The sequence below is a fragment of the Hibiscus syriacus genome, unplaced genomic scaffold, assembly GCF_006381635.1.
Source record: "Hibiscus syriacus cultivar Baekdansim isolate YM2019G1 unplaced genomic scaffold, ASM638163v2 tig00116970_pilon, whole genome shotgun sequence".
Lineage (NCBI taxonomy): Eukaryota > Viridiplantae > Streptophyta > Magnoliopsida > Malvales > Malvaceae > Hibiscus > Hibiscus syriacus.
Genome location: NW_024063494.1, coordinates 901,378 through 973,466, shown reverse-complemented (window position 1 = coordinate 973,466; position 72,089 = coordinate 901,378). Strand labels below are relative to the sequence as shown.

General features: G+C 35.6%; 5 protein-coding genes, 1 non-coding gene and 4 pseudogenes across 8 annotated transcripts; 7 read left to right on the top strand and 3 right to left on the bottom strand.

The window, feature by feature from the left end:
* The first annotated feature begins 2,170 nt into the window (after window positions 1-2,170).
* On the top strand, window positions 2,171-3,752 carry LOC120191525 (3-ketoacyl-CoA synthase 12-like). Its single transcript, XM_039194467.1, has one exon. It carries the CDS (start codon window positions 2,225-2,227, stop codon window positions 3,626-3,628), a length of 1,404 nt encoding a protein of 467 aa, XP_039050398.1. The 5' UTR covers window positions 2,171-2,224; the 3' UTR covers window positions 3,629-3,752.
* A 6,118-nt stretch (window positions 3,753-9,870) lies between these two features.
* LOC120191605 lies at window positions 9,871-10,931 on the bottom strand. Its single transcript, XM_039194528.1, has 4 exons — window positions 10,801-10,931; window positions 10,573-10,669; window positions 10,184-10,431; window positions 9,871-10,099 (listed from the first exon to the last, which is right to left on the bottom strand). The coding sequence occupies exons 1-4, from the start codon at window positions 10,929-10,931 to the stop codon at window positions 9,871-9,873; spliced, it is 705 nt and encodes a 234-aa protein (XP_039050459.1).
* A 1,943-nt stretch (window positions 10,932-12,874) lies between these two features.
* Window positions 12,875-15,722, top strand: LOC120191604 (annotated as a pseudogene).
* Window positions 15,723-29,532: 13,810 nt separating this feature from the next.
* Window positions 29,533-30,134, bottom strand: LOC120191499 (annotated as a pseudogene).
* Window positions 30,135-33,392: 3,258 nt separating this feature from the next.
* On the top strand, window positions 33,393-34,406 carry LOC120191479 (zinc finger protein CONSTANS-LIKE 7-like). The gene is made up of 3 exons (XM_039194423.1): window positions 33,393-33,909; window positions 34,097-34,249; window positions 34,325-34,406. The coding sequence occupies exons 1-3, from the start codon at window positions 33,418-33,420 to the stop codon at window positions 34,349-34,351; spliced, it is 672 nt and encodes a 223-aa protein (XP_039050354.1). The 5' UTR covers window positions 33,393-33,417; the 3' UTR covers window positions 34,352-34,406.
* Window positions 34,407-35,754: 1,348 nt separating this feature from the next.
* Window positions 35,755-36,502, top strand: LOC120191602 (annotated as a pseudogene).
* A 1,929-nt stretch (window positions 36,503-38,431) lies between these two features.
* LOC120191483 lies at window positions 38,432-39,096 on the top strand (annotated as a pseudogene).
* A 27,223-nt stretch (window positions 39,097-66,319) lies between these two features.
* Window positions 66,320-68,300, top strand: LOC120191639 (mitoferrin-like). The gene is made up of 2 exons (XM_039194547.1): window positions 66,320-67,365; window positions 67,896-68,300. The coding sequence occupies exons 1-2, from the start codon at window positions 66,586-66,588 to the stop codon at window positions 68,109-68,111; spliced, it is 996 nt and encodes a 331-aa protein (XP_039050478.1). The 5' UTR covers window positions 66,320-66,585; the 3' UTR covers window positions 68,112-68,300.
* Window positions 68,301-68,812: 512 nt separating this feature from the next.
* Window positions 68,813-71,316, bottom strand: LOC120191466 (probable protein phosphatase 2C 26). 3 transcript variants are annotated; one of them, XM_039194410.1, is made up of 11 exons: window positions 71,099-71,316; window positions 70,962-71,013; window positions 70,791-70,870; window positions 70,496-70,577; window positions 70,250-70,320; window positions 70,075-70,154; window positions 69,889-69,995; window positions 69,592-69,715; window positions 69,263-69,345; window positions 69,134-69,182; window positions 68,813-69,040 (listed from the first exon to the last, which is right to left on the bottom strand). In XM_039194410.1, exons 1-11 carry the CDS (start codon window positions 71,230-71,232, stop codon window positions 68,973-68,975), a joined length of 930 nt encoding a protein of 309 aa, XP_039050341.1. In that variant the 5' UTR covers window positions 71,233-71,316; the 3' UTR covers window positions 68,813-68,972. The 3 variants fall into 3 exon arrangements, with proteins under 3 accessions (XP_039050341.1, XP_039050342.1, XP_039050343.1); XM_039194411.1 differs by having other exon boundaries at window positions 69,889-69,986; XM_039194412.1 differs by lacking the exons at window positions 68,813-69,040; window positions 69,134-69,182 and having other exon boundaries at window positions 69,305-69,340.
* Window positions 71,317-71,392: 76 nt separating this feature from the next.
* TRNAG-GCC lies at window positions 71,393-71,463 on the top strand. Its single transcript has one exon. It is a non-coding gene; the product is annotated as a tRNA-Gly (tRNA).
* The last annotated feature ends 626 nt before the right edge of the window (window positions 71,464-72,089 follow it).

Below are 72,089 nucleotides of genomic sequence, written 5' to 3'. Positions count from 1 at the left end.
TGCCAAAAATAGATTCTGACCAACTACAGAAGAACTTGAAGCATCATTAGAGGAACCAACTGAAAATCCAGATGACGGATAATAACCAAAAGCTATTGGGGAACAAAAAGAAACAACATGAAATATGGAATTAGTTAGATATAGGTAATAAGGAGGAGCAGAAACAAAACCATAATGTGAAACCATATTCACCGAATGATTATACACCCTTGCAGAAAGTTTTTGTTGATCTACCCCCGAACCATTCAACCGTTTTGAATAATTTCCAGATGATGTACCAGAATCAGCAACACCCGTGTAATCACGATCAAAATGGTGATAACATTTCTGAACAACATGACCAAACTTACCACACAACTGACATTGTGGCATGTTGGAGTTATAACTCTGCCCATGACCTCGACCTCGATAACCACCTTCCTGCTGACCACACACCTGAGAGGAATGGTCATCGAAAGAGCCTTTTACATTCTACTCATCATTAGACATCAACTGAACAACATTGGTCGAAATTCCTTCACCCAAAAACATCTTCTATCGAGCCTCACAATCAAGTAACATCTCAGTGAGAGTATCCAACGATATTTCCTCTCTAGAAGCTATAGCAATTACAGACACAAATTCCATAGTTAAGCCAGCTAAAATAACACTAACATGTTCTTGTTCAGTTACAACACTTCCAGAAGCATTTAACAGATCACAAACAACTTTGACCTTTATTAAAAATTCATGAACATACAAACCAGATTTCTTTTGAGAATGCAAAATATGGCGAAACGATGAAATTTTTGCACTGGATCGTGCACCAAACAAACGGGTCACAACATTCCAAATATCAGCTACAGACATAAGATCAGTAAGATGAGGCAAAATCTCCATACTTACAGTGGTTAATAACCAGGAGGCAAGTAACTTATCTTACTGCCTAAATAACAAAAAATATGGATTTTCCTCGAGTTGCCCAGCATCATTAGTAACAAATTCATTTGGAACAACTATATTATAGGAAATAAACTTCAGCAAACCATAACCATCAATGATTAAAGACACTTGATGTTTCCACAACAAATACGTATTCTCAGTGAGTTTAACTATTTCATGTTTAGGTATATGTTGAATGGAGCTTATACGAGCAACTGTGCAACTCATAGGAGAATTAATCTGTGAAGCATTCTCATCACGAGTTGGATCAACCATAAGATTAACCATATTAAACAACACTAGAAAGAAACAAAGATTTGACCTCAAGAAACCAAAGAAATCTGAAAACCCGATTCAAGAAGCAAAATACGATAGTGCAAAGAGAACAAAGAACGAACACCTGAGCTTCATAACCGTCAGCAAGAAGATACACCTCAACAACACCAGAAATTAGCGACTGATACCATGTTAAGATATAAGTCCTACTACTAAGTATAACAGAAATAAGAGAGAAAGTAAAAGAATTCTTTGCATCTTATTATGAGAATTATTTGTGTACATGAGTGAAAGCCAACAACTTATTTATAACAGTTGATTAACAAATTCTACTCTGAACTAACTCATAACAACCTCTAACCAACTCATAACTATTCAGCTGAATCTAACTCCATTCTTCACACTAACATTCTCCATGTTGTTCATATACACCAATAGGAATGAGGGTCAAGGGATGATGGGAATGCTTTCGCACTTAAAAATTAAATTCCCTTATAATTTATTTTTTGTATTTTTTTATTCTAAAAAAATTTACATGTTTTTATTCTAAAAAAATGTACATGTTTTTATTTTACAATTTGACATCCTCTAAAATTTTTAATATAATCTTTCAAATTCATACCCATAACAAAAATTTCTACGTCAGAGTCTAGACTTCATTTCCAGCTTCAACACTGCAGCCCAAATGGAATAAAATCAACTAGAGAAATATCAAATTAGGATATTTTTTATATATACTTTCGCAATCCTTGTCTGCTGTTTTTGTTGCTTTTATCTCACATGCTGAGCTCGCCGATTGGGTGATAGCCTTTCGACTTTATAATAAAGATTGATACGAAACTACGCAAATATATAGTTGGTAGGTGTATATTGTTGAGTGATAGCAATTGGCCTTTAATCCTTTTCACATGTCGCCGGAGCGTTTTTTTCTTTTAATGGGGCTTGAATCATTTTGATCTCTCATATCCCACATCGATCTAAGCATAGCCTTTTTTTCTTCTTTGCCTTTGTTGATTAGTTTTCTGTCATGGAGCTATTCTTTCTGCTGTTGTGTATTCCAATTCTGTACCTTTTCTTCATATTGTGGAAGCGGGTCAATGATTCGAGAGACCAACAATGTTACATTTTGGATTACCAATGTTACAAGCCGAGTGATGATAGGATGGTCGGGACTGAATTCTGTGGGGAGGTTATAAAACGAAACAAGAACCTCGGACTCAACGAGTACAAGTTCTTGTTGAAAGCCGTTGTGAGTTCGGGCATCGGAGAACAAACATACGCCCCGAGAATCATGTTTTCCGGCAGAGAAGAGTGTCCGAAATTGGAAGATGGAATCTTGGAAATGGAAGAGTTTTTCTGCGACAGCATCGGGAAGTTGTTATCAAGGGCTGGCATTTCTCCTCAGGAAATTGATCTCTTGGTCGTCAATATCTCCATGTTTGCCGCAGTTCCTTCTCTGTCTTCCCGAATCATAAATCACTACAAAATGCGATCAGACATCAAGTCTTTTAACTTAACAGCAATGGGGTGCAGTGCAAGTGTGATTTCCCTCGATATTATTCGTAATGTCTTCAAATCTTACAAGAACAAGTTCGCTTTGCTTGTAACATCCGAGTCGTTGAGTCCTAACTGGTATGCCGGCAACAACAGATCGATGATTCTTGCGAATTGTTTGTTCCGTTCCGGTGGCTGTGCAATACTTTTGACGAACAACAAGGCCTTAAAACATAAAGCAATGTTCAAACTGAAATGCTTGGTGAGAACACATCATGGAGCCATAGACGAGTCATATGATTGCTGTGTCCAAAAAGAAGACGATGAAGGAAGGACGGGATTTCACCTTAGCAAAACCCTTCCAAAAGCAGCAACTCGTTCTTTAGTGGACAATCTAAGGACCATCACCCCAAAGATCCTGCCCTTCCGTGAACTGCTTCGGTTCATGGTGGTTTCACTCGTTAAAAAATGGAACATCCGCCATGGTTCCAGCCCTAAGGGAGCTCCTCAAGGACCGATCAAAGCAGGGGTGAACTTCAAGAGCGGAGTGGAGCATTTCTGTATCCACACGGGAGGCAAAGCAGTGATCGATGGGATAGCAGCAAGCCTTGATTTGAGTGATTATGATTTGGAACCGGCCAGGATGACGCTGCATCGATATGGGAACACTTCAGCAAGCAGTCTTTGGTACGTTTTAGCATACATGGAAGCCAAGAAGAGGTTGAAGAAAGGGGACAGGGTTTTCATGATAAGCTTTGGGGCTGGGTTTAAATGCAACAGTTGTTTGTGGGAGGTTACGAGGGATTTAGGCGATGGGAATGTGTGGAAAGATGAAGTCCACAGATTCCCACCAAAGACATTGGTTAATCCTTACATGGAAAAGTATGGTTGGATTCAAGATGAAGATCCTAGCACCTTCAAAATCCCAGAGGATTAACTACTCTCGAAAGGTAACCTCCAAAAATAAAACATATTTATAAATTTGACAATTGGATTTCTTTGTATACAGTAAATCCCCAGTTGGATTCATAAACAATGATGAGACTTTGTCGTTTTAATTATTATAATTTTGAAGTTAATTCGCATTCCTTATTTTATAGTTTATACAATTCCGCATTTATTGTTGGTCCCTCAATTATTATTTATCTCGTCTCATACAATTATAGTTGATGCGTGCTGGACTTTATGTTCTGGATTATTACGCGCTGTTTTCCTTTATTGATAAATTGAAAGAAAGAAAGAAGGAACCAAAAAAATCACATGGCGTTCTTACTTGATTTCATGAATTACTCAATGAAAAAGATTACAAAATCTGATCATTTGGATTAGTTAATGGAGAGGTTACAAAGCTTATGTACTTCGTTTTTGATATTTTAGTAGTTTAGGACGAATATGGAAATTAGATCTTATATAATAAGTATTAGAAAATAAATTATAAAAGCACGTAAATAAATAAATTTAGGACTGCTTGGAATATTGTCGGAGAAGATTTCTTAAGGGTTGTCCAGTTCTTTTTTCAGACCCCTTTCTGTTGCTAGCTTTTAATGTCACCTCCATAGCTTCGGTTCCTAAGATGCCTAATGCTTCGAGGCCTAAACATTTTCGTCCCATTTCTTGTTGTTCCGTGATTTATGAGAGCATCACCAAAGTTTTGGTCTAGAGATTCGTGGAGTTTTTCCCTTGTCACCCAATCAATCAACCTTTATTAAATGGAGAAACATTGCTAACAATGTTCTCTTTGCTCATAAGTTGGTTAAGGGTTACAGCAGGTGGTCCTTCTCCCCTCAATGTGCGCTTATCTTCAGAAAGCATTCGACTCCATTGATTGATAGGGGTAAGCATTCAATCGAGTCGAGTAAAAAAATTTCGAGTTATTTGAGTTGACGAATTGTACTTTACATCTCGAATTTAATTTGAAACTTTTTCGAGTCGAGTTTAAGAATTTCAAGTCGAATTATTCAAGTCGAGTTATTCAAGTTTCTCTACAAAATAATAATTTTTTTTCATTAAAAACAGACCTCATTAAAATCTCCTTACTATCCAAGCCTTGCCGAAGCAAAACCAAAGACAACGAAAGGAGGAAACATAATACTCAAAATATATTAATTACTAAATCAAACAATTACATGTTTAGAAAATCCATCAGAAGATTATACCAAAAAAAGCGCTTATAGTCTAAAATTCAATTACAGCAAACTACTTCTCGAGTTCTTGAATTATATTGTCGAAAACATTAAACTTTCTCTTCTTCTTCATGCACTGTCGATAATTTTGAAAAACTTTTTCTTTATCGACTATTCTTGATAAATCTAAAAAAAGGTTAAAAGAATATATTAGTTAAATTATAAATAAATTTATTATATATATATAAAGTAAATCAATTAACATTACGAATCAAAACTAAATATTATCTCATCTTCCATGTCTTGAAGTTCTACAACATATTCATCAAGATTGATTAGATCATTAGATTTTTGAAGTTAATCCTGAGTGCAAAACAAATATTTAACCATTGTCGGAGTTAATGAACTTCTAAAATCATCTAGAACACATCCACTCGTGCTTAATGTAGTTTCTAAGGCAACTGTCGAAATAGGAATCGAGAAAACATCTCGTATTATTTGTGCAAGAGCATGGTATCTTGGAATATTTGGTTTCCACCACAATAATAAATCAAATAAACACGATTTGTTTTCATCTTCCTCCTCAGCTAAATATTTATCTAACTCAGACTTTTTTTTGGATAATTAGACTTTATTACCCAAGAAAGCAGAGAACTGCTTACAAAACAATCCAATCGTAGGATACAAAAATAGGGAAACCTATATACAACAAAATTAATCTATACCCCATTGATTACATAGTACTAGATTTGTGTTGTCATTTCTGTTAACATTCCTATTGCTTAAAACAGTTCCAACAATCAACTTAATGATGCTAATAATTTCTTCTTTACTTCTGCATTTCACTGTGAAGATTCTTCGATTCCTTTCCTCCCAAATTGTGTAATTAAGAGCACACCAAGAAAGTTTCAATATTGAAGAAATCAGAGATTTACCTTTCCAAGTTGTAGTTGCCCATTCCAGCAAATTGCACCATGTCACGGGTGGTCTGTTCAAGCCTGAAATTTGAAGAAGAGACTTCCAGATAGAAGCTATCCATGAACAACTGGAAAAAAGATGATCTCAAGTTTCTTTTGCTTCGGAACAGAAAATGCAGTCAGTATTAGTAACCAAACCGAAGCGTTGCAGTCTTTCCTTAGTGGGGAGCCGATCCAATAAAACCATCCAAGAAATCACACTATGTTTTGGTATATGAAGGGGAAACCATATCAGTTTTTCCCAAGTGACTTTGATATCTTTTGGCCGAATAGCTTCCCAAATTTCTTCCATATTAATTGCAGAAGAAGAAGCAATCAGAGGTCTGGCTGTAACATCCTCAATACCGGGTTAGTGACTAAATTGGAAAGTTTCAGATTTTGGTGATTAAAATAGAATGAATGAATAGTATAAAGATATATATATAAATGATTGTTTAGGATTGAATTGAAAAGAAGAATGAATGGAAGGTCAAAAGAGTCATTTGCAAGGAAAATTAGTTAAAGAAAGGATATATATGAGTACATGTGGGTTGAAAAGGAGAGAACACCACAGGCTTCCAGAGTTCTCTTCTTCTTCTTTCTTCCTTGTACGTGTAAAGCAAAACAAAGGTGAGTTTTCTGATTATTGAGTTTCTTGTTAAATTTAAGATTGGGTTTTGATTATTAGATGATAACTAAGCTTAAGGAAAGCTTAGGTTATCTTAAAATCAAAGGATGATGGAGTTAGAAGAGATTAAAGATTAGAGGTTCTTGAATGAAATTTTGGAATATAGTTCATATATAGAATTGGAAGTTAAATTTGACTTGTCATCAATTTAGTTAAGACATATTAAGGGTTAGAAGTTGAATTAAATCATGTTGCAAAGTTGGTATAATTCTTGGAATTCACAAGGAGGATAAGATTCTGACGTTTAAGATGAAATAAATGAGTATAGATTGGTTTAAGTATGTGTACTGGAGTTAAGAATATAAAAGGGGATGAAACATGAAAGATTTAAGCTGAAATGGATGAGTTTTCGGGTACAATATATGAATTCTGGGCAGAGTGCATCGGTGCACATTCAAAGTGTACCGATGCATCAAGAGAAAATCCCAGAATTTGTTGAAGGTGCATCGATGCATAAGGAGTGCATCGATGCACTCATTTAAATTAATGAACATTGAATGCCATTAATGCATCGATGCATAAGGAGTGCATCGATGCACCTGCTTAAAATACAAACATCAAATAGGATTTATGCACCGATGCATGGGTAGTGCATCGATGCACCCGTCAAGGGATGCATCGATACATGGTGTAGTGCATCGATGCATACCTTCAATAAGAGATGGAAATAACTTTCTTTTAGCCTAAGAATTAATAGTTTGAAATATATCATTTCGTATGCTGATAAGTATCAATGTATTACTATATAGATTTAGAGCGTAATCTTATTCCAGAACAATAGAAGGATTAGAATCGAGTCAAAGCAAGGCTAAGGTGAGTACATATTAGAAGTATGGTACAATGGAATAACACTTGTGATAAGTCTAATTCCTATGTTGATTTTCATAGAACAATAGTCATGAACATGCATACATGATAATTATTATGATACATGCATAAAGTATATATGTTCATATGATTTGATAAATGATATATGTGAAAAGACCCAAATGCACATGTGATATGATAAGTGATGTGTACTGGAGTTAAGAATATAAAAGGGGATGAAACATGAAAGATTTAAGCTGAAATGGATGAGTTTTCGGGTATAAGATATGAATTTTGGGCAGAGTGCATCGGTGCACATTCAAAGTGTACCGATGCATCAAGAGAAAATCCTTGAATTTGTTGAAGGTGCATCGATGCATAAGGAGTGCATCGATGCACTCATTTAAATTAATGAACATTGAATGCCATTAATGCATCGATTCATAAGGAGTGTATTGATGCACCTGCTTAAAATACAAACATCGAATAGGATTTATGCACCGATGCATGGGTAGTGCATCGATGCACCCCTCAAGGGATGCATCGATACATGGTGTAGTGCATCGATGCATACCTTCAATAAGAGATGGAAATAACTTTCTTTTAGCCTAAGAATTAATAGTTTGAAATATATCATTTCGTATGCTGATAAGTATCAATGTATTACTATGTAGATTTAGAGCATAATCTTATTCCAGAACAATCGAAGGATTAAAATCGAATCAAAGCAAGGCTAAGGTGAATACATATTAGAAGTATGGTACAATGGAATAACACTTGTGATAAGTCTAATTCCTATGTTGATTTTCATAGCACAATAGTTATGAACATGCATACATGATAATTATTATGATACATACATAAAGTATATATGTTCATATGATTTGATAAATAATATATGTGAAAAGACCCAAATGCACATGTGATATGATAAGTGATGTGTACTGGAGTTAAGAATATAAAAAGGGATGAAACATGAAAGATTTAAGCTGAAATGGATGAGTTTTTGGGTACAAGATATGAATTCTGGGCAGAGTGTATCGGTGCACATTCAAAGTGTACCGATGCATCAAGAGAAAATCCCAGAATTTGTTGAAGGTGCATCGATGCATAAGGAGTGCATCGATGCACTCATTTAAATTAATGAACATTGAATGCCATTAATGCATCGATGCATAAGGAGTGCATCGATGCACCTGCTTAAAATACAAACATCGAATAGGATTTATGTACCGATGCATGGGTAATGCATCGATGCACCCGTCAAGGGATGCATCGATACATGGTGTAGTGCATCGATGCATACCTTCAATAAGAGATGGAAATAACTTTCTTTTAGCCTAAGAATTAATAGTTTGAAATATATTATTTCGTATGCTGATAAGTATCAATGTATTACTATGTAGATTTAGAGCGTAACCTTATTCCAGAACAATCGAAGGATTAGAATCGAGTCAAACCAAGGCTAAGGTGAGTACATATTAGAAGTATGGTACAATGGAATAACACTTGTGATAAGTCTAATTCCTATGTTGATTTTCATAGCACAATAGTTATGAACATGCATACATGATAATTATTATGATACATGCATAAAGTATATATGTTCATATGATTTGATAAATGATATATGTGAAAAGAACCAAATGCACATGTGATATGATAAGTGATATGAGCTATGTGATCACAAGAGAAATGACATGAACACATGAAACATAAGAATAATGCCCATGATATACGATATGAGAACTATAGGTATAGTTGGCATGCCAAGAGTCGAGGGTTCTACGTGGTCCTTCGGGACATATATGTATTATTTGGAACATTTACAGGGTATTGTGAGACACATATGTGATCCATTGAAATATGTATATGGTTCTTAAGGAGTGGTCATTCGGGACAAATTTCATAGCCCCTAGTGGGACCCATACGAGCTGTGGTGACAGCATAGTGCACAACCTCAATGTATCGAATACCTTGAGTTCTCAAAAATGTACATGGGCCTATAAAAGGTTATCAAAGGTAATTACATTGTTATAGTTATATGTTATCATATTATTATTGTTTACATTGAATTGTATACGACAGGATTGAATGCATAGATTGCATGTTCATATTCATACTGAATGCATTATTGTTATATTTATATGTCTCACTATGTCTATGACTTAACGTGTAAGTGATTTACACGTAGGTACTGAGAATCAGGAAGAGTGGAAATAGGGTTGTAAGAACAGCAACACTGCTAGAAGATCATATCAGAAGTAACAGATAAAGCATGTCTTTTGTCGTGTATATGGTTGGCATGTAAGAAAAGTGTCTGTTACAAATGCTCTGATCAGTTTTATCTTGTTTTGGTTAACTTGTGTAAAGTAACAATGTTATTTTAATAAAAGTTTTAAATTTCCTTGATTTTTCATCAATAGTCAAAGTTTGAAAAGTCAATGTGACACCTCGGACTCGTATCCGGGTCGGGTACGGGTTGAGGGTGTTACATTGGCCGTGCTTCTCATTTTCAACATGCGTCTGAAGCACCAGGAGGAATTCAATGGTTCAACCATAGTCCAAAAATCGTTATGTTTGGTGATAAATTTGTGCATCCAAGCTATCCACATTGAACCTTCCCTGCAAGCAGTTTTCGGATATGTTGAATTAAACATGCAGAATTCCAGGACTTAATATCCTTGAGGCCAAGGCCTCCTTCTGATTTAGGCTTACAAATTTTTACCCAGTTCACTCTTGCTCCAGCAGCATGAGAATCAGAACCCTTCCAAAAAATCCTCGAACATAATTGCTCGATTTTCTTGATAATGGATTGGGGTAAGACAAGTTGCCTACACCAATAGTTAGCAACGCTGAATAAAACCGTCTTAATAAGCTCAATCCGACTTGCATAACTCATATTTTTCCTAGATCACTGATGAAGTCTATTTTTGATGTTGTCGAGAAGGGCTTGGCAATCTTTATCAGAAAGCTTCTTGCTGACAAGAGGAACTCCCAAGTAACGAATAGGCAGTCTACCATGTTTAAAGCCAGAGGAGATAATGATAGTATCAAGAGATTGAAAAGATAAACCAGTAATGAAGATTTCACATTTTCCTGCATTTAACTTTAGCCCAGATAACTCATAGAAGTTGTCCAGAACTGTAATGACTCCCATTACCGACTGTAAATTACCTTTGCAAAAAATTAGTAAGTCATCAGCAAAAGATAAGTGAGTTAGCCTTATTTTCTTGCATTTCAAATGGAAGGCAAAAATCCCCTTATTAGTAGCAGTGCTGAGCAGATTCGACAGAAAATTCATTACCAGAACAAATAATATGGGAGAAAGAGGATCTCCTTGTCTAATCCCCTTGGCACCTTTGAAATAACCAATCAAACTTCCATTGAAATCAATGGAATATCTAGCATCCGAGTAGCAAGTAGTAATCCAGTCAATGAATTTAGGGGGAAATTCCATGGCCTTTAAAATTGAAAAATGAAGCCCCAATTGATGGAGTTGAAAGCCTTTTGAAGATCAATTTTCATAGCACACCTTGGAGAGATGATTTTCCTCCCATAGCCTTTTACGATTTCCTGGGCTAGAAGGGTGTTGTCGACAACACTTCTACCCTTGACAAAAGCAGATTGATTTAGAGCTATAAGCCTCGGAAGCATAGAAGTCATCCTATTGACAAGAATTTTAGTGATGGTCTTGTATATCACAAAACAACAAGAAATAGGACGAAAGTCTGAAACTTTGTTGGGATTTGGCATTTTAGGAATTAAAGCAATAATGTTGTTTCAAACTAACTCGTTGCTTTTAACAAATGTTATTGCACAATCAAACTCACCTTTGATTGACATTCATGGCTCACGATTGTCTCGACAATGAAAGAGTATTCATCAAACAAACAATGTAATTCTTTATCAATCATCTTCATAACCTCATTAGCAACATTTGAAAAAAGCAAGTATAACCCAAAATTCACAAAACTCATTATTTGTCATGGATCTAAGATAATAGCTAAATAAACTATAAAATTATGATAATTTAGGCATTTTTTTAATGATAAACAACGCATCTTCTTTCTTTTTGGTATCAAAACCCTGCTTTTCTTTCGCAGACAATTTTAATAAGCTACCATGTTTATCCGCATTCATGGGTGTTTTATACTTTGCTTTAACAGCCTCAAGAAGTTGGCATAGAAACCCACAGATACAGGTCAGCAAGAACTCAAAAGATCATGAACTTGTTCATAAAAAATTTCCCAATAGATGTTTGAAAGCACTATTCCTGAGGTTGAGGAAATCGGAGTACCAACTACTTCTCTGGTAAGTGCGGTCACCTTCTTGTTGGTGCTGGTTCTTTTTGTTCATGTTTTTGAATTGTCAAAGTATCTGGAATGCAGAGCTCTGCCAGTCATATGTACCTTGAGATAGTTGAAAGACCACTTTATTATTTTCATACAATGCGAAGATAATTAAATAATGAATTATGTAATTTATTTTAAATATTTTAAATATTTATCCGGAGTTATCTTTTACTGAAGTAACACTTCAATTTTAAAAAAATATAATAAAAATAAAATCAGCATTATTTTAAAAATAATTAATACTCTTAAAAAATTGACACTCATAATTTGTCTTTATTTAATTCTTTTTAAAAGAATTTTATGTTTTGAAATTATGAGATTTAAATTTTGAGTCTACTCTGCGATCAACATCGTCGTACTTAAATGTGGATATTCTAACTGGTTACTGATGAACTGTGAACTATAATGGCCTTTCAATTTGCGTACACTTAAACTCATTTCAAGTTTATTTCGAATTGACAAGTCATATTTTACAACTCGAAGTTGACTTAAAAAATTTTCGAGTCACGTCGAGTTTATAAAATTCAAGTTGAGTTGAGTCGATTTTTTGAATTTCTGTTTAAATTTAATTGTAAACATTTAGAATATTATAATATTCTTTGATTTCAATTTAAATTAATTTCTATAACCATAAATACAATAAAAATATTTTTTCCTATTTTTTTATATGAGATATACATATATCATACAAAATCAAAGGACTGTATTCAAACTTGAAAAATAAATCCACTAATTAATAACAATTTTGATTTATTAGAATGGTATTTTACAACTCGATTTGAACTTAAAAAAATTTTCGAGTCGAGTTTATGAAATTGTTACTCGAAGTCAATTCAAGCCGAGTTTTCTCGAACCAAATCAAGCCGATAAAATCAGTTTTTCAAGTCGTGTCGAGTTTTACTCACACCTATTCTAACCCAAATGGAATAAAATCAATTACTAGAAAACAATCGTATTAGAGGTTTTTTTTATGTATGTGAAAGTTATTTAAGTCCTCAAGAAACTTTGGCGAGCATTGCCTGGTGTTTTCTTTGCTTTCTATGTCACATGCTGAGCTCGCTGATTGAGTGACTCTTTCGACTTTAAAATAAAGATTGGTACGAAACACAAATATAGCTGGTTGTTGTAGATTGTTGAGTAATAGCAGTTGGTGTATAAGCCTTTTCACATGTCCAACTCATTAGGGCCTGGCATTTTTCTCCTTTATAAGGGGCTTGGATTATTTGATCTCACACACCACGTCGATCTAACAAAGTATAGATTTTTTTTTTCTTTGCCTTCGCTAACTAGTTTTCTCTCATGGAGCTATTCTCTTTGTTGTTGATTATGCCCATTCTGTACCTTTTCTTCATATTGCGGAAGTGGACTAATGAATCGAGACACCAACAATGTTACATTTTGGATTACCAATGTTACAAGCCGAGTGATGATAGGATGGTCGGGACGGAATTCTGCGGGGAGGTGATAAAACGGAACAAAACCCTCGGACTTTACGAGTACAAGTTCTTGTTGAAAGCCATTGTTAGTTCGGGCATCGGAGAACAAACATACTCCCCGAGAATCATGTTCTCCGGCAGAGAAGAGAGTCCAAAATTGGAAGATGGAATATCGGAAATGGAAGAGTTTTTTCTGGGACAGCATCGGGAATGTGTTATCAAGGGCAGGCATTTCTCCTCAGGAAATCGATCTCTTAGTCGTCAATGTCTCCATGTTAGCCGCAGTTCCTTCTCTGACTTCTCGAATCATAAATCACTACAAAATGCGATCAGACATCAAGTCTTTTAACTTAGCTTCAATGGGGTGTAGTGCAAGTTTGATTTCGCTCGATATTATTCGTAATGTCTTCAAATCATACAAGAACAAGTTTGCTTTGCTTCTAACATCCGAGTCGTTGAGTCTGAACTGGTACGCCGGCAGTGACAGATCAATGATTCTCTCGAATTGTTTGTTCCGTTCGGGTGGCTGCGCAATCCTTTTGACGAACAACAAGTCCTTAAAACATAAAGCAATGTTCAAACTGAAATGCTTGGTGAGAACGAATCATGGAGCCATAGACGAGTCATATGATTGCTGTATCCAAAAAGAAGACGCTAAAGGAAGGATGGGATTTCACCTAGGCAAAACCCTTCCGAAAGCCGCAACTCATTCGTTAACCGACAATTTAAGGACCATCACCCCGAAGATCCTGCCCGTCCGGGAACTGGTTTGGTTCATGGCTGTTTCACTCGTTAAAAAATGGAACCTCCGCCATGGTTCCACCCCTAAGGGAGCTCCTCAAGGACCGATTAAAGCAGGGGTGAACTTCAAGAGCGGAGTGGATCATTTCTGCATCCACACGGGAGGCAAAGCAGTGATCGATGGGATAGCAGCAAGCCTTGATTTTGTTGGTAATGCTCAATCCCACATAGTATTGGAAACACTATTGGGAATGAGTATTTATAGTATGGAATTCCCACTTCCTTGTTGAGTGAAAGAGAACAAGGGAGACTCTCGCACACCACTGCCGCGTCGCAGCTCGTCTCGGCTCGGCTCGTGGTCGTGGTCGTGGTAATACGTGTTTTCGACACGTCTGCACGGATACTATCTTTTTAGATAGTAGAGAAAATTCTTGAGGAATTTCTCTTTGAAAGAAACAAATGGAAAAATGTGAAAGAGGACTGTTTAATTTCAAATGATAACAGCTGGTTTATGAGAGTTATCAGAAATTAAACAGCTTTTCCTAAATTAAGATGTATCTGGACTGATTTCCAGCTTTGTACAGAGGAGACAAGCTGTTAATATCAGGGTGGATACCCAACTTAGTTATCTAAGTTCCATGTGGTCAAACGAAACCATGGAAAGACTCATAGTGCACATTCCTATTGCCTATCCCTATGACGAATAATGTGCATGCCCAGGATGAGCTTAAGTGCTCTTAATAAATTCATAGCCCAGGATTTAGGTGGTCTTAGTGAGAAAGACTTGATGAATTTACCGATTTTGGCTGAATATCTATTCTTAATAAGTTCATAACCCAGATTGAGTGGGTAGGAAATGATGAACTTACCGACAGAAAGGTTGAGTTTGTTAAACTCTTAATAAATTCAAATCCAAGTATTTGGATGGTTCTAGTGAGAAGGACTTATTGAATTTACCGATAAATGAGATTGAATATTTATTCTTAATGACTTCTTAGCCCAGAGTTTGGGTGGTTCATTTATAATGAACTTGAAGAAAGTCACCATACCCTTTGTGAGGTTGAGCTATTATAAAAGCTCTTAATTATTTCATATCCCTTTTAAGGGTGATTTATGTTGAGATAAACTTGATGAAATAACCTATGTAAGTGAGAAGGGTTAGCTGCCTTCTATGAAAAATGTTGGGCCATTTTTCTAGCACATTTACTAAAATCCTGAGGTAAGATGGCCAAATATATACTTTTGTATATATATATCTTACACATCGAGGACTCAGGTAGATGAAGGAGTTAGTTGTGTGTTATGAGTTTACCCCCATCTTAGAAAGTTCCAGACTAGTTTCACTTATCTAAGAGAATGATTGATTATCATCACTATGTACTAGTTCCAGATACGTTCACTAGTGCTTAAGCAACTAATCTCGCTTTTGCTCTTCTGGAAAGTTTGTTTTCGAGTTTCAGCAGAATTCTTTCGCGTTAGTGGGGGAATCTTGGTAATGCTCAATCCCACATAGTATTATAAACACTATTGGGAATGGATATTTATAGTATGAAATTCCCACTTCCTTGTTGAGTAAAAGAGAACAAGGGGGACTCTCGCGCACCGCCGCCGCCGTCCGTCTCGGGTCGGGTCGGGTCGTGGTCGTGGTCGTGGTAATATGTGTCTTCGACACGTCCGCGCGGATACTATCTTTTTAGAGAAAGGAATTTCTCTTTGAAAGAAACAAATGAAAAAATGTGAAAGATTTCAACTGATATTTATAGGCTGCTGGGGATTGATTTCCAGCTTTGTACAGAGGAACCTCCCAATCTTGTTCAAAAAGAGCCCTAATATGGTCGACAAGGACAGTTCCTGAAGCAGCTATATTCAACGATAATAACATGTGGAATGTATCGGCGTTATTAGTTTCTACAATCACCTTGTGAAAACCCAACCTCCATGCATGTTTTAGAGCCTCATGTATTGCCCAAAGCTCAGCCGATAAAACCAAGCAATTTTCAAGACTCTTAGCAAATCCAAATATCCACCTTCCTTGCTCACATCGTATAGGCACCCTGAAGCAGCCGCCAAGTCGTTACAACAGACCACACCATCCGCATTTGCCTTGATCCATCCTTTCAGTGGTTGCTTTCATTTAGAGAGTTCTGATGATAGGTTCATAGCCGGTTGTATAACGAGCAACTATGATTTCTTATAGTAATCTTAAGCTTCGACTAACTATATTATCAAGTTCAAATAATTTTCGTTAAAAACAAGAAGATTACGTTGCTTCCACAAATTCCAGCATATAATGGGAAATAAAATCATCCAGTTCTTGGCCTCCACCGCATGGCTACCTTCTTTCCGCAGGTTGTTCCACAACCAATCCATCAATGGCATTGACATAAAATCTGAGAGCTTGTCCCTTTTAATGAGTTGGGATCAAGTTGATCAGACCTTCGGGCATTGACGTAGAACATGATCAATGTCTTCTTCCCTCAAATTACAAATACGACACCTACTATCGGTGGTCAAATGACGTAGAACATACTCCTTATTAGTTAATAAGCTTACGTGCAAGACTTGCCAAAAGAAAACTCTAATTCGCTGAGGGATTTCGAGTTTCCAGATCAGTTTCCAACAGGTTTCTTGTTCCCCAACTTGGGATGGTTAATTTCCTATAGGCTGATTTCGAAGTGAACACACGCCTATCATCCCAACGCCATCCCAGGTGTCTGTGGGGGGTTGCATGCTGCAATTTTTCTTGCAATATGATCAGGGAGAGCGTTATTGATTTTATTCCAATCCTATTGGTCGGACGGAGAAGTCATTGAAACTACTGAAGTCGGAGTAGGGATGGCAACGGGCCGGGTTCGGGCCGGGTATTGGTCCCCCCGTCCCCGTCCCCGTTTAAAAAACCCATACCCGTCCCCGTTTAAAAAACCGCGGGGATTTAAACGGGGATCCCCATCGGGTAATCGGGTAAAACCGCGGGGAAACGGGTATCCCCGTTTAGCATAAACGGTTATTTAAACGGGTAATTTAATACTTCCAAATTGTATCAAATTAAAATAATTTAACATTTCAGTAAATTTAAAATAAGTTAAACGGAATCGAAACACAAACCAAAATTGGATGAGTAGTATATTACATGGAGCTAATTAATAGAATTTTCTTATGTGATTTCAGGAATCTTATAGTAAACTAATGAAAGAATTATTGGGAAATTAAAGGCAGATAATAACAAACTCAAATCAAAATATAAAAACAAAGGGAAATGTAGTCTTAATATGAAGAAAACCAAACTGAAATAACAAAGAGCACTTCGCTATTGTGACCCCAAATGATTAAAATAAAATTAACATAAAGCATGATAAATGTGAATCACTCCTCCGACTCAGACTCGACATTCTAGAGCCACTCAATGAAGGGCTTGACGCCACCACCGTCATCAAACAATTGTGACCCCCAATTGCTACAATTAGACAAAAAATTATAAGTCACCAAAATTTATATAAAAAATTTAATGATATCACGTATAACTTGTATATCAATTTAGTACCTCGTCACCATCATCATGATCATATTCGATGCTTTTACAATATGCTTCGGACTCTTGTGAACAAGTTGCTGTATTTATTAATTTATATAACATATCATATCAACAATACAATTGAAAAAAAAATAAACTTATAAGTAAAAGAAATGATTGATTACCTCTTATTTCGTTTATTAACCAACTTTGGGCACACATTAGCGCTTCCAACGTCTTTGGATGAAGACGACTCCGATGAGGACTAGGGATGGCAACGGGCCGGGTTCGGGCCGGGTATTGGTCCCCCCGTCCCCGTCCCCGTTTAAAAAACCCATACCCGTCCCCGTTTAAAAAACCGCGGGGATTTAAACGGGGATCCCCATCGGGTAATCGGGTAAAACCGCGGGGAAACGGGTATCCCCGTTTAGCATAAACGGTTATTTAAACGGGTAATTTAATACTTCCAAATTGTATCAAATTAAAATAATTTAACATTTCAGTAAATTTAAAATAAGTTAAACGGAATCGAAACACAAACCAAAATTGGATGAGTAGTATATTACATGGAGCTAATTAATAGAATTTTCTTATGTGATTTCAGGAATCTTATAGTAAACTAATGAAAGAATTATTGGGAAATTAAAGGCAGATAATAACAAACTCAAATCAAAATATAAAAACAAAGGGAAATGTAGTCTTAATATGAAGAAAACCAAACTGAAATAACAAAGAGCACTTCGCTATTGTGACCCCAAATGATTGAAATAAAATTAACATAAAGCATGATAAACGTGAATCACTCCTCCGACTCAGACTCGACATTCTAGAGCCACTCAATGAAGGGCTTGACGCCACCACCGTCATCAAACAATTGTGACCCCCAATTGCTACAATTAGACAAAAAATTATAAGTCACCAAAATTTATATAAAAAATTTAATGATATCACGTATAACTTGTATATCAATTTAGTACCTCGTCACCATCATCATGATCATATTCGATGCTTTTACAATATGCTTCGGACTCTTGTGAACAAGTTGCTGTATTTATTAATTTATATAACATATCATATCAACAATACAATTGAAAAAAAAATAAACTTATAAGTAAAAGAAATGATTGATTACCTCTTATTTCGTTTATTAACCAACTTTGGGCACACATTAGCGCTTCCAACGTCTTTGGATGAAGACGACTCCGATGAGGACTCACCAATCTACCACTTGTACTAAAGGCAGACTCAGACGCAACAGTGGATATTGGAATTGCTAATATGTCTCGGGCAATTTTTTGTAATGTTGGATACTTGAAACCATTTGTTTTCCACCAAGACAAAATATCAAGCTCTGAATTTTGTGTCCTTACTTTCTCTTGAAGATAATGATCAAGCTCCGACATGATACCTACAATAATAATTTTATACATTTAAAACATAAATAAAACAATCAAAAGATAAATAAAACAAACTCATATAGTGATACATGTATGATTATCATCTTCAATGAATGTAAAATAGTCGTTGAAAAACCCCCCCTCCACCTGAACCTCCATGTCACTAGTGTTGCGACTTGAATCAACATCCCGATTCTGTGAACTTTCATAATTACAAGTTTCATAATCTTGAAACAAACGAGACACAAGCACCTTTAGTTTTACAATTTCAACATCAGACTTTTCAAAACCATAAATCTTCGGGAAAGCATACTCCATCATTTTGAACTTGTATCTTGGATCTAATACAACTGCAACTCCCATAACTCCATGTATAACTGACCAGTATTTATCAAACTTAACAAGCATCCTCTCCCCCATTGCTTTTATCACTTCATCTCGATCTTCACTCCACTTACTTAATGCAATTCTTATCTCACATATGGATGGGAAAAATACATTAGCTATAGGATACTTGGTACCCGAAAACATCAAAGTCACCTTATAAAACAGTTGCAATTTTCCACAAATACTTGAAGCTAACTCCCAATCTCTATCTGTAGGTAAACTTCTATATTGTGCTTCTCGTTGCTTTAAACGTTTGAAAACATCCTTGTACACTATAGCAACACTCAACATCAAATATGTCGAGTTCCAACGTGTTTTACAATCAAGAGACAATTTTTTTGAGCAATCAATTGTCAAGTGACGAGCCGCTTCTTCAAACTTTTCTATTCTTTTTTGTGTTGCGCTCCAAAAATAAACACTATCCCTAATTCTCTCAATTCCATCCCCAATAACAGATAAACCATCTTGAACTATCAAGTTCAAGATGTGTGCACAACATCTCATATGAAATAATTCTCCTCCTAAAATCAACGAGTTCAAAGATAACTTGTCTAATAATAAATGAATCATCAGATCATTTGTGCTACAATTATCAACTGTAACTGTTGATATTTTTCTATCAATGTTCCAATCACATAGAGATTCATACAACACATCAGCAAGAACTTCAGCAGTATGAGGACAAGGCACGTATATAAACCTAGTAAATAAGTAATTAGAATCAATTTAGTTCTTATATTTAGTACCTAGCTAGCAAAGGTAAGTTTAAAGTACCTCATTATTCGGCTTTGCATCTCCCAATTATCATCGATCAAATGCGATGTGATTGACATGAAACCTTTTTTTTGATTACTTGATGTCCACATATCTATCGTAATGGCAATCTTGCTTCGATTCTTCTCCAATAGACTGAAATAAATACAACATACAAATTAGAAACCAAATAAATACAAGATACAAATTAGAAACTGATTAAACAAATAAACATACTGCATTGTTTTTTCTTTCTCGAAGTCATAAATCTTGAGAATATCATTTTTTAAGGTATTCCTAGATGGAACCTTAAATAAAGGTTGAAGACCAACCACAAACTTTCGAAATCCATGATGTTCCACCATTACAAGTGGATATTCATGCACTATTACCATCTCTGCAAGATCTTTTCTTGATTTTTCGGGGTCAAAATTTAAGCATGATATTTTTGTTTGTCCATCCGTTGTTTTTTGCCCCATCCCAATCACTTGTTGACGTATATCTCTACAAGTTCGCCTTGGACAACTCTTGAAATGATCATGCAAGTGTCGTGTCCCATTCTTACTATTTGCTCCTAATTTTTTCTTGCAATAACGACACTCTGCCTTATCCTCACCGTTAACATTCACATTCTCAAAGTGATTCCATACAACTGAAGTAAGTTTTCGCTTTTTACTATTTGTACCAACATTGCTATCATCGATTTGTGTTTGTTCTTCTTCTATCGGTGAAATGGATGGGCCTTGGTTATTTCGCATCGGAGATGATTGAGTCATGTTATTGCTTTCAACTTGTGATTGTGCTTGTGCTTGTGCCCATTCTTTAGAATTATCATCTATGGAACGCTGACCTTCCATTACTGCTATGAAACAACCTTCATTAAGAAAAGTGCAAGTGCATATACCTCACTGTAAAAGATAATTCATTGCAAATAAATGGAGTAAAATAAGTATTTTCTTCCAATAAGATAAGGTAAGCTGATGTTGATGCACTATTAATTATATCAAAGCATACATGACCAATGCATTTAAATGTCAAAATCCTCCCATATAGGTGTGAGCATGGCATAACTGTATGATAAATCAATCTGAAAACAGCATCATATCTGCCACATGCAACGTTCGACAAAACAAAATACCAGTATTACAAGATATATGCAACATCACGGTACCAAAAGTGATGATAGAAGGGTGAGTTCACTTGCCATAAGGTTAGCCAAGGCTAATAATCAAACCTTGAGACGTATGATAAGAACGGAAAGAGAGTTCCCTTAGCAGCCACCCAGTTAGTAAGCTAGTTGTGGAAGATAAAAAAATATTGCAATGTTACATAGACCGGTTCTATGCGACAAAATTGATTCAATGGTCAAAAGGAAAACAACTCAACTAGTTCGATACTTGCATGAATTAATTCACAATTCAATTCGTACAGAGTTATTATATGACTACAAATGATGCAGTTTCTGCACTACTATATCTATTGATAATTAGTTAATATCACTAACAATGGTCACAAATATGAAAACAGTTTGAAAGTCAGTATGTTATTGCAACCAAGGCATCAATCAAGGCCTGATATCTCGGATTCTCGGTCCCTGATATGGATACAACTCTAGTTTAAACTGAATCAACTTAGCCTGAAGACGTCAGAGTCTAACAACTGAAGTCTTAAAAACAAAATTTGAACTCAACAAAAACAAAGAAGAAGAAGAAGAAGCTTTACAGGCTTTGTTACATGATTATTCCTAGCAATAATTATGTTTTTGCTTTGCAGACTTTCCTTTCATTAATTAGAAACTTGAAAATTCAAATGATTAAATACTCACGGATCCTTAGCTACATAATCAGCAGAGCATGCAAAACATAATTTTTAGAATATTCAAAAAACACTTGCACTTTTTTAGTGAGATTTATCATTAAACCCAGATGCATTCTGGCTAGCCGCATAAGAGCTGTTTCTTAATGGAAATTATCATAAGAAGGGAAAATTGATAATAACTTGCTGTAAAAAAGAAGGGAAGAAAGGCAGATCACAATCTCAAATCCGTCTGAAAAATGGGACAAGAAAACAAAACAAAAAAGAATTGAATTATCCTATAAAAAAAGAAAAGATATCTTGAATTGGGCTATCAAAACAGTAATGAATAAGAAAATTTGAGAGGAGAAAACGCACCATAAACAAACGGCAGAGTGAAACCCTAAAGAAAAAAGATCTTGAGAAAATATGAAATACAAAGAAAAGGGTTATGATGCTGAGAGCCTTACTGCCTTAGCGGGTCCGTAGACTTCAGCTTATTGGGCTATTTGAGTTTGAAACAAATTAAGTATGAATACCCGGGTATCGGGTCGGGTATCGGGCCGGGTAATCGGGCCGAGTAATCGGGTAATCGGGGCGGGGATTACTAAACCCGTCCCCGTCCCCGTTTAAAAAACTCGGTTTTTCCCCGTCCCCGTCCCCGTCCCCGTTTATCATCCCCGAACCCGCCCCATTTAATTCGGTTTTCGGGTTTTCCCGTCGGGTTCGGTTTTTTTTGCCATCCCTAATGAGGACTCACCAATCTACCACTTGTACTAAAGGCAGACTCAGACGCAACAGTGGATATTGGAATTGCTAATATGTCTCGGGCAATTTTTTGTAATGTTGGATACTTGAAACCATTTGTTTTCCACCAAGACAAAATATCAAGCTCTGAATTTTGTGTCCTTACTTTCTCTTGAAGATAATGATCAAGCTCCGACATGATACCTACAATAATAATTTTATACATTTAAAACATAAATAAAACAATCAAAAGATAAATAAAACAAACTCATATAGTGATACCTGTATGATTATCATCTTCAATGAATGTAAAATAGTCGTTGAAAAACCCCCCCTCCACCTGAACCTCCATGTCACTAGTGTTGCGACTTGAATCAACATCCCGATTCTGTGAACTTTCATAATTACAAGTTTCATAATCTTGAAACAAACGAGACACAAGCACCTTTAGTTTTACAATTTCAACATCAGACTTTTCAAAACCATAAATCTTCGGGAAAGCATACTCCATCATTTTGAACTTGTATCTTGGATCTAATACAACTGCAACTCCCATAACTCCATGTATAACTGACCAGTATTTATCAAACTTAACAAGCATCCTCTCCCCCATTGCTTTTATCACTTCATCTCGATCTTCACTCCACTTACTTAATGCAATTCTTATCTCACATATGGATGGGAAAAATACATTAGCTGTAGGATACTTGGTACCCGAAAACATCAAAGTCACCTTATAAAACAGTTGCAATTTTCCACAAATACTTGAAGCTAACTCCCAATCTCTATCTGTAGGTAAACTTCTATATTGTGCTTCTCGTTGCTTTAAACGTTTGAAAACATCCTTGTACACTATAGCAACATTCAACATCAAATATGTCGAGTTCCAACGTGTTTTACAATCAAGAGACAATTTTTTTGAGCAATCAATTGTCAAGTGACGAGCCGCTTCTTCAAACTTTTCTATTCTTTTTTGTGTTGCGCTCCAAAAATAAACACTATCCCTAATTCTCTCAATTCCATCCCCAATAACAGATAAACCATCTTGAACTATCAAGTTCAAGATGTGTGCACAACATCTCATATGAAATAATTCTCCTCCTAAAATCAACGAGTTCAAAGACAACTTGTCTAATAATAAATGAATCATCAGATCATTTGTGCTACAATTATCAACTGTAACTGTTGATATTTTTCTATCAATGTTCCAATCACATAGAGATTCATACAACACATCAGCAAGAACTTCAGCAGTATGAGGACAAGGCACGTATATAAACCTAGTAAATAAGTAATTAGAATCAATTTAGTTCTTATATTTAGTACCTAGCTAGCAAAGGTAAGTTTAAAGTACCTCATTATTCGGCTTTGCATCTCCCAATTATCATCGATCAAATGCGATGTGATTGACATGAAACCTTTTTTTTGATTACTTGATGTCCACATATATGTCGTAATGGCAATCTTGCTTCGATTCTTCTCCAATAGACTGAAATAAATACAACATACAAATTAGAAACCAAATAAATACAAGATACAAATTAGAAACTGATTAAACAAATAAACATACCGCATTGTTTTTTCTTTCTCGAAGTCATAAATCTTGAGAATATCATTTTTTAAGGTATTCCTAGATGGAACCTTAAATAAAGGTTGAAGACCAACCACAAACTTTCGAAATCCATGATGTTCCACCATTACAAGTGGATATTCATGCACTATTACCATCTCTGCAAGATCTTTTCTTGATTTTTCGGGGTTAAAATTTAAGCATGATATTTTTGTTTGTCCATCCGTTGTTTTTTGCCCCATCCCAACCACTTGTTGACGTATATCTCTACAAGTTCGCCTTGGACAACTCTTGAAATGATCATGCAAGTGTCGTGTCCCATTCTTACTATTTGCTCCTAATTTTTTCTTGCAATAACGACACTCTGCCTTATCCTCACCGTTAACATTCACCTTCTCAAAGTGATTCCATACAACTGAAGTAAGTTTTCGCTTTTTACTATTTGTACCAACATTGCTATCATCGATTTGTGTTTGTTCTTCTTCTATCGGTGAAATGGATGGGCCTTGGTTATTTCGCATCGGAGATGATTGAGTCATGTTATTGCTTTCAATTTGTGATTGTGCTTGTGCTTGTGCCCATTCTTTAGAATTATCATCTATGGAACGCTGACCTTCCATTACTGCTATGAAACAACCTTCATTAAGAAAAGTGCAAGTGCATATACCTCACTGTAAAAGATAATTCATTGCAAATAAATGGAGTAAAATAAGTATTTGCTTCCAATAAGATAAGGTAAGCTGCTGTTGATGCACTATTAATTATATCAAAGCATACATGACCAATGCATTTAAATGTCAAAATCCTCCCATATAGGTGTGAGCATGGCATAACTGTATGATAAATCAATCTGAAAACAGCATCATATCTGCCACATGCAACGTTCGACAAAACAAAATACCAGTATTACAAGATATATGCAACATCACGGTACCAAAAGTGATGATAGAAGGGTGAGTTCACTTGCCATAAGGTTAGCCAAGGCTAATAATCAAACCTTGAGACGTATGATAAGAACGGAAAGAGAGTTCCCTTAGCAGCCACCCAGTTAGTAAGCTAGTTGTGGAAGATAAAAAAATATTGCAATGTTACATAGACCGGTTCTATGCGACAAAATTGATTCAATGGTCAAAAGGAAAACAACTCAACTAGTTCGATACTTTCATGAATTAATTCACAATTCAATTCGTACAGAGTTATTATATGACTACAAATGATGCAGTTTCTGCACTACTATATCTATTGATAATTAGTTAATATCACTAACAATGGTCACAAATATGAAAACAGTTTGAAAGTCAGTATGTTATTGCAACCAAGGCATCAATCAAGGCCTGATATCTCGGATTCTCGGTCCCTGATATGGATACAACTCTAGTTTAAACTGAATCAACTTAGCCTGAAGACGTCAGAGTCTAACAACTGAAGTCTTAAAAACAAAATTTGAACTCAACAAAAACAAAGAAGAAGAAGAAGAAGCTTTACAGGCTTTGTTACATGATTATTCCTAGCAATAATTATGTTTTTGCTTTGCAGACTTTCCTTTCATTAATTAGAAACTTGAAAATTCAAATGATTAAATACTCACGGATCCTTAGCTACATAATCAGCAGAGCATGCAAAACATAATTTTTAGAATATTCAAAAAACACTTGCACTTTTTCAGTGAGATTTATCATTAAACCCAGATGCATTCTGGCTAGCCGCATAAGAGCTGTTTCTTAATGGAAATTATCATAAGAAGGGAAAATTGATAATAAATTGCTGTAAAAAAGAAGGGAAGAAAGGCAGATCACAATCTCAAATCCGTCTGAAAAACGGGACAAGAAAACAAAACAAAAAAGAATTGAATTATCCTATAAAAAAAGAAAAGATATCTTGAATTGGGCTATCAAAACAGTAATGAATAAGAAAATTTGAGAGGAGAAAACGCACCATAAACAAACGGCAGAGTGAAACCCTAAAGAAAAAAGATCTTGAGAAAATATGAAATACAAAGAAAAGGGTTATGATGCTGAGAGCCTTACTGCCTTAGCGGGTCCGTAGACTTCAGCTTATTGGGCTATTTGAGTTTGAAACAAATTAAGTATGAATACCCGGGTATCGGGTCGGGTATCGGGCCGGGTAATCGGGTAATCGGGGCGGGGATTACTAAACCTGTCCCCGTTTAAAAAACTCGGTTTTTCCCCGTCCCCGTTTATCATCCCCGAACCCGCCCCATTTAATTCGGTTTTCGGGTTTTCCCGTCGGGTTCGGTTTTTTTTGCCATCCCTAAGTCGGAGATGGATTTTCAGCAAGGATACTTGTAACCAAAGGACCTTCCCACTCCAGCCAATTGTCAAACCAAAAATCGATGGAGCAACTATCTCGGATATTCCAATAAAGACTATCCACGACATCTCCCCAAACCTTTCTAAGACCCTTCCAAAATTGAGAACAATTAAGCACGAATTTGACCATCTATATTTGACTCTCAACGCTTGCACCCATAATTTATTAGGATTAGTGACGAGTTGATACCCCAATTTCATGATAAGAGCCTTGTTGAAAAAAATCTAAATTTCTCATCCCCAAACCTCCATACTCCACCGACTTTTGCAAAATAGTCCAGCTTACAAAATGCACCCCTCTTTTAACATGTGTGTTTGACTAAATAAAGTTTTGGATAATTTTTTTCAACTCCAAGCAAACTCCTTTCGGTAACTGAGAGGATTTCAGTAACCCCAAATTTAGAAGCAAACATGTATTGCTTGTTCCACTATGAAGTCAAAGTTTTTAGCTCTTGACTTAGCTGGGAAAGAAGTCAAATGGATCATTATTAGTTGAAATTCCATTATAGGGAAGACTGACTCCTCCAGTCTAATTACTGTGTGATTCACAAGCTGCGATATGTGTGGCCAAGAACCAATGGTAAGAAAATACACATTCGCATAAGACATGAATAAGTTAGAAGCTTAATAAGGAATAAAATACTCTCTTTAGAGTATGTGAAGTCGGAAAAGAACCTATCAGATCCGCTTACCAAAGGATTAAGCATAAAATTGGTTCTAGATTCGTCGAGGGGATGAGTTTAAAGCCTATTGGTTGAAGAATTCATGGTGGATACCCAACTTAGTTATCTAAGTTCAATGTGGTCAAGAAAACCCATAGAAAGACTCATAGTGTACATTTCTATCTTCCTATCCCTATGACGAAAAATGTACATGCACATGATGAATTTGAAAACTCTTAATAAATTCATAGCCCAGATTTTGAGTGGTCTTAGTGAGAAAGACTTGATGAATTTACCGAATTTGATTGAATAACTATTCTTAATAAGTTCATAACCTAGAGTTGAGTGGGTAGTCCTAATTGGGAAGGACAAGATGAACTTATCGCTAGAAAGGTTGAGTTTTATGAAAACTCTTAATGAATTCAAATCCAAGAGTTTGGATGGTTATACTAAGAATTACATATTGAATTCACCGATTAATGAGGTTGAATATTTATTCTTAATGACTTCTTATCTCAGAGTATGGGTTGTTCATTTATAATGAACTTGAAGAAAATCTCCATAACCTTTGAGAGGTTGAGTTATTGTAAAAGGTTCTTAATTATTTCATAACCCGATTTTGGGGTGGTTTATGTTGAGATAAACCTGATGAAATAACCTACATAAGTAAGAAGGATTAGCTACCTTCTATGAAAAGCGTTGGGTCACTTTTCTAATACACTTACTAGAATCCTAAGGTAAGATGGTCAAATATACATTTGTGTATATATATCTTAAACATCGAGGACTTCGATGGATGAAGGGGTTAGTTATGTGTTATGAGTTTACCTTTATCTTAGAAAGTTCATGACTAATTTCACTTATCTAAGAGAAGAATTGCTCATCATCACTATGTACTAGTTCAAGATACGTTCACTACTGCTTAAGCAACTAATTCTGCTATTGCTCTTCTGAGGAGATAATTTTTTTGAGTTTTAGAAGAATTCTTTTACATTAGTGGGGGAATGTTGGTAATGCGTAAAAACATTATCTGACATTGAGTGGGAAATACCACTAGGCTTAGGTATTTATAGTGTTCATTCTTCCTTCATTGAACTAAGTAATTCATTCATTTATAACAACAATTTCAAACATAATTTAAATTTGGAAATTAATCAGATTTATATTTGATTTCGTTATGGACAATTTTTCCCTTGAACTAAACTTATAAATAGAGAGGCTTTCCAAGCTTCTCAACACACACTCTCAACTCTTACATATCCTCTCAACCTAAAGCATTTCAAAGCTTCTTTTATTTGTTGCTATCAAAAGAACAGTACCATCGGCAGTCCACTCCGATTTTGAATACAAATTCTTAGAGCGACCGTGTTAACCTCGAGAGACAATCCGCCTGTTGCAGCGATTACACACATCGGGGCGAATTTGTTTCTAAGGCAGTGGTTTACCACGACACGATTTTGGTTGTTCATTTGTTCTTTAATTTTATTTTTTTCCTATCAGTGTTAATGTCTCATTTTGCAGTCTATATTTCCTACCTATTAATCTTGTTGTGGTGGTTTATGGAATGGTATACTATGGTCAAGGTTGTGAGATGCAAATCTCTCTTTCTTGTTGGTGTTTGATGTAGTAGTTAGTGGAAAGATTAAAATGTTATATGACAGAGATTCCATGTGAATGTGATGCCCTTGTTTCATGTTTTCAGGATTTGACTTCTCAAGTTCTTGTGGTGGTTTCCCTTGTTTGATGCCCTACTTTACATACTGATGTTTTCAGGCGGATCCTCGTCACAGCGGCGTTGTTTTTGGGGAGACGAGGGTCAGAGGAGGCTTCGGAGCGAATTTCAGAATTCATCGTGTAGAAAGTTTCAGAAATAATACTTTTTATGAGTTGGTGACTTTGATTGAATTTCTTTCCATTTTATCTTTTCTCTAATGTGTCCCTATGTCGATCGGTTATGCCAAATGCAAGAGTTAGGTGATCGTAACATCATCCCCATACAAATTTCAATTCTTAAAACAGATCTAATTGATGGAATGATTATTTACCCAAAACGTTGATGCAATAATTACAAATATTTCTCGGGATTGATTCAATAAATTAGCAGAGATGATTAACAAATTCATTAGTCTCGACCAGTCTCCTAATAATACGCCGCCATAATTGCTGCCAATTGGCCGTTAGAATCGTTATTTTCATCCTAAGATTCATGGGACATAAAACGTAGATTCATCGTTGATCGACCGTCGATTGGTTATGATTTCAAAGGGATTTTGGTCACCGAGGATAAGGTCGGATAAAACTTCGTCGACGACAAAAGGCGGTGGTCAGTGCGGGTATAAGGGTTAAAATGAAGGTTTTTAATATTTCGGGTTATTTTGAAATTTTTGTATGCGTTTTCTTAAACAATATAATTTTTTGGGTTAATGTGGGTTTAATGAAAAAAATTAACGCCGTTGACGGTCTAGACACCTAAAGTGGTAACGTTTATAACATTAAATATCAAGATCTTAAAAAAATAATTTAAACCCTTATTCGTGAAAAATATTGTAGTTTCGACACTTACTTTATAATTAAGCCTAAAAAATTGGTCAAATGGCAATGAATAAAGCTGAAATTTCCGTTCACAGTTTAAAAAAGGAAAAAATATTTTGTTCAAATAGAAGAAACTCTGCTGAGAATTACCTTCCTTTATGGATTTCTTTCCGTGCAGTTTCCATATCCTCCATAAGTACGGGAACTTGATTCGCCTCCATTCTTGCCTTGGCTATCTCATCGTTGACAGCCTCTAACTCTGCCTTTAGCTCCTGGTTATCCTCCAAAAATTTCTTTACATCAGCCCGTACACAAAACAGCTCAGAGTTCATCGCATCAAAGGCACGCGCTTCGGCATCCATCTTCAGTGACCAGTCGTAAACCTCCCTCACCTCCGCATCCCTCTCAGATTTTACGTTAGCAGCGGCGATAGATGGCGGAGCTCCTGCTGGGCGAGTGCAAGATTCTGCTTGAGAGCCACATGGGCGGCGGCGTGGCGTTGGTTGTCGAGGAGGGATTGGATATCGCGGTGTTGGATGGCTATTCGGTCTTCGAGGCGGTGGTGTTGATGAAAGGTGTGCGTTCGATTATGGAGCGGGATAAAGATGACGGCGGCGTAAGGTGGTTACGGCCGGACATACTAAATCGCCGTCGCTACGATCTCCGTTACTGTTTTTTTACCCCTTTTTGTTAGTTGTTTCTTGTGGGCTCTCGGTCACAGTTACTAAATATTTGGTTTAAATTACAATATGTTGATTTAGACATTCACTTGATCAGAAGAAAAAGTCACTAACAAATATCTTTACGTTAATTACGTTATGGTCTAATAATATCTGTTGGTTGATGGTCTGACAAAACTACTGCTATGCGTTTGCAATATGATATTTCGAGAAAAGATGTGTGTTCAATTGATTGAAGAAATAAAGAAAGGTTGAAGAAGAAGCGAGAATGTTGAATATTACAAGGAGTTGAGTTTAAGGATTGTAAAATTGAGCATTGGGCAGTTAGTTTGGTAATTAGGTTAGTCCAGAGTTAGTTAAACAATTACCAAATACTTGGGGGTTAACCTTTAAATGTGTGGGGTGTGTAATGTTAGAAAAATTGATTGCGGCAAAACGAGATATTAACCCTGACTGGAAAAATTTAAAATGAATTATATAATTACAAAACCGATTAATTGTATCGTGATATTAACCAATACCTTAGAAGCGAATTCACCCCAATGTATGTAATCATTACAATGAACGAATGACTCCCCTGAGGTTAGCACGACTCTCAAAGAATTCATACACTCAAAAATTGGAGTGGACTTAGGTGGTACTGCTCTTCTCTCAACTCGAATCACTCATAAAAGGTTTAATAAAATCAAGGAAAGTGTTTCAAGCAAATGTCTACCACTCTACCTTCTTACATCAAACACATCTTAAACAATTGTGAGACGCATCACTATAAATTACATAATCTTTACCTGATTTTGGCTGCACTAAAACTGGTGTTTATGTCAAAATCTTTTTAAGTGGATCAAAGTTTCCTTGTTATTTTTTAGTCTAACAATTAATACATCTTTCGTTAGTAGCTTATTAAATGGAGAAGCAATCATTGCGAAATTCTTCACAAATCTCCGATAATAGTCCATTAATCCCAAGAAACTTCAAACTTCTAAAACATTCTTCGAAGTTTTCCACTTCACTATATATTGTATTTTCTTAAGATTCACTTTAATTACCTCTATTGTAATCATGTTGTCTAGAAAAGCAACTTCTGATAGTCATAATTCACATTTCGATAATTTAGCATAAAACTTTTTATCTCGTAAAATCTACAATATGATATGAAGATGTGCATGTTGTACTTCTTTAGTCTTGGAATAAACCAGAATATCATTAATGAACACTACTACGAACTGATTCAAGTATAGCTAAAATACTCAATTCATCCAATCCTTAAATACTACTGGAGCATTATTTAGTCCAAATGACATCACTACAAACTCATAATGACCATATTGGGTTTTGAAAACCATCTTCAAAATATATTCCTTTCTAATCTTTAACTGGTGATACCATGATCGAAGATCAATCTAGTTAAACAGATCATCGATCCTTATAAGAGGGTACTTATTCACTGATGTGAAAGAATTATTTCGTAAAAAATAAGATCAATGAAAATAAAACACGAAAAGAGCAATAGCGAAATTAGCTACTTAAGCACTAGTGAACGTATCTAGAACAAGTACATAGTGATGATGAGTAATTATTCTCTAAGATAAGTGAACGAATCTTGAACTTTCTAAGATTATGGTGAACTCATAACATACATCTAACTCCTTCATCTACTGAAGTCCTCGATGTGTCTACAAAGAGTATATACAATAATGTATATATGTTTAACCCTATTTTCTCAGGATTCTAATAAGTATATTAGAAAAATGACCCAACGTTTTTCATAGAAGGTGTCTAATCTTTCTCACTTACGTAAGTTATTTCATCATGTTTATCTCAGTATAAACCATCCAAAATGTACTATAAAATAATTAATAGTTTTATCAATAGCTCATCCTCACAATAGGTATGTGAATTTCTTCAAGTTCATTAACCACCCAAACTATGAGATAATAAATCATTAAGAATAAATATTCAATCTAATTAATCGGTAAATTTAATATATTCTTCTCACTAGGAACTGTCAAACTCTTAGATTGAATTCATTAAGAGTTTTAATAAAACTTATCCTCTATAATGATAAATTTATCTAGTCCTCCGTGAGTAGGATTACCCACTCTACTCTAGGTTATGAATTTATTAAAAATATATGTTCAACTAAAAATCGGTAAATTCATTAAGTGTTTTTTACCAAGACCATCCAAAGTCTGAACTATGAATTTATTAAGAACAACTAAGTAATCTTGTTGTGCATACACATTACTCGTCATCTAAATAGATAGATAAAAATCTACACCCTGAGTTTTTCTGTGTAACGAGATAAAATTATGAATTTTGTTATTTAAATTATAGATAAAACATTTGTTTTACTCTCCTCTATCAAACCCTACTCACTCCCGTCTAAGGTCTTTATTATCTAAGCTGTCCTTTCAAAGTCCCTTTCTTTTGTAATTGCTTTCGTCGTTTTCCGCTATTTCTCTTTGATCGTCGGTGGTTATGTCGCATCTCATCATTAAGCTGGACAATTATTGATGTTTCCAAAATTATGAGTATGGGCGCATTGTTTTAGGACCGTTTGATCAGTTGGGTTTGAGAATCAAAGAATATGCACAAGTTTCAAGGAAATCAACCTATGGCGTTGGCACCCCATCGCATTAAGAAGCCAACCGCCCTTGTGTTCAGTTCTCCTCTTGTACGACGAGTTATACATTCGAAAATAGTTTTCTTAATTTGATAAACAAATAGTTAACATAGCTAACATACAGCTTAATTATACTTGTATGTGTGTATATGATAAAATTGAATACACAGTTATTTATTTGGACATTAATGTCCAACAGAGAATGTGTAATCAGAAAACCAGAGCTGCAAACCCAACCCTTTACTCTTGGCTCAGGCTTCCTCTCGGCTTCCGTTTCATGTTTTTTTCTCCTTAATTACTCGGTGCCGGGTCTTGTACTACAATGAACCAATTTGTCATCTCATGCATATGAAAGCACCATAATGGAAATTAGGCGGTCCAATTCACAACCACATGCAGCAAAAAGGTTCAAAGAGCCCTAGTATCTATTTCCAAACTGGAACTGGATAGCCAATCAGAACAAGGTATAGAGTGAATTGACCAATAGCGGGAGGATAAGGTGCCATGTAGGATCAAAATGGCATTTTCCAAAAGAAAAAACCCCGAAAGAAATATCTCAGCCTGTAAAGTTAAAATTGCCGTGCATATATGAAGAGGGAGTAAAACTAAGAGTAGAGGGAGAAAGAGGAAACTAATGGGGTACAACAATTCATTGTTAGTAATGAATCCAAAGAAGGAAGAACAAGAAGTTCCGGATGGTACTACCTCTGAATTCGACGACACCAAAGGAAGCTACGCAGTTGGAGAGATTGATATCATCGATGAATTTGATGGTATTTTGGGGGATGAGCATGGAGGTTTGTCGGGAGATACGATAGATGGTCATCTCAGTTGGGACTTCATGGACTGGGAAAGCGGATTCCAGCATGCGGATGAAGAAGAAGAAGGTGAAGAGGAGGAGGGAGACCACAATGTTTACAGTGCCCAATGCTTTGAAGAAGAAATCGAATATAACCAAGCTGTGAAGACAGAACAACTTGGTTTCTGGGAATGGGATGATGAAAAAAGGGTCTCCCTCAACTTGAATTTGAATTACCAAGATGTGTTGGATGCATGGTCGGATCGTGGGCCTCTATGGGCTGATGATTGTTCCATTTCGACGGTCATCAATGGAAATGGCTACTATGTTAGTATTTCACTTAACTCCTCTGCTAATTCTTGTTTCTGTTAATTATCAGCATCATAGACACCGTTTAAACTTTTAAAGTCTAGTCTGTGTAATTAGGAAGTGGAAAAACAGAGGATTTTGGCTATATAGTAGTTGTGTGTAGTGATAGCATTCTGCAAGAAGTTTAACAAATAAAATTGTATAGACGGGAGAAGTGCCAATGATGGAAGTAGAAGAAAGGAGAAGAAGGGAAGCGAGTGTTCTCAGATACAAAGAGAAGCGGCAGACTAGATTGTTCTGCAAGAAGATAAGGTATCACGTTCGCAAGCTCAATGCGGATAAACGACCCAGGCTCAAGGTTTGTCCTCTTCTCTTTCTCCTTCACTATAAATCATGCAAGTAAATGTAATGCATCCAAATTTGGTTGCTACAGGGCCGGTTTGTGAAGAGAGTTTCCTAAGTGAAGAAAACCCATACGTTGTTTCAAATATCTTTTTGCATGATATTTGTCTCAATGAAAAAGAAAATATCTTTTCTCAAGTCTGTCTCGCCCATTAGATAAATTGCGAAATATCTTCTCATCCCCAGCTTTCTATCGTGGATAAAATTGATCTTAAATCATAACCATACCCCCAAAGAAAAAGAATGTTGTATTTCTGGTATTTTGTCATCGACTGCATCAGCAACAAGGCCTAGAAATAGGTTTTTATTGTATTATAAATAGAAAGGTGAAATGCGAGGGAATTATTGTGTATCAAATCCTTGTGGGGACTACACCAATGGTCCTTGTGCATGTTCATGATTTGATTTGTACCACGCTATTGGTGGGAGCTTCTTTCTTGAGTCTTTCCCCTTTATGGATCCCTTTTATTTCTGATGGGATGTCCATCCACCGGAAATGTTCCGCAAGGACACTGCCAATGCCTTTGATAAATGATACGGAAGTGAATCGACTCCACAAATACTTTTACCGGAACCAATCAGAGAAGATGTTTGAAACTTATAAAATGAAAGAGAAAGATGGCTGGGACTTGGCTCTGCAACCACCACATTATTCCTGCATTACCTGATTTAGACATTTTAACAAAAACATCTTTATGCATAGCTGTACCATTTTCTTATCGCTTGAAACTTAGTTATCCTTACTTGAATTGAATTGGATCATTAAAGATTGCAAGTCCATCATCTCAATGACAACTCGGGCGGTGAAGATTACCCATGATTCTTGTTGACAAAACCCAAGACTTTTGGTAACTTAATGTTGATTTTGTGAAGGACTGGTGTTACTGTGAACATTGTAATACCCCATTTCCTTCTCTTTTTGCTCTACCATTATTGGCCACATCGCAATTCACAACTTCCTATCCTCTGATTTCCCATTATTCTTCTTTCATTTAACAAAGGAAAAACAGTACTAATAACACCGTATGATTCAAGGCCATAAGGATTTAAATTATGAATTCATATTTATACAATAAATCATATAATATTACCTTATTAAAATAATTTATGTGGATCAGCTTGTAAGAATTTTGGTAAAAGATGACATTTAATTTTGGGTAAACAACTTCAAATATCACTCACTTTTAAGCTCAGGCTAGAAATTGCCATTTACATTTCAATTTTGTCAATTTTATCATTGACGTTTATGTTTCATTGCAATTATGGCTTAACGACAAGATGACGTGGCATCTCTGTGCCATGCCGTTGCTGACGTGGCTTCCTCACCAAAACGACGTTGTTTTCTTAGAATCATTTGATGAAAATTACTTTCCAAGGGATTTGAACCAAAGTATTTGTATATATTCTTAATTAACAAAACTAATATATATATTTAAATTGTAGTTGTATACTTGTTCTTCACTCTCGTCTCTTTCTTCTCCAACGTTTTCAACAATGGCATCTGTCGATCTCTACGAATCCAATAAAACGATTAATGCCACTACCGATGGCAACCACATTGACCATGGCTGGCAAAAGGTATCATATCCCAAACGCCAACCCAAGACCAAGCCGAATGTCGATCCTCAAAGGCTTAGCCTTTCCCTCCTCAACGGGACCCTAACTAACGACGGCGCTAACGTTTTCCATTCCCTTGAGAAGCAGTCTGAGCATTGCCACCGTCGGATTCTAGAAGCTCAAAGAGCTTACATTGATGTTGATGCTAATATGAAGGCCAAGCATAACAGATTGAACCTCGATGACGACGATGGTGATGATAACAATGATATGGAAGGTGTTAGACCTGACGGATAGCCGACAGAGGAGAAGAAGGTGAAGCAAAAGAAACCGAAGAAGCCTAAGGTTACGGTTGCAGAGGTCGCTTTGAAGATCAATCCCATTGATCTCTCGACTTATCTCGCTGAAAGAGTCGAGAATGATAAATTTTATGTATTTTTTATGGTTTTGTACATTGTAGATTGATTGACTATATTTTATTGGTTTGAAAAATTAGGAGTTGAATGAAGAACAACCGGAAACTCAAATGCAGAAGTGTGCGAATTTTTATGGGAAGACGTTTCAAGAAGTGGTAGCTGGACGGTTTCCATGGATGAAGATGTTTAGAAAAACATCATGGATTTGGATTGACGAAGAAGATGAAACTATATAACTACAATTTAAAACATATATTAGTTTTGTTAAGAACATTTGAGGTTATTAAGTTAGCTTGTTGGTTGGGTGTTCAGTATTTGTTTATGAAGAACTTTGGTTTGAATCCCTTGGAAAGCAAGTTTTCAACAAATGATTATAACAAAACAACGTTTTTTTGAGCACCGAAACGACGTCATTTTGGTGAGAGAGTCATGTTAGTGACATTTTCGAGCTCGAGTTTAAAGGTGAGTGATATTACAAGTAGTTTACCATATAATTTATTGATACCGTATAATAATAAATCAACCATAAGGGCTTATACTACCCAAGTTGAAAGAGAAATCTATAGCACACCCGTACAATTCAATTTGGGCTGAGATGTGAAGAAGATGCTGTTAAAATAAATATCTAAGATTATATTTTTAGTCAAAATATGTACTTAAAATATTTTTCGTCAAAATATATACTTAAACTATTTAAACTTTTTCATTTAAGTTTTAAAAAAATTGGCATGCGACATTAATTAAATATTACTTTAGATATTTAGATGAAAATATTGAATATTTTAAGTACTTATTTTGATCAAAAAATTCTTTAGATACCTATTTTGACTAAAACGATAACTTTAGATACTTATTTTGATAAAAAAAATACTCCAAGTATTTAAAAGGAAAAAATTATATTCTTTAGATACTATTTATTATATGCACCTTTTATTTTTTAATTAACTTTTTATTTTATTGAACAAAAACGGAAATTTTCTAATAGTCATGACACATTAAGTGTAAATTTCAATTTTAAAATTTAATTAAATTTTAAATTATATATATATTTTTCTCACTTAAATCAAATGAATGAACAAAATACTAATATCATTTCGAATGAACTAAAAATTTAATGGAACTTAAACCATAACTACCTGAGTCGTCAGCCGTGAATAAATCAAAGGTGGTGACTCAACTGTCTTCAGCCGTGTCTGAGTCGAGTCGAGTTAAGTTAAAAAATTTTGAGTAATTCGAGTTGATGAGTCGTATTTTACAATTCAAACTTAACTTGAATTTTTTTTAGTAGAGTCAAATTTAAGAAATTTGAGTTGAGTTATTTGAGTAGAGTTATTCGAGTTTCTATGCTAATTTTATTATAATTATTTATAGTATTATGGTAGGATTGGTTCTGGTTTTTCGACTTTCTCTAATCATATAAGATATATATTTCACATTATAATGTTATTCAATATATCAAATACAATCTAAAATTATAAAATATATTCACAATGTTATATTTTTTTTTATTTTGAGGGTAAAATATTTACGAGAGTATAAAAGAGTCAAGGAATTGATGAGAATAAAAAATTTGCAAACAATTGCGGTCAAAAGACCAAATTGAGTAAATTGCAATGTTAAGGTCTAAATAAAAAAGAGATTATATTTTTAGTAAAAAAATAAGAATTGAAGTTACATAGGTATTCTATAGTGATATATGAGCATGTGGTTTAAATTTGGTAAAAAATGAAATTAAATTAAAGTATGAATTGGAGAAATAAAGAAATTATGAAAATTGAGGGTTTGGAGCATGTGGTTGAAATTTAGCTAAAAATAGACTTAAAATGAATGAGGAATTGAAGGAATAACGAAATCAGAGACTAAATCGTAAAAATATTAAAATCATAGTCAAATTTTTGGTTTTTTTGAGTTGCTCGAAATTTTTAAATTTCAACTCGACTCAAACACGAAAACTGAATTGATAATTCGAGTTGACTTGAATAACTCGACTCGAATAACTTAAAATAAAAAAAATAATTTTTAGAGTCGAGTTTTGCTCATCTCAAATTTTAAACGTAGTTGAATAATTAATGTTTGGATGACCCAATGCAAGTATAAGTTACCGCACTGTGAAAAACAGGACTCTCCAAAATAACACAGTTTCAGATATCATACGAGTTAAATTCTACTCCAGGATCCATGTATTCTTGAAGTCACATAAGATGAATCACGTCATAAAGAAACCAATCGCCGTTAGCCATGTTTTGGTTGTGCCATATCCAGCCCGTAGCCACATCAATCCCATGATGATCCTCTACAAGTTTATGCTCTTCAAAAACAAAGATATCCTCGTAAACATTTGTTATCACTGAGGAGTGGTGTGGCATCATAGAATCAAAGCCCAAACAAGACAATATTCGCTTCGGCACCATCCCAACGACTACACCTCCGTGCTAGACCGCATCGGAGATTACGCTCCTGGCTATATGGAACAAGATTTGAGGAAGATGGAGCCTCCACTGGAGCAGCTCATAGATCGGCTTCAAACTCCGGAGACCACCATCATTTACGATACTTATCTCACGTTTGTTGTCAGCGTGGGGAACCCAAGGAATATTCCATTGGCATCGTTTTGGACTATGCGGATCTTGGTTTATTCCGTCTTCCATCATTTTGATCACCTGGTTTAGAATGTTTCTCAATTAACCTGTCAGGTAGTTAGATAATAAAGACTTGAACTTTTTTTCCTTCCTTCAGGATCGTTTACAGTCATCTATCATTTCATTTTATTATTGGCTTGATATGCAGAAGAAGGAGAGGAGCTTGTTTATTGCATCCCATAAGTTTCTTCAATTCAGAAAGTAACCTTCCCAAACACATGTTGTCACACCTTATTTTTTTTCGGTTTTAAAATTTTAAATTTCTGGGACTAACTTCGAGGACCAATTAATGCTTTATTAGAAATTTATGAACCAAACGATAGTTCAAAAAATTTTGAGGACTTGAACCAGGATTGTCCTATCAATCTTTGGCTTTAATAATAATAATAATAAATAAAAATTCAAATGTGTAGTTAAGGGTAATGAACCCATGTCCTTTGGCAACTATGCCTAAGCCTTAGCCATTCAAGATAAACTACTAATGTGATTTAATAAAACAATATCCTTAAACAGATTTAAGTTAAATCTAAAAACCCATAGTTTTCCTTTTGCACTCAGATCGCCCTCATCCCTGTGTAATAACAAGATTCCAGATGTAACATCCAAATCCGATATGACATACGATCGACCGATTAGAACGTCTCACGAGATCACTGGAGCGGCTAACCTAAAATTTTCTTTTTAAAACAATCATAAAATACTATTTAATAATCATTCAAGTTCCAAAATAGGAAAACATAATAATTGCCCCTTTATAGTAGAGGGGAGCTCCCAAAATAGTATATCAAAATATTACAACCGAATATAAAAATAAGTTATGACTTAAATGTACAAAGGTCTATGAATAATACATGCCCTCTAAAATATGACTCGAGACGTACTCGAATTCATCGATTGTCTAGAACGCCTCGATACGACAGACTCCTCGAATGCTCCACCTTAGGACCTGTGAATAAAAAGGCAATTCTGAACACTGTGATCACTAGCCCAGTGCCACACTAACAACAAAATCATACTAAATGTATTCGACAATGCTCATGCTATTGGGCACAAAAAAAGTGAGTATGCTCATACACTCACGCTACTCTAGGGTAGACATCATGGTTCGACTAAGGGGTATTACATCTCGGATCTCACACACCCCTCTAATCTACAAAGGATGAGCATCCAGAAACAGTACATCATATACGCCACCCAACTAACCCACCCCTTGCGGGTATTGAGGCTTTGTGCCATAGTTAGTCTCAAGTGTCTGCGCACTACCTAAGGATATCTAGACTATCTATACTTCGTAACTATCATCATTAACTACAGTATTTCGGGTATCCTTGTCGTTTACCTGAGTGTTAAACAAAACCAGATTTATGTCATCCTAATTGATAGTATTTCTAGTTGTAATTCATCATTATTGAATGTTCTCGCTTGAAATCTTATTCTTTCTTATTCTTAGTCACTAAAGCGTTCTTGGGTCCCTCAATTATCATTTTAAAATCTTTTAGGTTGCTTACCCAAAAATGTTCGTGGGTACCGGTACTCACCCTTGAGTATATGTAAAGTTGGGTTGAAAACAGACTTAAACCAAAAGGTAGTATCGATACTACTGAACTAGTATCGATACTCCCAGGTTAAGGTATCGATACTCACAAGGGTATCAATACCAAATTTGGTTTCAATGTTTTAGAAAAATATGTGATATTAATACTCATATGGAGTGTATCGGTAGTATCAATACTTCTTTAGTATCAGTACTAAAATTTGTTTTGATGTTTGATAAAATTTCTTCGGTATCGATACTACCCTGAGGGTATCGATACCATGCCATCAATATCGATACCCTTTGAAGGGGTATCGATACTTCCCAAAACCCCTTTATTTTAATGGGTTGAAGAACAATATCGATATTGTTCAACCAGTACCGATACTCGGGCCCAGAAATGCCTTATTTAGGCACGAATATGGCTCTCTAAACTACTCTAAAAGCCCTAATGAGGTTCCCAAGTGTTCTTAAAGTCTTATGTAAATGATTAGAGGTCATAAAAAGTCTTTAAACATGCTAATAACATCAAATACGAGAATTTACCATGAAAGTTTATTCATGCTCAACAACTTCTATATCCTAGCTAGATGCATCCTATTGACTCACATTTGATATGAGGAAATCATAAATGTGTTACCTTGACTTCTTAGCTGTTGGAAACTGTCCAAGGTCATCCAAGGTGTAACTTCTCCTTCCCTTTAGCCTTGGAGCCTTCTCTCACTTCTTTCACTAATCAAAACAAGATAAATGAGTTACTAACTCATTCTAGGAGCTTGGATTGAAGTCATGAATACTTCCTAACACTTAAATCTGCTAAAATATGGGCTGAAACGTTGGATTTCATAAACCCCCACTAAAACCTACTTTTGGTTTTCTATGGCCAAACTTTGATTTTAATAGCTTAAAAGAAAGCTTTGAAGATGGAGACTTCAAACTTTACCTTAGAATTTCATAAATGAGCTTGAAAGATTATAAAGCTTCAACATTTGCCTAACTTAGAAAGAAAGAATACGAGAGCTTTTGGTAGAAGAAAGAAAACAAATGTGATGAAGAAAAAAAGAAGGCAAAACATGAGATCATCTCCCATTAAGGGATTCAGCTTTTGTTTCAAACGGTGGTCTAATTGCACTTTTGATCATTCCACATTCATTAAAAACACCACTTTTAACTCATGTTGGGCCAAGGCCAAGTCCAACCCAAACAAATATTAGACTAAGGCTTATAACTAATAGGTTTATTTAAATTTATTCTCGGTTGACCTGAAACTCCTAACCCATGATTTGGGTCATTAACCAAAAATCTCCATTTCTCCCTAAAATCGAGCCATCGTTGTAAAATCTGCTCTGACTGTTCATGGTGTTCACTACCTCCTCCTTCGGTACTGTCATCAACCCATGATTCCAACCCTAATCACTAAGCACTTGAATCGTCTGTCGATAATGGCAAAATAAAAAGAGATCATTCCAGAAACTCACATTCGATCTCCGTTGTCATTCGTTACTAATCATCACCGCCACCCCTGTCCTATCCAAGCCTAGTATCCATCTGGTAGTGAATTGTCGTCATCTATTGTAGTGATGTAATCCAAAAACCTTTTTTTCAATTATTTTTCAATGTTTGGGTCAATTTCAAGGTTTATTAGTCACACTGCCTTCACCATCGGGTTTATTAAGCCATTCGATCAGAACTGTAACACCCCCAACCTGTACCCGACCTGAATACGAGGCTGAGGTGTCACATTGACTTTTCAAACTTTGACTCTTGAGAAAAATTCAAAGAAAATTTAAAACTTTCATTAAAATAAAAGCGGTTTATTTACATAAAGCGACCAAAATAACCAAAATCAATCAGAGCATTTTCAACTCAATCAATTAGTACATGCCAACTATATTCAAAATAACCAAACACATTTAAATTATCTACTTTCTGATCTAAAATTTTGTTAGGGAGATGCTAACCTGTCTTGCTCTTCTTCGCTTCTTTTATCGATTCGATACCTATGTGTGAAACAATCACACGCTAAGTCTATGACTTAGTGAGGCAAATAAACATGTAATGTAACTATAACTTGTAATAATGCCGTAATAATCACTGCTATCATATCCTATCACTCATATCCTTTAACCACATCCTCTTATACATATCATTTTAATCAACATGTGACTCATTCTGTAACATCCTCCATGCCGGGTTAGTGATTAATTTGCAAAGTTTCAACATTTGGTGATTAAAGTAGAATAATTATATAGTTTAAAAAGAATGGTTAGTAAATATGAAATGAATGTAAGGACCAAATGGTCATTTGTAAGGAAAAATTATAATTAAAAAAATGTTATGGGGTTATATTATAACCCACGTGGGGCATTAGTATTCCAGAATCCTCTCATTTCTTCTTCCTTCTTCCTTATCTTCTTCTCTTCCTTCTCCAAACGTGAAGCTTGCAAGTAAAGGTAAGAATTTGAACCTTGGTAGTTTCTTTGATGTTTAGCTTGGAAATTGAAGTTTGGATGTTATATAAGCTAAAGGAAAGCTTATATGACATTAAGACAACAAGATAAATGTTTTAGAGATGGATTTGGAAAATGAGTTTTTAGATGAAATTTTGATATGGATGAGTTTTTGAAGTTTGAATAAGATTTTTGACTTGTCAATAAGCTAACTAAGAAGTATGAGGTGTTAGAATTCAAATTAGAACATGTTGGAATTTGGGTTAGATTCTTAAATTCTACATGGAGAATTAGATTTCTAAGTTTTAGAAATATTTAATGGATAATAATTAGCTTAAGTAAGAGTATGCAAGTTAGGAAATAAGAAAGAGGATGATATATGAAGTATTAAGCTGAAAAGAGTGGATTTTCGGGCATAAAAGAGGATTCTGGGCAGAGTACATCGATGCATATTCATAGTGCATCGATGCATAAAGTTTAAAACCCAGAAATTATTTGAAGGTGTATCGATGCATTGGTAATGCATCGATGCACTCTTTTAAAATAGAAACATCGAATGCAATTAGTGCATCGATGCATAAGTCATGCATCGATGCATCCCAGTAATAATACAACATCGAATGCATTTTATGCACCGATGCATCAGTAGTGCATCGATGCATACCCTCATTAAAGGATGAAATTGGCTTTTCTATGAGTCTAAGGAATGATAGTTTAGAATATATTAATTAGTATACTGATAAGTATCATTGAATTATTATGTAGATACTGAGCCTACACGAGTTCGGGAACAATCTACAAGTAGGATTGATCGAGGAAAAGGCAAAGAAATATAGGTGAGTGCATATGCATAGCATAATTATAGAAATATACTCCATTCTAGACTTGTGATAAGTCTAGATTTTATATCTTGGTACATGAGCATATTCTGTATTATGAGACATGACATGAGTTCATATAAAATGCATTATATGACATGACTATGTGGGAAAAGTTATGAGCTATGTGAAAAGGTAAGAATTTACATGTCTACGCGATATAGACTACGTGAAATGTAAAAGCCCATGTTATGTAGATGAGAACTATAGGTATAGTTGGCATGCCAAGGGTAGAGGGTCTACGCGATCCTTCGGGACATATGTATATTCTTTGGAACATGTGTGAAGTCTTGAAAGACACATACTTGATCCCTAGTATATGTATATGATTCTTAAGGAATTCTATGTGGTCCTTATGGACATCATTATATGGCACTACGGTGCAATTCTACGCGGTCCTTCGGGATATATATATATTCTGTGGAACATGTGTGAAGTCTTGGAAAGACACATACTTGATCCCTAGTATATGTATATGATTCTTAAGGAATTATATGTGGTCCTTATGGACATCATTATATGGCACTACGGTGCAATTCTATGCGGCACTTCGGTGCATTTATACGAGTTGTGGTGACAGCATAGTGCACAACCTCACATTACTCAGATACCTTAGGTTCTCAGTATGATATCATGGGCCAATAAACTTATTCATACAAATTCATGAATGCTAAAGTAATATGCTTACAGGTATGGATATTGATGATGTAGACTACATTGATTAAGTACATGTTTGCATCTCATTTCATATCATTATGACATGGTCATTACATTGCTTTGTTATTATTATTACATTGCCTCACTAAGTCGATGACTTAGCGTGTGAGTGTTTCACACGTAGGATCCGAGAAAGTAGACGAGACAGGTTAAGCAGCTTGACAGCATTACTCCTGCAACCACCAGATCAGAAGCAACTTAATCAGTAGGTCATTTTGTTATGTAAATGGTAGTTGGCATGTAATTAAAGGGTTAAGTTGTGTATGCTCTGAATATTTTGGTAAACTTATATTACAATATGTATATTATCGTATTTTCTTAATATAAGTTCAAATATTTTGCTATTATTTGTTAAAAGTTGTGTTTTAAAGTCAATGTAGTATCTCTGACTCATATCCGGGTCGGGTACGGGTTGGGGGTGTTACATTTAATGGTATCAGAGCTATGGTTTAGCCGATTCTAGGCATAAACCAGAGTCTATAGAGTCTTTAAATGGAATACATGCTAACAAATAGTGAGAACTTCTGATTTGGTATAGTATTAGTATGCTGTTTTGCTAATAGAAAATGTGTTTATTCTTATTAGATGTCCGGACATAATAACTCCCGAAGTGAAGCGGGAGAAGATAGGCATGCTGAAAGCAGTAATTCACCTGCCCTGGCCAGGCAAGGTGAAGAACATGCATCTCAAGGAGTGCCTGTGCAAGATCAAGATACGTTCTTCAGAACGTTAGACGCTATTGTGACGCGTCTTCAACCTTCTGCTCCACTAACTCAAAGAATTAATGTAGCAAAAGAGTTGAGAGGTTTAGGAGCTCTCGAATTTAAGGGAGAAGCTGAGGAAGGTCCAGTGTCAGCGGATCTTTGGTTGAATGATTTGAAAATCATGTTAGATGGTCTCCACTGTTCCGAAGTGGAGAAATTAGATGGAGCTGTATCTTTATTGAGGGGTCAGGCGAGGATATGGTGGACGAACGTCACCATGAGGATGTCAACCGACCAGTTGACTTGGTCTTTGTTTTTAGAAGAATTTAAAAACAAATATATTGGAGATCAGTTTATCCGACAAATGAAGCAGGAGTTTATGAATTTGAAGCAGATGAGCCGCTCTGTATATGAGTACGAATGTGAGTTTAATAAGCTGAGCAGGTTTGCAGCTGAGCTTGTGCCTACTGAAAAAGATGCTTGCGAATGGTTCGTGGAGGGCTTGCGCCCTAGACTTAAAGAAATATTGATAGTATTAAACTTGTCCTCGTTCCAGGAGGTGATCAATCGTGCAAAAGCTCTTGAAAGGGCTCAAAATGAAAGATTTGGGGACTCAAGAGTTCAGACATCAAAGAGGACGACTACTTCCTCTAGCTCAGTACCAACAAAAAGGGGAAGAGACTCGGGATTTCGATCACAAGCTAGATCAGAATCAGTTGCATCGTCTGCTAGGGGAGCAAGTCAGGCAAGACCTAGACAGACGCAGTCAGTGGAATCTGGTGCTGGGAGATCTACTCCGAGTCAAGGGAGACAGTGTCAGCACTGTGGGAAAAACCATTATGGGGCTTGTCATATGGCTGCTGGGACTTGTTTTCGATGCGGAGATGCCGGACATTTTATCCGGGATTGTCCCTTGATTGTTGGTGAGCCTGCACCATCTGGAAGAGTTGGTTCTTCCTCCCAAAGAAGACGAGGAAGAGGCAGAGGAAGGAACCCGTCTGAATTCTCTGCTCAACCTGAAGTTCGATCCACTGCTCGGGTATACAATCTAAAGACAAGTGAAGACCGTGATGACCCTGATATTATAGCAGGTACTTTTCAGTTGTATGATAAATTAGTATTGGTGCTGATTGATCCGGGTTCTAATTATTCTTATATTACAAGTAAGTTAGTAAAGGAGTTGAGGATTCCTATAGAAGCTACGAGTAATGTGATGATAGTAACTAATCCGTTAGGGCATAGTACTCAGGTGGACAAAGTCTGTAAGGGGTGCCCCATAAAGGTTCAGGGAATTGAATTCCCTGCTAATCTGATGGAATTACCCTTTGACGAGTTTGAAGTGATTCTGGGAATGGATTGGTTGTTTCATTATTATGGGAATGTCGACTGTAGATTGAAAAAGGTAACCCTGAAGAGTCCAGAAGGAATAAAAGTTAATGTGATCAGTGAAATGTGTAATCCTTTAGCAAATGTAATATCAGTGATGTCTGCCAAGAAATTATTGCTACAAGGATGTCAGGGTTTTCTTGCAAATGTGATTGATTCAAGAGCTCAAGAGAAAAGGTTAGAGGAGATTCCAATAGTTCGAGAGTTCCCTGATGTTTTTCCTGCTGAACTGCCAGGATTACCTCTGGATAGAGAGGTAGAATTTCAAATTGAAGTAATGCCAGGAACCGCTCCAATTGCAATGGCACCTTATCGGATGGCTCCGAAGGAATTGCAAGAGTTAAAGAATCAATTGCGAGAATTATTAGAAAAAGGATTTATTCGACCAAGTGTGTCACCTTGGGGAGCTCCGGTGTTATTTTTTAAGAAGAATGATGGATCAATGCGTCTCTGTATTGATTATCGATAACTTAATAAGGTGACCATCAAGAACAAGTATCCCCTTCCGCGCATTGATGACTTGTTTGATCAACTAAAAGGAGCTTCAGTATTTTCAAAGATCGATCTACGTTCGGGTTATCATCAATTGAAGATCCAGGAGAAAGATATTCCGAAGACGGCTTTCAGAACGAGATATGGTCATTATGAATTCATCGTAATGCCATTCGGAGTAACGAATGCACCTGCTACTTTCATGGATCTCATGAATAGGATTTTTCAGCCCTATCTGGACCAGTTTGTTGTTGTCTTTATTGATGACATACTGGTTTACTCGAAGTCCATTGAAGAGCACAGCACACATCTGAGGCTAGTGTTGCAAATTCTCAGGGATAAAAATCTCTATGCGAAATTGTCCAAATGTGAATTTTGGTTAAAGGAAGTAATTTTCTTGGGGCATGTGATCTCGGCAGTTGGGATTAGAGTAGACCCTCAGAAGGTTAAAGCTATAATGGATTGGGAAGTTCCTAAGAATGTGTCTGAAGTTCGGAGTTTTCTTGGACTTGCCGGTTACTATCGAAGATTCGTTAAGAATTTTTCGATGATTGTGCTGCCTCTAACAAAGCTAATGAGAAAGAACGTACCATTTGTTTGGACTTCTGAATGTCAAGAAAGCTTCGAAGCTTTAAAGAGAATTCTGACAGAAACTCCGATATTGGTTCAACCGGAATCTGGCAAGAATTTTGTAGTATACAGTGACGCATCCCATAACGGGTTGGGGTGTGTATTAATGCAAGAAGGAAAGGTGGTAGCGTATGCATCGAGACAGTTGAAACCACATGAAAGGAATTACCCCACTCATGATTTAGAAATGGCTGTTGTAGTATTCGCTCTCAGGATTTGGCGTCATTATCTTTATGGGGAGCGTTGTTACTTATATACGGATCATAAGAGCCTGAAGTATCTGATGACTCAAAAAGATTTGAATTTGAGGCAACGTAGATGGGTAGAGTTCTTAAAGGATTATGATGTGATAATTGACTATCATCCCGGAAAGGCTAATGTGGTAGCAGATGCTCTGAGTAGAAAGACGTTTGCAGCTTTACGAGCTATGGATGCAAGATTATCTTTAACGGGAGACGGTGGTCTTTGTGCAGAATTAACCCTTAAACCATCATGGTTGGAATGAATAGGAGAATTGCAAGGTAAAGATGAAATGTGTTTGAAAAGAATTGAACAAGTAAAGAACAAAGAGATTAAAGACTTTGAGATTAAGTCAGATGGAAATCTATATTGTAAAGGAAGAATTGTAATACCCGACAATGACGACTTGAAGAAAGAAATATTAACAGAGGCTCATTGCAGTCTGTTAACGATGCACCCGGGTGGAACCAAGATGTATATGGATTTGAAGAATCGATTTTGGTGGTCAGGGATGAAACGAAGCATCACCGAATTTGTGTCTAAGTGTTTGATATGTCAACAAGTCAAAGCCGAGCATCAAGTTCCATCAGGATTATTACAACCGCTTTTCATTCCTCAATGGAAATGGGAAAATGTTACGATGGATTTTGTTTTGGGGTTACCCTTGACCCCGAACAAAAGAGAATCAATCTGGGTAATTGTTGATCGATTAACTAAGTCAGCACATTTTCTTCCGGTTAGAACGAATTTCTCTATGGAAAAGTATGCAGAGCTGTATATTAGAGAAGTTATTAGATTGCATGGAGTACCTGTTTCCATAGTCTCTGATCGAGACCCTCGATTCACTTCTAGATTCTGGAAATCTTTGCATGGAGCGTTGGGGACTCGTTTAAACTTTAGTACGACTTTTCATCCTCAGACTGATGGGCAATCAGAGAGAACTATTCAGATATTTGAAGATATGTTGAGAGCATGCGTAATGGAATTTAAAGGATCATGGGAAAAGTATTTACCACTGGCAGAGTTCGCTTACAACAATATGCGTAATGGAAGATGGCCCCATATGAAGCATTATATGGAAGAAAATGTCGTACTCCATTAAATTGGTATGAACTCAAAGACCGAAGTGTTCTTGGTCCGGATTTAATTCAAGATGTAGAACAGAAAGTTCGAGAAATTCAGCATAACCTCAAAGTGGCCTCTGATCGGCAAAAGTCCTATTCTGATCTTAAAAGGAAAGAAATTGAATTTCAAGTTGGAGATAAAGTGTTTTTAAAAGTGTCCCCATGGAAGAAGGTATTGAGATTTGGTCGAAAAGGAAAATTGAGTCCTCGGTTTATTGGACCATATGAGATTGTGAAGAGAGTAGGACCTGTAGCATATCAGCTAACTTTACCACCTGAGATGGAAAAGATACATGATGTCTTTCATGTTTCAATGCTTCGAAGATATAGATCTGATCCCTCTCATATCGTGACACCAGAATAGATTGAGGTTCGACCTGACTTGACTTATGAGGAAGAACCGATTCAAATTTTAGCTCTTGAGGTTAAGCAATTGAGGAATAAGACTATTCCATTGGTTAAAGTTTTATGGAAGAATCACAAAGTAGAGGAAGCAACATGGGAGCGTGAGGAGGATATGAGGAATAGTATCCCCATCTCTTTTCTTATTGAAAATTTGAGGACGAATTTTCTTAAGGGAGGGAGATTTGTAACATCCTTCATGCCGGGTTAGTGATTAATTTGCAAAGTTTTAACATTTGGTGATTAAAGTAGAATAATTATATAGTTTAAAAAGAATGGTTAGTAAATATGAAATGAATGTAAGGACCAAATGGTCATTTCTAAGGAAAAATTATAATTAAGAAAATGTTATGGGGTTATATTATAACCCACGTGGGGCATTAGTATTCCAGAATCCTCTCATTTCTTCTTCCTTCTTCCTTATCTTCTTCTCTTCCTTCTCCAAACGTGAAGCTTGCAAGTAAAGGTAAGAATTTGAACCTTGGTAGTTGCTTTGATGTTTAGCTTGGAAATTGAAGTTTGGATGTTATATAAGCTAAAGGAAAGCTTATATGACATTAAGACAACAAGATAAATGTTTTAGAGATAGATTTGGAAAATGAGTTTTTAGATGAAATTTTGATATGGATGAGTTTTTGAAGTTTGAATAAGATTTTTGACTTGTCAATAAGCTAACTAAGAAGTATGAGGTGTTAGAATTTAAATTAGAACATGTTGGAATTTGGGTTAGATTCTTAAATTCTACATGGAGAATAAGATTTAATAGATAATAATTAGCTTAAGTAAGAGTATGCAAGTTAGGAAATAAGAAAGAGGATGATATATGAAGTATTAAGCTGAAAAGAGTGGATTTTCGGGCATAAAAGAGGATTCTGGGCAGAGTGCATCGATGCATATTCATAGTGCATCGATGCATAAAGTTTAAAACCCATAAATTATTTGAAGGTGTATTGATGCATTGGTAATGCATCGATGCACTCTTTTAAAATAGAAACATCGAATGCAATTAGTGCATCGATGCATAAGTCATGCATCGATGCATCCCAGTAATAATACAACATCGAATGCATTTTATGCACCGATGCATCAGTAGTGCATCGATGCATACCCTCATTAAAGGATGAAATTGGCTTTTCTATGAGTCTAAGGAATGATAGTTTAGAATATATTAATTAGTATACTGATAAGTATCATTGAATTATTATGTAGATACTGAGCCTACACGAGTTCGGGAACAATCTACAAGTAGGATCAATCGAGGAAAAGGCAAAGAAATATAGGTGAGTGCATATGCATAGCATAATTATAGAAATATACTCCATTCTAGACTTGTGATAAGTCTAGATTTTATATCTTGGTGCATGAGCATATTCTGTATTATGAGATATGACATGAGTTCATATAAAATGCATTATATGACATGACTATGTGGGAAAAGTTATGAGCTATGTGAAAAGGTAAGAATTTACATGTCTACGCGATATAGACTACGTGAAATGTAAAAGCCCATGTTATGTAGATGAGAACTATAGGTATAGTTCGCATGCCAAGGGTAGAGGGTCTACGCGGTCCTTCGGGACATATGTATATTCTTTGGAACATGTGTGAAGTCTTGAAAGACACATACTTGATCCCTAGTATATGTATATGATTCTTAAGGAATTCTATGTGGTCCTTATGGACATCATTATATGGCACTACGGTGCAATTCTACGCGGTCCTTCGGGATATATATATTCTGTGGAACATGTGTGAAGTCTTGGAAAGACACATACTTGATCCCTAGTATATGTATATGATTCTTAAGGAATTATATGTGGTCCTTATGGACATCATTATATGGCACTACGATGCAATTCTACGCGGCACTTCGGTGCATTTATACGAGCTGTGGTGACAGCATAGTGCACAACCTCACATTACTCAGATACCTTAGGTTCTCAATATGATATCATGGGCCAATAAACTTATTCATACAAATTCATGAATGCTAAAGTAATATGCTTACAGGTATGGATATTGATGATGTAGACTACATTGATTAAGTACATGTTTGCATCTCATTTCATATCATTATGACATGGTCATTACATTGCTTTGTTATTATTATTACATTGCCTCACTAAGTCGATGACTTAGCGTGTGAGTGTTTCATACGTAGGATCCGAGAAAGTAGACGAGACAGGTTAAGCAGCTTGACATCATTACTCCTGCAACCACCAGATCAGAAGCAACTTAATCAGTAGGTCATTTTGTTATGTAAATGGTAGTTGGCATGTAATTAAAGGGTTAAGTTGTGTATGCTCTGAATATTTTGGTAAACTTATATTACAATATGTATATTATCGTATTTTCTTAATATAAGTTCAAATATTTTGCTATTATTTGTTAAAAGTTTTGTTTTAAAGTCAATGTAGTATCTCTGACTCATATCCGGGTCGGGTACGGGTTGGGGGTGTTACACATTCATTCATACAATCCAAATATAATCATATATATAACATGTAATATAATTCATAGCACAAAAGCATATAAATCACATGTAATATGGTTATTGTTATCTCTTTATTAGCCCATGTACACATGTGAGAACTATAGATATGTGAGTCTATAGAGGTTGTGCACAAATGCTGTCACCACATCTCGTATAATTGCACTAAAGTGCCGCGTAGAAATGCACCGTAGTGCCACGTAGGATTGCACCGAAGTGCCATATAAAATGTCCCTAAGGACCACGTAGAAAATTCCTTAAGAATCATATACATATACAAAGGATCAAGTATGTGTCTCAAAAGACATCACACATATTCCAAGGAATACATATATGTCCCGAAGGACCGCGTAGACCCTCGACTCTTGGCATGCCAACTATACCCCTAGCTCTCATGACACATAACATGGGCATTATTATCTATGTCATTTCATATTCACACATTCATAACACTTATCTCTTATCGCATGTCTGATCTCTTATAATCATGTAATCACATAGCTCATGTCATTTCTTATGAAATCATACATATCATGTAAGACATATCAAATATGTACACACAAATCACTTCATATAATTCACATGATTTATTATCTCGTAGATCATATCACAATTTCATACAATTTCATAAATCATTGTCATATATGGATATCACATTTGTACTTACTCACATAGATAATATTATATAACCCTAAAATCCCACAGTTCCTATTTCGTAGCTTATATATATTGTTCTTATATCTTTTTATAGACATATAAACACCTAGATCATAGTTCCCTAATTTATTGTGCATAATCATATCATCATTTATATTCATAACCCCTAGCTCATATTTTGTTCTCTTAGGCTTACAGAGATCCTATAACATATATTGTAGCATACTAACATATATCACTTATATAAATTCATTTATATACAAATTTCTTATATTCTCTTAATTCAAGTTTATGTTACTCTTATAACCTTTTCCTATGACTTCATAGATATTTACCATGTAATTTCTATATCATAGCTCATATAAGCACATCAATCTTTCTCATACAACTTATCTCTCATATGATTATCATTATTTATGTACAGATCTCCTAATTGATATTTTGTCCTATAAATCAATGCTAGTTAGTTTATCTCACCTTTCATTTAATACTATAAGTAAATTATAATAGTTTCCATAAACTTGACTCATGTAATTTATGTTTTGCTATTGTATCTTCATCTAAACATATATTTACATGTTCATGATCACTTAACTTATTTTCTTTCTATGGTTATCACATACAACATTTAATATTATACATGATTCGTGCCCTTATAACTTATTTTACATATTCACACAACTCATAAGGTTCATATATAGTTACATATTTTGTTCTCATATAACCCATATCATATAAATTCACACCTCATAACATATAATATGAACAAATCATATACACATAATACAATCCTTAATCATGCTTATATTCATGCAAACATAAAATATTGGAAACAGACTTGTCACAAGTCTAATTTCCATATAATAATATGCACAACCTAATAATATGCACTCATCTTGGCCTCACTAAGTCTCAATCCCCTTTTTATGATTTCCTCCATTTTGATCAAATCTTAACTTGATACTCGTTCTGGAACTTGTTCATGTTCAATATCTACATAATCATACATTGATACATATCAGTATTTAATTGATATACTCTAATCTATCATTTCTTAGACCAAAAGAAATGTCTATTTCAATTTCCCCTTGAAGTGCATCGATGCATTCTACAGTATATCGATGTATCCCTTAACATGTGCATCGATGCACTCCTTATGCATCGATGCATTAATTGCATTCGATGTTTCCATTTTTAAGGGTGCATCGATACACACTAAACAATTTCTGGAATTTTACCCTTGATGCATCGGTACACATTGAATGTGCATCGATGCACATAACCCATAACTGTCATTTTAGCACGAAAATTATCAACTCTTCCCTTAATTCTTCCATTTTAAGCTCCTATTATGTCATTAAACTCAACTACCATTAATTGAACCAACTTATATCCATATAAATCATCTTTAACCTCAAAATCCTATCTTCCTTATGAAATTCAAGAATCATACTCAATTTCTAACATATTCCAAATTCCATTTTATTACTTCATATCTCTTAATTAGATTGATGACAAGTAAATTTTAACTTCCAATTCAAGTTATGAACTCTATTCCAAGATTTCTTCCAAGAACCTCAAATCTTTAATCCCTCCTAACTCCATCATACTTTGATTTTAAGATAACTTAAGCTTTCCTTAATCTTAGTTATCATCTAATAATCAAAAACCAATCTTAAATTTAACCAAAAACCCAATAATCAGAAAACTCACCTTTGACTCTTGGTTTTCACGCGTGAAGGAAGAAGAAATATGAAGAGAACTCTGGAAATTCTTTTCCCTCTTCCCACGTGGTTTTATAATCTTATAAGGGAAAAATAAAAATTTTCCTTATCAAATTACCATTTTGCCCTTTACTTAATCTAATAATTACTAACAACTTTTATGATTTATTTCCAAATAAATCATTGGACTAATCCATTGTTCTACTCTAGTCACCAAATTCTGAAACTTTACAATTTGATCACTAACCCGATATTGAGGATGTTACAAGAACCCAACCGGTGGGTCACTTCACCATCGCTACTTTTGTCGATCGTCGTTGTGGAGAAACCGGTCGACTGAAATAACCCATATCTCTGTCATATATGCTCTGATGCACCTTTGACACGTGTGGGGCAGCTCCACTACCTAGAAACTTCTAGAACTGGTCTGAGTCAACTCATACCAGTCTAAGTCAACTCGAACCGAACTGAGTTAACCTAAACTAGCCTGAGTCAACTCAAACCGGTCTGATCCGTTGAACTTGATCAAACTGTTGACTTTGACCTGACCGTTGACCTAATTGTTGGCTTTGACTTTGACCTTGACTAGCATTGAATTTGACCAAAAAGTTAACATTTTTCAAATGTCTTATTTTATGTTTTTCACATCCTGAGTTTGAATATGAAGTCTATTTCACAAAATTCGAACCCGATAAGCTATTTTTCAATATTTTATTTTTTTATCTAAATTATTTTTCCCGATTAAGTTCTCTGACGTAATTTCTTTTGTTTTCTATTCGAGATATTATTGGACATTAAATTTAAGTTTGAGGGAGATCGAATGAACTTTAAATGATCGAACAATGTGGTTCGAAAAACAAAAAAATACTTTACTACCCTATGCATGCTTTACAATATATGTTGGTAATTTGTGAGTGCATGAGTGAATATGATTTGGATATTAGTTATTGCAGATTATTTTAAACCTGATCTAATTTCGGTATAATGTTAATAATTTGATTAAGACTCGAATGACCCATATAAGGAATCAGGGAAGCGTAAATATCTTGATAAAGAATGACAAAAATACCCTTAAGGTTTAAAAAATTCGCATATTGCCTCTAATGGTGAAATTAACCTAAGAATTAAGATTTGGTCCGATAGGACTACCGATTTACCTCTTAATTCCTGATCTGTTTGGAAAATTTTTGATATTCAGTTTCTAACCACTAAAAAGGCATGTGATCTAAATTTCTAAAGATTATTTTTACTTAAATCACTCTTTATGATTGAATTTATTAAAATGACTGAATACCCAAAGCTTTAAAATAACTGAAATATCCTCGAATTATAGAATGATCTAAATACCCTCACGACTTGGATTATGTGAATGGCTTTAGATAAGTTCTGAAAATATCGATAAAGCTTAAAACATTATCATGACCATAAGGATTATGGAGTACAACCTGAGTATGTGGTCTTTCCTAATCCTCTTACACGACACGAATAATGATTGATAACATATAAATATAATTTGCGTCTCCTAGGGATTCGTTAAGGAAGATTTGTGAAGATAAATTATGTAACTTCATAATGCAATCAGTAATAAAGAATAGGCATCCGCGAAGTGTTATTTTCAAAATTCTTGGTAAGTGCCACATTGATGGGATCTGTTTAGTTTGATTAGACTTTAGAACCGAATAAGTCGTTCGGAAATTTCAAATACTATAAATCACCGTTGATCCTTATTTAGTCTTCTAACCTAGATTTCTTTGAAAATTAAAGTGACTAAAACGCGACGCTGGCCTAAATACTGGAATATGGAATAACTATGGGGTTACAGCTCCTAAGTACCCTTATTATATAACTGAATCCTAAATGGTACAAATGTATCAGATTTCAAAATTTCTAATTTGATCTGATATCTATAAACCCCCTTTTTAATATAAACCTCAATTATTTAATTAGTTCGAAATTTATCTGAAGTCCTACCTCCCATTCTCTTGTAATTATCAAGTACTTTCGAGAAATAAATTGGTTCCTCTAGTGTGTTCTATGCGCCTTTGATTATTTTATTTGATTTAAAAACGAGAATATTTTCTCTAATTTTAAACATATGACTTTGTTATCCGAAATAAAAACACAATCTCTGATTTCTATTTTCTGATACAAAATATATTTAGATTATGATTTTATGATATTATCATTTTACTATTATGGGGTTGATTACTATTGGAGAAAGTGTCTCAGGCTCAATCTATGACTTGTAAGACCTTACCGCAGGCTCCTAAGTTTTGTACACAGGGTAAGTCCTTATTGTAGGCCCTTATGTTATAAGTATAAGGTCCTTATTAGGTGTACATGTAGATGTGTGGTTCAGGGGAACCTACACGTTCTAGTGTTTAAATGGGAACAATCATATGAGTTTTAAACCAAAATTTATCGTTTCTTTAAAAATTTTGTTTTATTAAAATAAGTTATTTCAATTTGGGATTATATGTATATTTTCTCTGTACCGATGGAGCACACTAAACTATTCAATTAAATCTCTAAGATCTATCTTTGTCCGACTCTTCCTATCTCTACACTCTTCGACCGTTACTTTGAGCATTAATAAATAAAACTCAAACTCTTCTTTAGAGCCTGTATATATAGACATAAATAAAGAATTTTCATGTATTACTATCTTGGTTTTTAAGGGCACAAGGCATATCGAGGTGCAAAAGGTCCTTGAAGCCTAGGCGCAACTCGCAGGCGTGCACCTTTCTTATGCGATGTGCACTGTGTATACTATATGATATATATCAAATGTAAATTATATTTGTATTCAAAATAACGTGATAAATAATATTATAATTCTTTAAAGATCAAAATATTCAATATCATTTCACTATCAAATATCGACTAACAACACACAAACTAACATAAAAAAACATAGTTCAAATAGAAGAAATAAAAAAAATAAAGCAAATAACATCATCTTAATGTTCTAAGTTGTGACACTTAAACAAAAAGTAAAGTAAATATCATCATCATAATGTTCTAAGTTGTGACACTTAAACAAAAAGCTAAACAAAGTAGCAAACATGTAGTTTAATACATCATCACACCAAATCATAATTATCCTCGTAACCATATCCATCATTACAATTATATTGTTCATCTTCATCGATATCCTCTTCTATCTCATCATCATCATGCACCGGAGTGGGAGCCGATCTACGAGTAGAGCTAGAAATTACACATTTTCCCTTGTTAAATTTGGAAGAAGATGTAGAACTTTCATTCATAATCATCGATGATCTAGTTAAATTACTAGGATCATGTGCTCCGACAGCTCTACTAACTTGACTCCATGTCAAGTCTCATCATCAAACACAAAATCATATTCTTTTTCATCATCTTCCATTCTTCCAAGTAACCACTTGTTACACTCATCAATATCCTCTAAGAGAATAGGATCAATGATGTCATTCCTTTGGTGTTGACGTTTCAATGCATGATTATATTTTACAAACACCAAATCATTCAATCGATTTTGTGTCAATCTGTTTCTAGTCTTTATGTGAATCTATAAGAAGTAACATTTTATATATGTTATTAAGTAATTAAAGTTATGGTATGTGACAAAATATATAAAAAAGAGTTTCTTACTAGTTGAAAAACACTCCAATTTCTCTCGCAACTAGTGGCACTACAAGTGAGACTGAGAACTCGTATGAAAAACTTTTGGTGATTAGGAGTCGATGATTCAAATGTAGACCACCAATCCGCTATTAAAACAAAAGTCAAACCATCATATAAACTTTAAGTTGGTATATGGTAAATTCAAAAACTTTTAAATATAAGATAATATTATAACTTACTATAACATTTAAATTTAATACCTGGAGCTTTCGCCTTCCTCACTCTAATGGCCATTAGGGCGCCAAATAGACCACGAACATTTTTATATATCTCCACGAGAACTTCACCTTGCAATGCAATTGATTAAGCCTATCATAATTTTTTCTCTTGATGTCTCGGGATTATCATAATGAAAACCCAGATTTAAAAAATAATCGACATCATGCAAAGGTCGGTGAAGTTGCCAATCCCATATTCTATCGATATACTCAAAAGCTTCTATATAGTGCTCATCATTCTTTCCAAAACTTTTCGAAATTGCCTTCTTAACTATATCCATAGCTTCATAAATGTATCATATAGGAGGTTTTTTCTCTCCATCTACCATTCGAAGAACTTTAACAAGAAGCCCCAACAACCTAAGAGCATACCCCACATTCATCCAAAAAAGAATCTTGCAGAATATAGGATTCATTCTTTTGGCCATTTCGATTCAATCCATTCTTGAGAAATAACCATCTTCCTCAAATTGTTCATTTGCTTGTGGAATTATGCAAGAGTGATGAAAAATGTTGCAAATCTCTTTATTGCCGAACTATGTAAATTCCTTTGATTTGTGAACTTCCCCATCATATTCACAAGGGAGATGTATACAACCATTCATAAATATGCACTTCTTTAGTGCATTCCTCACTTTAGGAAGCTTTCCAATATCCTCCAATACAAGATCGATACAATTTGCTGCATAAGGAGTCTAATAAAGATTCGGTCTCTTTGCTTCTAACATTTTTCCTGCCATATTCCTATATTTAATCCATATTTTTATTTGTCTCGATTTAATCTCCATACTTTTTATTATTACCCTTGTATTTATATAATATATATATATATATATAATATTATTTAAGGTAGCATTTTCTTTATTATTTGTTACCTATGCATTCTATTTGAATATAAGTGAATGTTTAATATTTTAAATCTTTAATTGTTAGATTAACCTATGGAAGAGTAAAAAACAATTTAGAGTACCCTTCCAAGGGTTATTCCAATAAAGTTGACATTTGTATTCTATCTTTTTATATATTTAAACATGTTTGATTTTAAATATATCCTTTATATATATTTATAACGAAATTATTTTAATAGATAAGTTTTTATTGTGTGCTTTTTTATTTTAGTATATCCTTCTTTTCTTGGGTTTATTTATTCATTTGTTACATCATGTGAATATTTCGTCCATTCTTTATATGACATTTATTATTACTGCACTCATAAATCATATATTTATTTTTTCATTTTCCAAAACAATTAAAGATAATGTTGCGTCGTAAGTTAATGAAATTGTGTCCAATATGACTAGATTTTAATTTCTATTAATTTACGTAGCAAATGTGACATCCTTTTTAAAATAAAATCGGGTGAATTAAATACTTTTCATTGAGTCTACTAATTTTATAAAGAAATTCACTCGTTTTTAAAATTCATCGAAATAAAATGATCCTAATATAAATTTTGAATTCAACTTTGTAAAATTCCACTACTTAGACAACATATAATCGAGAGATACCAATTTTGGGCGTTATGGAGTGCTTGTCATTCTCACACGTAATCGACTCCTGAACCCTTTAAAATGAATATTTGGTAAATGTAGACTCATTTTTATCTTAAAAACGATTTTTCTTAAAAAAAATTTAAAAGACTTTTTAGATATTCGACTACTTAATCCAAAAGTCGATGACAACTCTAAATTTTATATTAAACAAAATATAAATTTTCCAAAAATAAAATCATAATTATTTTAAAATTAATTATTCATAAAAATCATAATTATTTTGGAATTAATTATTCATAAAATCATAATTATTTTAAATTAAATACCCTTTTCTCTTTGTTGCTGCAGATTTTGATCCTCAATTTTCTCCATTGAAAGTGCGAAATATAAATATGTTATTGGAGAAAGGGCTGTCTTTAGGCTCATTATGGACGAGGGTATTGGGTTCCAACTCCCCACACGGCACAGCCTAGTCCAAGAAATTATTCGGTCAAAGCTATTACACGACATTGATGATCTGATAGAGTGCGACAGGTTCCAAATCACAAAGAAAACCAATCAGTTTTTCCTTCTTTCATTTAAACTTATGTGACCCACTTTTATATTAGAAAAATCTTTTTGTTCAAAATCTATCTAATCATCAGAACAAAAATCTAATAAAAAAACACAACTTTAATCGGTTATTTCAATTAAGTCATAAGTTAGGAAAATTCAGATGTTTTATCAGGTATATCACCTATAATCTATATATTTTTCTATCAAGCACTTTTTAAATTATTTTTTTTTGATTTAACACCCTTTGCAGTAAGATTCGTCGCAGCATGGCGTTTTACGCTGATCAATCACCACGTGGGGTAAGACGCCCCCTACAACGCGTTTTATGCTGAGTTGGATACACGTGGCTAAAGCGCGGCCCCTGGGGCGCGCCTTACTCCACGTGGGGCTATAGTGCGATGCAGAAACTGCGCCTTGCATAATTTACCCGAACTTCTCAGATTTAAAGCATCCTCTCTCGGCTATAAATAGCTTTCTCCCCGTAAACTCTCTCACCAACAATTCTTTCAACCAGTAAATAACACCCGATAATCCTCTTATATTTGATTCAGAAGTTCGTTCGATCTTTCATTATAAGGTAATTTTGTTATAATATATTTTTATAATTATATATGATTATTTAAAAAAATATTATACTAATGATTTTCAATTAATTTCTGTGTTTGTAAAATTGGAAAGCGGAAGCATACGTCGAAATATTTTTGCGGTGCATGTAATAATATAAAATTATATTATTTAAATTATTTATGTTCATGTGTACAAATTTTATTGTCTTATATTTTCGTTCATATATTATTTATTTAATCAGGTTTGTTTCAGTTGTTTTTTGGCAGATATAATATTGTCGCACTTTTAAACTCTAAGAATGGCGCGACTTTCAGCTATTGTTTATTATGAAGGAGAAATTCGATAAGATGAAACCGGCGTTATTTTCGTATCAAATGAGCGTGTTAAAATATCATTCAAGAGAAACATAACTCTTGAGGAGCTGATAACGAAGATTTCGAGGAAGGTTCATGTTGAAAGTAGTTGAAGAATGTCGTCGTTACAGTACATATTTCCAACATCATTGTTGCCATTAACTTATACAGCGTTCGAACTATCAAACAATGATAATGTTGAAATGATGGTTGATTCTCAAAGTTTATTCAGACGCCGATATTGAGATGTATGTAAAGTTTGTTCAAGTGCAAGCTGTTTGGGGTCAGTCATTAAGCTCCTACTATGGGCTGGCTGAACAATTTGATCAAGTTAACAGCCCGACTACAGTAATGTGTAATGATTTTAATACCATAATGGGAAATCCGCATCATGATGCCATCACACCAACTTCAATAGGGAGACATTCATTCGTAACTCCTTACGATATGTATCGAGGTGGGTCCACGAACAATCCGTATGAAAACATCGCCTCTAGTTCAAGGGGAAGACATTCATCTGCAAATTTCTTTGACCTTAATATGGAGATGCCATCGACGCAACAATCTATGCAGTTTCCATTTGACACTATGGCTTCAAGCTCCAGGGGGAGGCATTCAACTACGAGCTTTTTCGATCTCAATGTCAATATCCCTTCTAGTTCAAGGGGAAGACGTGCAAGTAGTAGGTTCTTCGACCTAAATGTGGAGAGCATGGAGGAACCATCATCTCCACCAGAAGAACCGCTTCGTGAGCCTGATGCGGATGGTACTGAGACTGAACTATTCATTCACCCAGAATCACTGCAATTTAACTCCGATGATGATGATAATGTAGATGAAGTTCCATCAAATGTGGCACAAACTGACCCTCCAACACACATGTATGAAGCTGATTATGGTGCAATGTACGAGCCAGAATTTACGGATATGCCTCATCTCAATAACTATGGATATTACTCATCAATAAATAAATGCGAGTTATCTTTAGGCATTGAGTTTTCAAGCAAAGAAGATGTGATGATGGCTATAAAAAATTACAATATACGTAATTCTGTTCAATCGAGAGTCGATCGCTCCACAACAGAAAAATATGTATGCTACTATGCCCGACGCGAAAACGGATACAATTGGATGGTTCGCGTATCGAAGAGGAAGAGGAAAAATAACATATGAGAACTAACAATATACAATGATCCTCACACATGTTGTGCTGGAGGGGTCAACCAAGATCATCCCAACTTAGACTCTGAAGTGATATGCCAAGCCATCATGGCCATGGTAAAAGCAAGCTCTCATATAGCTGTTGCTGTGTTGATTTTAGCTATACAATCGCAATATGGTTATGCTGTCTCCTATAAAAAAGCTTGGTTGGTAAAACAAAATGCCATTGTCAAACTTCATGGCGAATGAGATGCATCTTACAACAAACTTCCAAGATGGTTTAGGCTGGTGCGGAGGTTGAATCTTGGGACAATTGTTGAATTTGAAACCTCCTATGCATACCATAATGATCGAGTTCTTCGCGATCGATGCCAATTCTACCGGGTTTTTTGGACTTACCCACAATGTGTTAATGCTATCAAATTACAATAACTGATATTAAATGGTCATAAACAAAATTAACTAAAATACATTAACAAAAAGTCCAACAAATTTAACAAAATAAATTAAAATAAATCCAACCAAATTAATGAAATAAAGTAAGTATTAAATGATAAATAATAAAAAAACTTACAATAAAAAAGTCCAATAAACAACTAAATACAAATATAATAAAAAACAAAATTTATCAATGCCATCGATGCGAATGTGTTCCGCAGGGCGGTGGTTGTCTGTCTCGAGGAGGATTTCTTCGTATCATTGTTTGTGACTCATCGCTGTCATCATCGTCGTCGTCGTCGTTGTTGTCATCGTCGTCCTGAGCAGCTACATTTTGTTGATAAGGAGCTGATGACGATGAAGCACCTCTATAGAATAAGGACCCTGGAGGTGTATGACTGACTATACCACCGGCCTGCGAAAACTGGAAAAACTCATAAAACCCAGACATCATTGACTGTGAAAACTGTACAAGAGGTGTTTGTGATGCGTCCATGGGTGATGAGGTTGAACCCACTAAAATGTGGGCATATGAACCCCAAGTCGGATCTATAAACATAGACCCATAATATCCTCCAAGAGGGGTCATATAACTCTGTGACGGTGGCGACGGCGGCATCGGGTAGGGGAATGGCAGTGGCGACATCACATATGGTTGCGGTATGTAAGTCGCTGTAGACGGTAGTTGCTGTGACGGTCCTGCTGGTACAGTTGAGGATGAACCGGAAGCACATGTTCTCCGTCCACGAGTCGGGGGACGATGGTGCTGTATCGGTGAACGTCTCTATCGACTTCGCTGAAAGGTCCACCCTCGTGCATCCTCGGAAAGCAGAAACGGTTTCCCGTTACTATCGAACCACTCATAATAACTGTCATCAACCATCAAGAGGTCATAAAAAATGGTCTCTCATAGGTAAGGCACCGATGTCGATCCTCCCACAACACGACCCACTCATGATGCCTCACCAGCCAATCTGTATCTGTCTTGCCGCGTCTATCTGTCCTATGCAGCTCATCCATATTGCGAGATGCTTCCGGAATTGGTGAAAAACAACCAAAATTACCGGAGCACTCAGTGGAGTGCCACTCGACGATTGGATAACATATCAAATGGACTATCACCATCCAAACATCTGATGGGCACCTCCACTCAGGTGGGATCACCATCCTGACATTATCATTAGAATATGACACCCATTCAAACTAAAACAAATATATATAATTTTTATCAAAATAATAATTTAATTATATAACTATAATCTAAAATCGATTTTTAAACATTAAAATGCATACATGTGTGACAACCTTCTGATCAATTAGCACCCTAATTTTTTCTAAATCATCAGGTAGCTCCTGATGATTTTTCCTATCAGTAGACCACATATTCAAGGAAAAAAATTATTATACACTGTATAAAATGATTAATATACGAAACCAATTTTATAATTACTTCAATAGTAGCGGAAATACGAATGGGTTATTGACAATGGGACATAAAAAGGGCAATCGATACCATGCCCAAGACTGCAACAGCAGGAGACATCCGCCGATAACATTTTTCCTGTAGTCAGTGGCTCGACACATCTCCCTATACAGGAAAGCCAAAACTGTCGAGCCCCAACTGAGTGATCTGGACAAACGAAAGTCGCCAAGATGTCGCAACCACATATAGTGAACTTGGTTACGCGATTTGTCCGGCATCAACAACCCTCCTATCAGCTGCAGTATGCATGCCCGTGCATACATTTTAACTTCATCATCAGAGGCGTCCTAGCTCAACTCTCAAAAATTGGAATCTAACCAATTTAACGGTATTCGACCACCGTTAAAACTTTCTGGGACACGTCCTAGATACTCCCGGCACAAAGCAGTCCAGGAACCGTACGCCATCACCGATATCACATCTCCATCCACCAGAAGCCCTAGGTGCATATAAACATCCTCAAGTGTAATCGTGCACTCTTCGCACGGAATATGGAATGTGTGGGTCTCCGGCCTCCACCGCTCTACTAAGGCAACAATAAGGTTTGGTTCTATCTTACAGTGACCCTCATATCTACCTATGTGACCGAATCCAACCTCTACTAAATATGGCAAGACACGACTAGGTATTACTAACTTAAGATTCCTAATAAAATGATATAATACATGGTCTCTCTCCTAAAATTAAATAATTACAAAAATTAATTTTTAAACTAATAATCATGCATTAAATAAATAAATAAATTATTACTAATAATTTAAATTAAATTAAAACATTAAAATGTGACCGTATCAGCAAAATGTCGAGATGTATGATTTTCATCCAAGCGAAGTAGATTGTATATCTGCAAAAAAATAATTAAATAAAATATTAAAAAATTTAAATACTTAAATAAATTACAAATAAAATATTAAATATAATAAAATATACCTTAAACAGTTATAAGAGAATATAAGAGTGTTTGAGAGAAGTTGAGAGAATTTGGTGTGATGAAAGTGATTGAGAATGTGGGTATTCAGATTTAAAGGTAAGGCGCGGCCCCTGCCCCGCGCTATACCCCTACGTGGCATAAGACGTGCGAGCCGCGCTTTACACATATGTAGCTAACTCAGCATAAAGTGCGCTGTAGGGGGCGCACCTTTACTGCAAAAGGTGTTAGATCGGGAAAAATAGTCTGAAGGGTGCCTGACAGGGAAATATATAATATATATGTGATATATCGGGAAAAACGCCAAGGTTGGAGAGCACAGTGGCTGAAGCCAATGTTCCAAGGACAAAGCTCAGAAGCAGAACTTGTCGATAGCCCAATTCAGTTCCAGCTTGAAACCAAATATGAAGGCCTACACAGTCTCTAGTGGAATATGTTGATTGCATACATTACCATGTGTAGAACAATGAATCCGAACAAACTGCAGGCAGATTATCACTACTTGTTAAAGCATTAAACCTGCTTAAGGGTCGCACTATATTTGTCTAAACTTAAAACTCAAAATAGGTTTGTACAGAAATAAATAAATAACTTCGTCTCTAAGGGTCGATAGTGATCAATGGCGGCAACCAACCGTGATCGGTAACGATGATGAGGACCGACGGCCATAAAGACTTTGTTTAGATTTAGGGATCAATTTAATATTTTATCTAAAGTTTAAGAATTAAATTAATATTTTATCTAAAATTTAGTCAAAATAATATTCTTTCTAAAATAAATAAGTTAGATTAAAATTTAACTATTTATACTAACATGTCATGTCGGTCCGGTAACCAAAATAAGACCGATCAAAAAATAAAAGTGATTGGAATGTAAATATGTAATTGTTTCAAATCCGGTGAAAAAAATAAGACAGTTTCAAAACAAATAGGATCACCAGTGTAGTTTACGCAAAGATAAATATATAAATTAAATTACCATCTTGCCCATAGATGGATGATTTGTTTACTTCGGTAATCAGTATCAATTAAATATCTACAAAATAATCCCTTATTATTTGGAACCGTAGTGTTGAGTTTTAAAATTGAAAAGAAAGTCGTCCGATTTTATCTCCGACTTTTAAAAGCTTGGAAATCTAAATACCGGCGAGCAGAAGAAACAATAAAGAAAAGCACAAACAGGAGTAACGAGAAACAAGCAAAAACCTCGCTTTCGATTCTCATCTTCAAGTATGCAATTCGGTCTTAATCCTCCTGCTTTGTAGAATCAAACTTTGTTTGTCTGTCTATCAATAACCCCATCGCTAATACTATTCTGAAGCCCTCATTGTCCAGATTCTTTATTCCAAAAAGAAAAAAGAAAACCCATATCCCCAATTCTTTATTCTTTATGGCTACAGATGCTTCCACAACAAATTTCCACACCCCGGACTTCCGACCGGTGCCGCAGCCACCGGATTTCCATCCGGAAATGACGGTGACGTCCCACGACGGGCTCCACTTTTGGCAGTTCATGGTTGCTGGCTCCATCGCTGGTTCCGTTGAGCATATGGCAATGTTCCCTGTTGATACCGTCAAGACCCATATGCAAGCCCTCGGCTCTTGCCCAATCAAATCGGTGGGTGTACGTCACGCGCTCCGTTCTGTCCTCAAACCCGAAGGAGTCCGGGGCTTATACCGGGGAATCGGGGCCATGGGACTGGGGGCCGGTCCGGCCCATGCCGTCTACTTCTCTGTCTACGAAGTTTGCAAGAAGTATTTTTCGGGTGGGGACCCGAATAACTCGGCGGCCCATGCAGTTTCCGGTGTTTTCGCGACGTTAGCAAGCGACGCCGTTTTTACGCCTATGGATATGGTGAAGCAGAGGTTACAGTTGGGGAACGGTGTTGCTTATAGAGGGGTATTGGATTGTGTTAAGAAAGTTTTAAAAGAGGAAGGTTTTGGGGCGTTTTATGCTTCCTACAGGACGACGGTGCTGATGAATGCACCTTTTACGGCTGTTCATTTTGCAACTTACGAGGCAGCAAAAAGGGGTCTGATTCAGATTTCACCAGAGAGTGCGAGTGGTGAGCAGATGATCGTCCATGCCACGGCTGGTGCTCTTGCTGGAACATCTGCAGCGGTTGTCACTACACCACTTGATGTAGTTAAAACTCAGTTGCAGTGTCAGGTAATTCAAGCGTTGCCTCTGCCTTTTTCTTGTTTGTTGGATTTTGCTGCTGCTAGCTAGCTATATTAGGAAAATTTGTTTAGTGGGACGTCGTATTTGATTACTTTCATACAATCATAGTGAATGGGATCCCCATATCTTATTTTTTTCCATATTTAATATTGTTAATTTGCTGCATCATATCATCTTGTATCTACTGGACAGACACCAACATTTTGAGTGTTATGAGTCGGAATGAACAGAATCCAGTCTTTATTACTGCAACACCTTTAATTTCATTGCCTTCATATCAACATCATACTGAAAATAAATTTCCATTTTCATCTATATCTGCGTACTTTCCTTTATTAGTTGAAACGCTTGTATTTGAAGCACTTGCCCGTGGTTGATTTCTTGGTTCAGCTTGTTTCGCTTTTAGTTTCACATTGTTGGTTTTTGAAATCCATTAAGATTTACCTCTGTGTAATTGTTATAATTATGCATCTTGCTCCTCTGATCTTCTTATTGTTATTAAAAAAAATGCATCGCAGGGTGTATGTGGATGTGATAGATTTAAGAGTACTGCTATTATGGATGTGACCAAAACAATAGTGCAAAAAGATGGCTACAAGGGCCTCATGAGGGGATGGATTCCTCGAATTCTCTTCCATGCCCCTGCTGCTGCAATTTGCTGGTCCACCTATGAAGCTGCAAAATCTTTCTACCAACAACTCGATGGCTGCCCTGAAAGTGGCACTATCACCTGAAGTGTCACGAGGAATTGTGCCAATGCATACAGACGCTGCAAAACGCACGCCTCAAGTGATGGTTGGAAAGTTTAGCTTCACACGATGGGCGGGTAAGCAGGAGTGCAGGACGTATACTTCCAGGCATATCTATAGTTTAAATCGATATCCATAGAGTATATCAAATAAATAAATGTTGAATCATTTATAGCCACGAATCCATACTATTTTTGCAATTGGTTTCATGACTATGCAATTTAAAGTTGCATTTTTACCCCCAAAGATTCAAGTGCTGAAAATGCTATTTTCTTGACTCAATGTTTAAGCATAGTAGGATATATGATCTGTTTTGACTATTTTCCCCTTGGTTACTTTCAAAATTTGGATTGTATTAAGTAACTAGTTCAGTGGAGTTTCCTGGATATCTCATACAATGACTTGTAGTCATCTATTGTTGTGATTTTTATTCTTTCACGTGTTTGATGATGAGGTTAGCATGGAAAAGTCTAGCCTGACAGACAAGGATTTTGCATTTTGATAACCATTTATTGACCATTCCAATTACATATAAAAAATCATTATTTAATCGTTCAGTGTAAAGAAAAAGGTGCCCCATATAAAAAAAGTCTGATATGTTGATGCGTGGGCATCTTAAACATCTTGAGTTGAGTGACATGAGATTTTTTTTTGTTTGTACATTCACGATCATATAGTGGCCAAGAAAAGACAGAACAGATTGATTTCTCAATGAACATAATCATAATCCAATAATGGCAGGTAAGGTAAGGTACGTGGATGTTAATTGCATCCTCCCGTTTAATATAAACCCCTAGTGTCACCGGAGCCGGCCTCCTCCATCGTTCCTGTTATCTGAACCTGGTTCTAGCTAGCAGCGGCAGGTAAAGTTACAACCTTACCAGCAATCACAGTGATATCATCTAGCTTTCCACCTGCTCCCAAAATCATAATCGTAAGGATTAACTGTGGCCGAACGCAAATGGGATCATTGTCAAAGGGAAAAAAAACCACAAAAGAAACCCCACCTGTTAGCTTCATCCCCAGGATTTTCTTCCAAATAGGAACATCAAAACCCTGTAAGGAATACCATCAAGATATGTTAAATCGATTCATTAGAGGTTTTAACATAAAGGATCTGACTAGTAGTTTATCACCTTGGATCTGGCCTCTAATGAGTAGGGAGACTCGAACCTTGAATCCATGGAGTGATTGCTCGCCAGGTTAGCCAATGCCTTTGCTACCATTACAAATTGATTATGCAATTTAGTCCCACTCTTACTCTTATAGAGTCTGAGATGTGATACTAAATTATATTAGTCTTTAAATATGTTTGTTTAGTGTTTACAAACATGTTATACTATTGTGTTGGTGTTTGTTTAATGTTGGAAAATACTGTTAACATGAAGAGATATATATTCATTTAAACTTGATTCGTTTACTATCCTACTTAAACAGACAGCAGTAACTATAAAGAAACACATACCAGCGTCCACTACATCGCTATGTATGGCCAACGTGGAAATGATTTCTCTATCGAAAACATTGTCAAAGAGCCCATCGGAGCCCATTACTATGGTGTCTCCTTGCACTAATTCCACACTGCTATCCTGTTTTTACAGGAAATACAAGAAACAAGCAACGCTTTTAAGTTGTAAGCTTCAGTAATTGTACCTTGCAAACTGAACTTGTCACTTGATTTTGGTTTTTGTACAAAACAGCTGCAACTGATAGCATAAATGACAATTACAATTGACAGATAAACTTAGCATTCATTTATTACCACGGCATCAAGATACGTTTGGCCAATTAACTCCGAGCTCAATTGATATGGGCAGTCGAAGTAATGTTCTTGTGGGGTGGTAGAAAATACTATCTGCCCTGTAGTTACTTAAATAACATCACTAAATCTTGCCCATAATAATATTGAGAACCAACTCCCGGAAGAAACACAGTGTTTGGCATTCACCTTTGCGAATAACTCTTAATCCACAATCACCTACACTGGCAACCTTCATCGTTCCATTCCTCTCTAGCATCGCAACAATACTACAAATCAATTGGAAAATCAAAGTTGATGACAGTACCGTGATGTGTAGAACGATGTAGGAAGGGAAGACATCCAGAGAATACAATAAACTTACGCAGTAGCCGAGCCTTTAGAGGAAGTAGCAGCATGTGCTTTCCTTATGAGGATCCGGGGATCGTAATTAACCTCGTAACAGATATAGCCAGATAAACACCATAGTAGATACGTAAAACCCGTTAATCACGAAGATTAACAAACACCCAAGTTTTTATCTTAAACAATCATTCAAATCAGATTGAAAATATGAGAATTCCTAAAAGAAATTATTGCTGCAAATATGCCAATAGTCCAATAAAACTACCTCTAAATCCCCAACAAGAGAGGAAGCATTAGCCATTAGCTCCTTGGAAAATAATGCAGGATCCACATTCCGTTCAGCCCAACTGGCAAACAAATGAAAATAAAATTATCAAATAACGCCAGGGGAGAAAAACCTAGTTCACACATACATATTTACACTAGCCCACTTCATTTCTGGGAAAAATAAACATGCTCAGAAAAGGACTGCAAGAATGTGAAAAATAAGAATAGGAGACAAAAAGACTTAAACTTTAATCTAGAGAGAGAGAAAATATTGATGTATCATTATATGTCACCCGGAAACGCCGTCAGCGACCGCAATAACTCCCCCGTTGAAGTTGCTAACAAAGAAAGCATCTTCTCCTCCTTTCTCCACCTAACAGAAGAAGAGAAATCAAAGTTGTATTCAATACCCATTAAAGTTTAATTCAAAAATGACAGGAACAAAATTTTCAAGCTTAGAACACCTTGTTTGGATAAGGAATGAGGTGAGTTCCAGTACAAAAACTCACTTCTGACCTAAAACCAAACCAAAAGTACATCACCACACTTGTGCTCAGCTTTCTTAGTTAAATAAATAAAGGGAAAGTGAAAATGTGCTAACCGGATAGGACTGAGTTGTGATGAAGCAAAACAGAACAAGTTACTCTTCTTCGGAACAGAATGTTTATTTGATAGACTGGGTCGGAAAAGCAGCTGAGATTGAAGAATAGAAGCCCTGTAGATAGAATTCGCCATTTCCCGCTTCAACCTTCTCTCTTCCTCCCGCTGTCACACCCTTAGATTACTAACTAAACTGCTAAGCTACTGCTTGGATGTGTGGTTCAAGCGAGACATAGCAATGCTCAATAAAATATTTTAAGGATTAATAATATGTTAATATAGCCTGAAACATCAAGCACCAGTGGTCTAGTGGTAGAATAGTACCCTGCCACGGTACAGACCCGGGTTCGATTCCCGGCTGGTGCAATTTGTTTTGGATTTTATTTGTCAGTTTCTTATTTGTTTACTCTATCTAATATTTCGTTTTTTGTTCTACTCTTATATTAGTATTGTATTATTAGGCAATAGACGCTTCAAGCGTTTGAATTGGAGTTTAACTTGTAATAGCAGATTAACTGTTCTTTGTTTTTGTTTTGATCACTGTGACTCAAGTGAATAATAGTGGTCTTGGGAAGGGAGGAAATAAGTATATAAAGTGGCTAATGAAGTGCTTTCTCTAACTCAAATACACGACATTAATTCTTACAAAACATACAATATTACAATACAAGCTGGACAGCCCTCAATACGGTGTGAACTAAAACATAAGTAGAGCCTCATGCAGTAGCAATTTTAACTAAAAAAATATCTGATCCTCGCTTCCTTTTAATGGAGATTTGATTGAGGCTCCTTGCCTCTTCGCTAAAAATCATATGCTGGCCTCCTTTGCTTCTTAAGGTGTGAGGGTTCCACAGTTTCATGTTTGATCTGTTAGGGGATTCAATGTTTCACGCCCAGATCTTTCGATTCGAAGCTTAATATCTTGTCATGTTTGGTTTTATCATTTTGAAGTTCTGTTATTCACATTTTGTTTTCGCTATTGTTCAGATGAT

Coding starts and splice junctions, on each gene's coding strand:
- LOC120191466 (XM_039194410.1), bottom strand. CDS start 71,232: ATGGCGAATTCTATCTACAGGGCTTCTATTCTTCAATCTCAGCTGCTT. Junction 71,014..71,098: donor TCACAACTCAGTCCTATCCG/GTTAGCACATTT, acceptor GTTTGGTTTTAG/GTCAGAAGTGAGTTTTTGTA. Junction 69,183..69,262: donor CATTAGAGGCCAGATCCAAG/GTGATAAACTAC, acceptor TATTCCTTACAG/GGTTTTGATGTTCCTATTTG.
- LOC120191525 (XM_039194467.1), top strand. CDS start 2,225: ATGGAGCTATTCTTTCTGCTGTTGTGTATTCCAATTCTGTACCTTTTC.
- LOC120191639 (XM_039194547.1), top strand. CDS start 66,586: ATGGCTACAGATGCTTCCACAACAAATTTCCACACCCCGGACTTCCGA. Junction 67,366..67,895: donor AAACTCAGTTGCAGTGTCAG/GTAATTCAAGCG, acceptor AATGCATCGCAG/GGTGTATGTGGATGTGATAG.
- LOC120191479 (XM_039194423.1), top strand. CDS start 33,418: ATGGGGTACAACAATTCATTGTTAGTAATGAATCCAAAGAAGGAAGAA. Junction 33,910..34,096: donor TCAATGGAAATGGCTACTAT/GTTAGTATTTCA, acceptor AAAATTGTATAG/ACGGGAGAAGTGCCAATGAT. Junction 34,250..34,324: donor ATAAACGACCCAGGCTCAAG/GTTTGTCCTCTT, acceptor TGGTTGCTACAG/GGCCGGTTTGTGAAGAGAGT.
- LOC120191605 (XM_039194528.1), bottom strand. CDS start 10,931: ATGACTTCTATGCTTCCGAGGCTTATAGCTCTAAATCAATCTGCTTTT. Junction 10,670..10,800: donor AGGAAAATCATCTCTCCAAG/GTGTGCTATGAA, acceptor CTCGGATGCTAG/ATATTCCATTGATTTCAATG. Junction 10,432..10,572: donor CTCCCATATTATTTGTTCTG/GTAATGAATTTT, acceptor GGTAATTTACAG/TCGGTAATGGGAGTCATTAC.